Raw genomic sequence first — 72,089 nt, forward strand, 5'->3', positions numbered from 1 at the left:
ATTCAAAGCACCTGAGCCTATTCTAAATTTTTTAAACATAATTTAACTTTAGTCATTTGTGCTGAAACTTCCTGAGCTGCATATCTACTCCAGGCTGGTTTTGTGGGCGTGTGGTTTTAAAATTTCAGCCAAAACCAGGTACAGCCATTTCTGAGAATAAGACTAGGGGAAAATACATTGCTTTGTTGTGCCAGAATATTATGGTGATGGGCTTTTTTTTACATCTGCCCTCCACTTTTGGGGCAGACACCTCAGACTTGGAAAAGGAGTGCAGCTCACATAGCAGTACAGTTGTTTCCCCAGTTGACATCCTCGACTTCCTCCATCACTCTGTATACGATTAGGCGTCATGTCCTTAGATACTGGACTAGTTTGAATTTTACCTCTTAGCCACTTGTGCATTTGGTCACTCACTTACATCTGACATGCAACTGGACTGTGACCCATGCTCAAGCTGAACCTGGCTTATTGGTTTGCTGAGACTGATGCCCATTTACTATCAGCTGCACTTGTCTGAATTAAAACCATTAGCTGTACAGTGCTGTCTTCATGAGCTGCCCTTCCACATTTTTTACAACTGTGTTTAACATCACACTGCATCGCTGCAGAGACTTGCTGGATCTCAGTCTTTCCCCAGGTGACGTCTGTCTATCACCGCCAGAGAAGCTTTGCAGCTACAGCTTGACAGCTGCTCTCATAAGTGACTGGTTTACATCACCCCAAACGACTGCAACAGCCTTTGGAGCTACAGAACAATGCTGACCAGCATGAAGGAAAGAGTGAGTGTAGGTGGGTGGGTGGATGGGTGGAGGGATGTGTAGAAAAAAGAAGCTGGATAGAAGTGAAGCCTCACAGTCAAGTGATATATTCCAGCAAAACAATAGGCATAGCAGTTTTCCTTAATTACAAAAATGCTTTATCATACCAATTTTATTTTTAGTGGCAGTCTATCTTTTGTAAGTATGGGATATATTACCACTTCATGTGTTTGCTGAACTTAATTCAAATACTGAAACACATAGCTCCTGATCTGGCAAATTACCAGGTATAATGGATAATGCTTCCAAAACTTATTCAGAGATTCAAGTATTTAATAATATTTTGTTGACAAGAATAACCTAAAATAGAACCCTTCCCAATTCTAGATTTAGCATGAAAACTGAAGAAAAAATTCACATCTATATGTTAATGTCAGTAAACATTTGGCTCAGCTAATACTTCAAGCTTTCTTGTGTTGAAGTTCAAATAGAGTTCCCATTGCCTTCAAAAAGTATGGACCCACCAGAAACAGGTATATATCCAGCCTTGATCTCCTCATTTCCTAATGTGAATACATTAAATTGTCCAGCATGATTTCTTTCTTTATCTTTCTCTATGTACTGTTAAATAAGGTCTGAATGTTATTAAAAAGTAAACATGTACTTAAAGTGTCAAAAGCTTGGCTACTCATCTTCTTTTCAAATGTACCATAACTACACGATATAAATAAAGAAACTAAGAAAAGAGAAGAAAAACCTTTTTTATTAAGCAATATGGGGAAGGCTTAGTAGTTATTTGCAAACCTGAAATTTCCCCTTTGACTTGGCTTCCCGTTATAATGTGATGATGGACATACCACAAGAACTTGTATTGAACAAAACAGGATTATTAGGTGTGAAATGTTCTTTGCATAGCAATTCTTATTCATCTTCTGCCTTTCACTACCTCAGTCTTTCTCCTCTGACTAATCAGTATTTTTCAAAGATTCTTTATTATCATGGCTGTAGGGAAATCACCGTTATATTTGTTTGTAATATGAGGTAAACAGTAACTTCTGGTTTTCAGACATAATATTCTAAAACAAAATTGGAATTTCCTCTCTTTTTTTCAGCCAGCGTCCTTTAACAACAAGCAAGTGAAGTGATCTGCTCTGTTACGATGGAGCGCTCTCATGGTCCTTACCTGCCCCTGCTCCTCTCTCCTCATCCTGTATTTTTGTGAGTCATTTCAGGTTCTGGAACTTCTGGAATCAGTGCTGACACCCGAATTTTTCATTCTGTTTCTAAGAAACACACAGGCCTTCAGATAATCTATTATTTAAACAATTAAATGCACAAGACTTTTCAATAGTGGGACAGCTTCACCTGAGGGCAAAGTTTCAAATTTAAGGCATTTTCCTTTCAGATAGTGACTTATCTTTTTACAGAGGCACAGGAAAGAAAAGAAAAAAAAAAAAAAGAGAAGAAGAAGAAGAAAGAAAGATCTCCTTGTTTGGCTAGAATGCCCAGAAAAAAAGACTTTGAGATACATGACTCATACGCATTGCGTCAGAAGGTTTGAATGTTGTAAGTTCTAATAGTACGAATACTTGAATTATGTGCAATCTGAAGAACTGTTCAAAATGGAAAGAGGGAGATTTGGCCTTCTTGGGAAAACTAATGGAGAAAAAAATCCATGCTTCATTGATTATGACAAATATGATATTGAAAGTTGCTATATCAGCAAAAGAAGAACCATGCTAAAGGCTTTAAAGCATGTAACTGATCCCGCAACCGAGGTCAGTCTGAATCAGCTGTAACGTCACCTGAAATACAGTAATGTTATCAGTGCACCAGGTGCTATCAGAAACCTGTTGAGGGGCAGTGGATTTTTTAGGATACTTTTGTGATACTTCAAAAACAGTTAGTCAAAACAGGTTGCCAGGGTTAGAGTTAGGGTTAATCTCAGGCAAAACAGGTTGCCTGAGATTATGATTTAATCTTTAAACTCCTGTAAACCCCAAAGACCATTGATTTCTTCTAGAGGAAAAAAAAGTCTAAAAAACCCCAATGTTCATCTTTTATAATGACACTGGCAATCATTTAATAGCTGGAATGCTGAAGGTGAATGTCTTACTTCTGTTTTTCCCTACTTAATGTTTACCTCCTTGGTTATAAGAGTGGGGATGGGTATGGGGATAAGGCATGGGTATAAGAGTGGGGATGAAGCATTTAAAAGATTGCAGTCCTTTTGCAGACCCCCTTTTAGCTATTGGTTTAAGAAATACTGCCCTAAAGGCTGAGATGAGTGGCAAGGCACAACACGGGCTGGCACGAGAACCTGGCCTAGATCATTTTCTAGATCATTTTCTGCCATTAACGGCAGTAATGGCTGTGAGCAGACATGGTCACCCTGCAGGAACCTTTCAGGGCTTGACTGACTCATCGCTTTGCTCAGCATGACTGCTGGTGCATAGTATGTTGAAGTAACTCAGGTGCTAACAAAAGCCCCCAGCAAATAAATAAAGAAAGAAATGGTGAGATCGTCTCTGACAAAACTGTTGCCCGTATTTGTGCTGCATTATTAGACAATTAACACTTTTGTGTGTAGCAGGTATTAGAAATCAAGGGGAACCATTTGTACATGATTTGCCACCTAGCAGTGATGCTAGAGAAATGAAGAGCAAGCTCTGTTCAAAGGCTGTTGCTGTTAAAGATCATAAATTGATCAGATTTTGCCTTCAGTGAAAAAAAGAAATGAAAAAAAAAAACAACCCTGCTGCCAAAGAGCCTATAAGCAAAGCCAAAAACTTACACTGTTTTGAGCCGAAGGAGAGTTTGACAACTGTTCAAAATGCAAAATAATTTGTTAAAATGCCCACCCAAAATAAAAATCCCATGGTTATCTATGCAATACATATTGAATTCCTTGACAAGAAGGTGGTGTGCATTTAACTCAATGCACCGTGACTTAGCTGTGTAGCCTCCATTCAGCATTTTAATCTTAATTACTTCCATGGTGCCAAACATTCATCCATCTCTCCAGATTGTGGTTGATTTCAAGTGACTTCAGGTCAACCTCCATGTCTAATAAGGCCTAAATATACAGGGCTTCTTCACAGTAATCTAAGGGAACATACAGGAGGAGTTAGAGAGTGGCAAATCTGAATCTTTCAGCAAAGATTAAGCCTTCTTATAGAGAAGGTGAGGAAAGGGCAATATTGCACAGGACAGTTTGGTTAAGCAGCCTGAAATCCCCGTGGCATGTGTTGCTGAATGCTGTTTGAGGGTGATTTAGTGTACTCTTATTAAAATGCTTCAGAGTGTTTGCATTTTTATTGCCTACTTTGTTTTAATCTATAGTAATTTCAACCACGTTCTAATCTGTCAACTTCATAGTATATTTGCGAACACTCTCTACTCAAGTGGTTCCGCTATGGAGCTGAAGTGCAGACAGTCTTGTTGACAGGCCCTTGAAATCAGCTTAATTATTAAATTCCTTTCAAACATTCCTTACATTCACAACAGTTAATGTAACCAACACTGTGAATTTAATTTTCCTTCAATGCAATGCAGAAATAAAAATCTCCTTGTACAAAAGGCACAGGTCTTTCTGCTTCAGAGCATGACACTACCTCATTTTGCCACAAAAGGCAAAATAAGGTGTGATTGTGACATGCAACATGTTTAGGGTTAGGCAAGGTATGCCTTAGCAGTGGGCAGCAGATTAAGGCAAAAATCAGTCTTAAACACAAGAGCAAAAGCTTCTCCAATTTTCATGAGTGTTAACACGGCTCCAAGTCCAGCCTAAATGGCAGCACCAGCAGCATCACATAGCACTTGAGCAGTCAGCTCCCCAGTCACCCCAGTAAGAGAGGGCCCTTTCATGAGTCCATGTTTTTCCTCCACCAGGAGAAAGGTAAGTAAGCAGTGGCAAGCAGACGAGAGGAAGAGGGGGGAGAGGAAGCTGGTCGCTTCCCAGCGCTCCTTCCAGTCAGCAGTGCTGGTTATTTCAGCCACACTGGTACAGGCAGTCAGCGAGGCTCCCAGGACAAGATTGCTTGCTCATTGTCTGTGCTCTGAACCTCTATGCCACCACTGACTTTTGCCCAAAGTGCAGAGCAGCCTTATCCTGGCCCCGCATCCCTTCACCGTCAGCTAAGCAGCATATGCAGCAACAGCAGTGAGATAAAACGGCACAGGCTTGGGTCTGGGCTGGCACCCAGCAGAGGGACTCTGCAGAGCCCCAGGGTATGTGTTCTCAGTAATGGCAAAGCCTGGACAAAGCCTGTGCCTTGCATCTGCAGTCACTGTTCCTCGTGCCACCTACGTTCAGCCAGTGAAGCTTGCTGGCATATGCTGCAGTCATATGTACAGATATGCTGGTTATGCTTGGACACAATCTCTGGATATTTATGATGTGCCCGTCACTACAATATCTGAGTGCTTATAAAATTGTGCAGAACTTGAAGAATTGCTGATCCAGGAGTGAGAAATAGTTTGATTTTTTTCTTATTCTATAAGGTATTCTTATCCTAGGGGACGACAATGCAGATAATAGGAATTCCACTGCAGTAATCTTTAATTGGGGAAAGGAGACCATAATTAGGCATTCACTGGAAGCTTTACAAGGACTGTATGGCATTTTTTGCACTCAAAATCTTCAACCGATTAGAGGATGCCTTTCTAAAAGGTATGCTTTAGCTTAACTTGGTGTTACCTGAACTGACAAAGGACTGCAGGGTTGTGTTCTGCAGCTTCTGCTATTTGAGAGTTCACACAACTGAATGGCTGGTTATGATGGTCCCTTTCCTGAAAATTATTAAACTATTCTCAACACTTCAACGCATAACACATAAATTGCTTGAGCTCAAGAAAAGAATTCTATTACTTCACTGGAGTTTATTGTGATAAAGTTAAAAAAGCTGCAGTGCAGGAAGTTGTTATTCAGCTGACTGTCCTGGATAAGAAGCTACTGCAACTCCCATCCTTTGAATATCAGCCAAAAAATGGAAATCTTGGTGATGTTTTCAATTTGTCAAATTGGAGATGCCCAGAGGAGGTGACACTTATTATGGAGAACAGTTTCTGGGAAGTAAAAGGGATTCAAATGAAAAAAGCTTGGAGGACTTGCAAACAGCCATGCCATGTGGCTCTGTCTCTCAAGCTCTTACACCCCCACACACTTTCTATGCACATAATCGCATTTTCCAAGAGACTACTGATTTTCGGCACTCAATTTCAAATGCATGCCAATGTGTTTTTGTCTTTAGATATAAGTAGATTTTTTGTTTTGAGGCAGAGAAGACATAGAGTGTTATGTTTCTGCATATAACACCCATACAGCTTTAGATTTTGTCATAAGGCCAAACATTTAGTAGCTGTGGGGGTTGAGCCATCTGGGAGAGACGTCTGTCTGTCTCTAACTATGCAGTTAAATCTAGCGGGGCCCCTATTTGACCACTGTCACTGTAGTATCTCAGTGCACCTAGTGAAAAATAGAAATAACTAAATATTTCTCATGGCCTAACTCTTCCTTTCCTGTTACTAAGAAGAATGTATATTTTCTTATAGAAAGGTTTTTTATTTGTGATGTGTGTGTGTAAGAGGAGAGGATATTAAAGGAATGTCCTTTGCATTGGTCATTTCTATGGTCAATGACATTTTCTATGGGAATCTGTAAGCTAGATCTATATGCTCAATAAGAATCTATAGACTAGACCAGCTCCAGGAGAAATCACATTCCATACACATGCTTCCTTCGTGTTGATCCACAACATGTTTTCCAAAAACTTTAAAGTCAGAGAAATCAAACACCAAGAAAATTATTGTAGAACATTTGTAGTTTAAAGGCTCTTCCTTTTAAAAATGGCATCTATGTATGTATGAGTCTCCACAAGATTTCTACTAAATGGCTTTCATTTGTGACCTGCACAGGATACAGGACCCACTGGATTTTACCACGTTTAGCAGAAGTTCAAAAAAGACATTCCTGCTAGATCTTTGGTGCAGGTGTAGTTTTTGCCATTCAACTGGGATAAAAAGCTAGGCTAGATGTGATACAACAAGCCGCAAAAGAAACACAAAGAATAGCCTGGAAGGTTTGCAGCATACTTACTCTACTCTCGCTGAGTATCCAAGAACACCCAGTGGAAAATTTGGCTTTTTACAATGTCCCCAAGCTGTATATACAGCAAGGTTACAACATGCATCTGCTTCTAAGTCAGTAATGACTTACTATTCTCAGTTCCCTGCCAGGCTAAATCTTAGAATGAGAAAGGCTTTACTTCATCTTTCCCCCCCAAAAAAATTATAGCCACTCATTGGGAAATACAAGAAGTGTATTTATGGAACCTGGGAGTTTGCCAGAGAATTCCATATTATCTTCAATAATATTCAGATTGATAAATTCATGTTCTGTACTTCCCTTCACATGAAGCACAATTATTTTCACTCAGATAAATAGCTGTTAAAAAGAAATATATTCTGTTCATTATACACCATATACATAAATACACAGAGTACAGTTAAATTTGATTCTGAATTATTTAATTCCAAAGCCTAAATACATACAAACAATATTCAAAATATATGTAACAGATCCTTAGCTGCTGAAAATCAGTACAATAGCCAAATTATGAAATTAGGAGTAAGAGAATACCACAGTAGCAGGGCGCTTTACCTGAGTTAATGCTGCCTGCATCTCAGCAGAACTCATTAGCCTTGATGGAGCCTTGGCTAACATAGTTACACAGCAGCTGGTACCCAGGCTAATTTGTTTAGAGCTGGTTTGGGTAACCCTGCACCACACATACTCTTTCAATGTAGACTTAACCACACAAGGAACGTTTCAATTCAATTTACGAGGAAACTCCATGGCTTGGGCATCCAAAAGGTCAGATTATCTCATCATAAGAGTCCTTCTGACTATATTATCTGTGACTAAAATTATCATTAATATTTCACTTGCTTTTAAGGAATACCAAAGGCCTGGAAAAAAGTGCTTGTTGAGTAGATCTATTTCATCAAAAAAGGTTTAAAGTTGTGCAACTGCAACGGGAATACTTTAAAATCAGTTTGTTGTATAAGTTTTGGAGGGTCTTTGGATAATGCCATCATTGGACTTTTTATTTTCCATTGCCCTACATCTTTTATAGTAAATTGTGCAAAGTGGATGTAATATGTTACAACTCTTACCTGGAAGGATTTAATTTTGCTTGCTGAAAATGACTGGCAGAGAGGAAGGGAGAACATACAGGGATCTGTAACTCTCTCAATGTTCTAATTTATAGTTGAGAAATTCAGAAATCTTAGAAATCTTATAATAACCAGGAGACATAGAATATTAGCTAAAGTTAGGCAGAACACGTTTCTTATGCTGCTCTACCAGCTCTGCTCCTGTAAATCCATGTCATGTCAGCATCAAGCCTTTCTGCAGCAGATGAACATTTGTTCTGGTTATGTATTTGGGAGAAAAAGATACACTCAGGACAACAGCAGGTAGTCACAGTTGTTTTGATTACATGTACAGTAAGAGCAAGATTTCTGAAACCGAACCATTACAGGGTTAATATTATTCCTTGCATTTCCTGCCAGATAAGATGGTTTTGTAAAGTTCAGTCAGATAAGAGGCCATAGCAAGTCAATGCTGTGTGTAAAAACTAACATCAGAAGCTTGGTCCTCAAGCTCAGCTGAGACCCTGATGCAACTAAATCATCCCCATTATGTCTTTAGTACTGGGATGGGCTAGTCTGGCCCTCACTCTAAAATACAGTATCTTAAAGCTCCTCCTAATTTATGCCTGCCTATGCTGATCCCTAAGAATTTTCCTGGGGGTAGTATTCCTCCAGCTATGTCTCTTCTTCCACTACAGGACTGGAAAGGGAAAGAGAAGGCAGGAACCAAATGGAGATATTAAGTAATGTCCAGCAGATAACAAACACAATGCAATAAAAATAAAATTATCATGTTCAATTTCTACATGGGAGCTGCTTTTTTTCCCATCCCTTTTCTCTTCTTAAGTCTTCCTTGTTAGTGTAAGGTCTACAGTAAGTATGAAAAGCAATCCAGACATAACAAAACCATGATATAGCGGCATGAAGCCCAGTTGCAGGCCAGTAACTAGCAGTGTACCACAGGGGACAATACTGGGTCCAATCCTATTTAACATCTTCATTAAGGATCTGGAAGATGAGGCAGAGTGGGCAGAGAGTACACTCAGCAAGTTTGCTGATGACACAAAACTGGGAGGGGTGGCGTGGCTGATACACCAGACGGTCGTGCTGCCATCCAGAGGGACCTCAGCAGGCAGGAGAAATGGGCTGACAGGAACCTCATGAAGTTCAGCAAGGGGAAGTGCAAAGTCCTGCAGCTGGGGAGGAAGAACCCCAGGCACCAGCATGTGCTGGGGGCCACCCAGCTGGAAAGCAGCTTAGCAGAAAAGGGCCTGGGATGTGCTGGTTTTGGCTGGGATAGAGTTAATCTTTTTATAAAGTTTCTTTATAAAGCTGGGGGGAAAGGAAGGAAGGGGGGGACGTTCAGAGTGATGACGTTTGTCTTCCCAAGTAACCATTACGTGTGATGGAGCCCTGCTTTCCTGGAGATGGCTGAACACCTGCCTGCCCATGGGAAGTAGCTGAATGAATTCCTTGCGTGTGCAGCTTTTGCTTTCCCTATTAAACTGTCTTTATCTCAACCCACGAGTTTTCTCACAGTTTACTCTTCTGATTCTCTCCCCCATCCCACCAGGGGGGAGTGAGCGAGCGGCTGTGTGGGGCTTAGTTGCCGGCTGAAGTTAAACCACGACAGATGTCCTGGTGGACATCAAGTTGAACATGAGCCAGCAATGACCCCTTATTGCAAAAAAGGCAAATGGTGCCCTGGGAGTCATCAGGCAACGTATTACCAGCAGGTGAAGGGAGGTGATCCTTCCCCTCTACTCAGCACTGGTGAGGCCACACTTGGAGTGCTGTGTCCAGCTCTGGGCTCCCCACTACAAGAGAGACATGGACATACTGGAGAGAACCCATTGAAGGGCCACAAAGATGATTAAGGAACAGGAGCACCTCTCATATGAGGAAAAGCTGAGAGAGCTGGGGCAGTTCAACCTGGAGAAGAGAAGGCTCAAGGGGAATCTTATCCATGTATATAAATAGCTGAAGGGAGGGTGCACAGAGGACAGAGCCAGGCTCTTTTCAGTGGTGCCCAGAGGCAGGACAAGAGGCAATGGGCACACACTGAAACACAGGAGGTTCCTCCTAAACCTCAGGAAACACTTTTATTACTGTGAGGGTGAAGGTATCTTGGAGATATTCAAAAGCTGCCTGAACATGGTCTTGGACAAGCTGGGTGGCCCTGATTGAACAGGGGCTTGGACCAGATGACCTCCAGATATCCCTTCCAGTCTCAACTCTTCTGAGATTCTGTGATACCACATGACAAGAGAATATACAGCGTAGGAGGGATATCCACATTGATATGTCCCAGTTTATGTTGTTTCCCACATCATGAGAGAATGAGGGAAGAATACAGACAGATTCACACATATCCATCTCCAAAATCCTTCAGCAGTTGTCTTTTTACTCCAAGCTTCAGGTGAAGAATCCCGAACAAAGGGGACAACAGAAAGTCTTTGAAAGTAGAGAAGCCAAATATATGCAAAGTTTAGTTCAGTAGGATTATCTTTCAATCTTCTCACTCATTAAGCTCCCTTCTCAAAACTCTCCCTTTCTACAACAGGTATTGAGAATTAAAAAACTGCACTCATTCCCTTTTATGGCCTATAAAAAGAGCACTGAAATAAGACTTAAGAGAGCTGGCTTCTTTTTCAATGCTGTTCTATTGCATGATCTTGAAAGACTAGATTGTTTTACTTCCCTCTGTTTCTTTGTCCGTCTGTATAAGGGTAATACTTCTGACTTTGTTTGTACTACAGTTGGGATTTACTGATAAAAAATACTATGTGGACTCTGTCCTTACATGTATTTCAAAAACAAGGCACTTTACTGGCAGTATGCACATACATCGTGTAGTAGTCTTACTGCTTGTGCTAACCAAGTCCTGTTCTTTAATTATCCCCTGGATGTGGAAACACCTGAAACAAGTGTGGACACTTCATATCATTGTGGTCTTTTCTCTCCTTCTAGAGTAGAGACAGGCAGTGATGAACACTGCCTTGAAGACTTATCATGCTACAAATTTGGGGTAAGAGAATGAGTTTGTCTGCTGTGGTCTGCATGAGATGTCTTTTAGACCTCTGAAACAGAATTTTTCCCTTAGTCATTCCTGTAATATGTAACCATATTGTCCTGCAATGGCTGCTAATGTTCTGTATCACAGTTATATGGCTGCAAACAGGTCTGCATTTAAGCGTAATCAGGCACGAATTGGTCTGCTCTAGCTGCAAGCAGCACATTACATTTCTGGTCATGTAACAGGGAAGTTGCTGTGATGTTGCTAGATGCCCATTTCTCTTCTTCCCTGGCAACACCATGGCTGTCTCCAGCACTGCTTATCAGACTTATTCCAGGTGCCTGGTTCAAATTTCAAAGCAAAGCAGATTATTGAAATAACTCTCAGATCTCTGGCTTTGCAGCCACTTCATTGTGCCTTTTTACCATATGAGAAATTGATTCTTTCCCTTGAGTGGAGCATGTTGAACTTTCCCTCTTACAGCACCTTCTGGTTTGATTCTCTCATGCATGCTAACTTTCACAGTCCGACAATAGCAAAGCAAAATCATTATTCAGCAACTCAAAATCTCTAGAACTAAGAAGAGCACTCCTGTGAACTTGGTATGCTGTATGGCTGAATCTGACCCGTGCTTCTTAAACCATAAGCCATCTGTTCTTGAGCCATCTGGATTTGCTTTGATTCCTGATGGGCAGATAGCACTGCTGAAAGGAAGCATGTGTTAAAACAGAGCAAAATAAATGTCACCAGTCACCGGTGTGGAGCTTTAAACAGAGAGATGAAATGTAAGACACTGCAGGCTGCAAAGTTCCTCCTTTTTCTGGATAATGAGGGATTTCTATTATTTTTGAAAGACAGATCTTTTCACAATAAAATAAACTTACACAAAGCGTTCCTTTTAACAATTTCGTGTAACAGCCAGACATTTTTCAGCACAACAGTATGACCATCTATCTTTATTACAGCAAAAACTGACAAGGGAAACATACAGCAGTAGCCCTTTGATCTTTTATCATGTCACTAATAAGGAAGGAGTTTATAGTGAATTGATGATGGCCTTTCTATGAATTGAATGTTTCTTCCCCACCATTCATTCAGTAAAAACAGGTTTGATTTTGACCCTAGAGGAATGTACACATTAGTTAGTCAAGCCCAAAACAGCACCCAAAACTCAAAATCTCTGAGATTTGTGACCTTTTAAATGTGAACACAGCATCTGTAAGACAGGCATGTCTTTAAACATAGTTTCCCTTGTGTGGCTATTTCAGAGGCTATACGAGCCATGCAAGAGCCCACTGTGCTTCACCACCAGGACACTGCAGCAAAGCTCAAAACATGCCTGGGGTCATTTCACAGCAGACTTTGATTTAATACCAAAAAAGTACTTACCCAGCATCCTTCGTGAAAAATTGCTCTATTTGCAGCTGGATATGCCCAGTAACTTACACTGCACGCATAGCATCCCTAGCAATGGCAAGGAGGAGGACTACAAACTTCACGCCTGTAACCTGCACATAGCCGGAACCCCTCACATCCAGCCATTGCAGGTGACTGCTTGTTTGAAATATCTGAACGTCCCTTTGACAAAGGACTGCCTCGCAAGCCATGCACCGTGAATGACTAACTGGATGCAAAGAAAAGCTTATACAATTTTAATGTGGGAACTTCGTGTTATTCAAACAGCCACTTCTGTTTCATAAACCACACATCTGAAATTATAGAAACAGTTGAAAGACAGGTTTCCGATTGTAAATAAAGAACCTACTAAGTTGCAGTGTCCTGGTTTGGCTTTCCCAGGATTTGTCTTTGTCCTCATACCGTGTAACATTTTTATTGATGACTCAGTATGAAAGTGTTACTGATAAAGCTTGTGGGTGTACAGATACCAGAGGAATTTCAAATGAAGCAGGGAATAGATCATGTACAAGAGGCTGGTAAAAAAAGGCGAAGGCAAAATTTGTGCAATTGAAAATGGCCTAATGTAGAAACATGACAAGAAGCCAGACGTCATCCTTATAGGATAAGAAACTACATCTTAGAAAATGGTAATTCTGAAATCAATTTTCAAACCATAGTGGATAATCTGTTGAATATGAGCTACAGTAAAATGTTGTAGCCAAGAGGGATAACATGCCTGGGAAGCTCTATCCTCTGTATAAATGGCAGTAGGACATAGTCCAGTGCCAGTATCCACATTTTGACAAGGAATCAGACCAGAACCATGAGAAATATTAAAGGATCGGAAAATCCATCCTATAGTGAATGACTCAAAGACCTGAATTGATTAAGCTTATCAAAAAAGGGCTAAGAGCTGAGCTGAACACAGTCTTTAATATAAGGGAAAACAAGTTGATAAAGGAGAGGCATCTGAACCAACAGACAAAGGTTTGGAAAGATACTACAGCTAGAAGCTGAGACTCAAGCCGTTCAGGGAAAAAATGTCAGGTGCATATCTTTAACACCTTTAACTCAAGTTTGGGTAGTTTTTCAAAAGGTGTGGTCTAGTTCTTGGACAAATTCACCTAGCAAAATCCCATGTCATTCCTGTAGAGGTCACAGCTGATCACAGTGTTCTTCTCTGGCTATAGGTTATAAGTGGTACAGGAAGAATTAAGCATCTCTAGAATGAAAAATATTCAGTCAAAATTCTGCCCTGTTCCACTGGACGAGCAAAATGCCAACGAGCAGATGGAATATGATCTGTAGATTACAGTGGGGCTTACCTTTCCTAACTTAATTGCCAGCTTAATTTCCTAACTTAATAGCCTAAACTAGCTGGCTCCTCCAGGTTTCTCTGGTGTCACTTGAAAAAAGATAAATGTTGCCAGAGGAGCATTCATCCCATCTATCTCTTTCCTTGGTTATAGAGTAAGCATAGACAACCAGATAACTACTTTTAAGCAGATAAGAAAAAAAGAGTCCCACCATAAAAGCAAAGGAACAATCACGTGAATGATTGTTATTTCCTCTTAAATTTAATTTTACAAAACTGCATTGCATGAAATAATTCATAAAGGCCAAAATTACTGAATAAGTTAAAAATAGTTTTCATGGACTGAGAATTTTTAGAATGACCATTTGCCATTAATTATGTCATTTTATAATCTCTTATTTCGTTTATGTTCATGTTATCATACACTGCTGAAGCAGTGTCCACAAGACTTTGAGATCACTCAGAATTTCATTACAAAAAAAAGTGTTTAAAAGATTTTGTCATTAGTCTAGTTCAATCACAAGGAACAATGGCAATGTTCATTGTTATGGCAACAGCAATTTTTGCTCACATCCTGTAACTTCACCTACATAAGTGGTTTTACACTCTTTCAGCCTATGGGCCAAGCCTTTGGGTGAGATAAAGCAGCAAAACTCTGCTGAAATCACTGCTATTTCATGCAAGATCATAGGATGATAAATACAATTTTAAAATAGCCAATAAATAGAGTTTCAAGTGCATATTTCTTTTATTTATAACTATATTTATATAATCATAGTTTTTAACAAAAATGCTTTCTCAAATCAAAATTACTTCAAATATGTATGAGGCTAATTCAGTACAAAATGTATGATATTTCCATGTATTTTCATTTTTAATAGTGCCAAGTCAAGGCCAAAGCCCCAAACCTGAAGGAATTTTGACTCAGCCCTGAATACCACGTTACATTTGTAGAACATGAATTATACAGCCATGGGCTAGGAGCCAGACTTGCAGGAGTTTTCAGCTGCAATGTGGAGACCATTAGGAGTTATCAGCTGTAATACATGTATCATTAATAGTGCATGAGCTATTTTGAACAAAACACAAGCTGACACCGAGCTAGACCTGCCCCTATTGTTACTCATACTGCTGTTCCCGATACCTGCCACCCCTACTGCCATGGTATCCTATAAAAACAGTTTGCAAATCTCTGCTTGAAATGATTTAGGCTGTATTTGTTACAAGCAGACTGGGTGTGGGAACTAAATGCTCTCCTCCTTCAAGGACAAGCACAGCCTTGTCCAGAAGCGGTCATCAATCAGGGATACCCCAACTGCACCGGAATGCACACTGATGTTCAGAGCCCCCAAAGGCCACTAAAACAAATGAGGATAGCTGAGGCTCCCCAAACCACCAGCCATTTCCATGGTTCATAGGTTTCGTTCTGCAGAAGGAGTCATCAGGGAGCTGCATCTGATGATTTTCCTTCCGACTTGTACCGGCAGAGCAGTTCAAATCAGCCATAAAGTAGCATTTGGCACCAGATCCACTCACTCAGCCCTTTGACAAAGTTCAGATCTGAATCCCAGTAACATTGCCCAGGCTCATTTCTACCTTTAAAATCATGTTCTAGTTAAATGAGCCTTTTCTACAAACTTAGGAGGGGAAGTGTAATTTAGGAGAGTGGAAAGTATTATTTTAAGGTTGATTAATTGCGTATGCACCATGCTGAACACCACTTCCAGAAGCAAGGGGTGCACTGTGTTACCAAATTATTATTTAATGACTCATAATCCCTGTGCATGAGATGTCACTCCTGAGGAATTAGTTTTAAACGGGGTGTCTACTCAAGATGTGGAGCTAGATGTCAAATCAATGCAATAGCTACATTTTCACATCAGCCAACATCAAATTTCAGCAGTTTGTAGCTGGAATCACTCATGCCTATACCAACCGCTGGACTGATTCATGACTGCAGAGTAAAGAAAATTATTTAAAAAAAGCTTTTGGTGCCAAGTATTATACTTTGATAAATTAAACTTTGAACCAAAATATTTGCATTCCTGCTTTTGAATATCCAGTTCAATTTAGCACTTGCCAATTGAGCTGGCTAGCTGCCCTCCTGCAATTGTGATCCAGTCGCTGCCTACATGTAAAACACATGCAGTATCTCACGGCAGAATATTGTTCACAGATTTACCAAAAACGTGAAAAAATGGAAGAGATCCAGAGGCAGCAAATTTTGTATGCCAGATTTGCAGGATTCATCATTTCATCTGCCTTCGACAACAAATTTTACAGACTAAATGCAAACGTCTATAGAAAAAAAAATTACAAAACAATGAATAGAAGTGTTTCTTCTAAGAAAAGCAGCCATTGAACTGCTTCGTTTGTATTTAGTAAATAAGAATTGTGGGGCATTAATAGAGGGTCCATAGGGTCTTTCTAAAATACATTTCATAGTCCTGATTTAGAAAAGTACTTGAGAATACATGAATGGTTGTACTGGGTCAGATCAAAAGTCCAGCTAGACCCAGTGACATCTTTCTGACAGATGCTAACAAAGTTCCCAATAAATGTGTTCAACTGAACTTAACCATGGGTTTAAAATAAACACTGCTAAACAGAGAGGGAACAAGCTACTGAACTAGAATAGAACCTACTTCTGAGATTATAAACATTCTGCCTATCATCATACTGCCATGGAAAACCAAAATAATCATAGATTCATATAGAGAAGTTTCAATATCTGCCTTGTATATATTTAGTAATCTTGATCTAAAGTGGTAGTCAATGGGCAAAGGAAAAAGCCACCATTTCTGAGGAAAGAATTTTGAACATATTGAATTAACAAATTAAGTAATATTCAACATTTATTTAAAACTGACTGAATAATGCATATAGAATGACACAAAGTGTTTGGCAAATATACAGGAAGAATAAAAGTTATTATCTCTAGCCATTGATAGCTCCTTGTTTATTTCTAGTGCATAGAAATACTGATTTGTATGTGTTAATGAATTAAGGCACTGAAATGTAAATCTTTGGGACCACCATGAACCTCACAAAGCCTCTGAGATCAGTACAGGATTAAAGCCTTGTGATAACATTATTTTACCTAATTTTAACAGTCAAAAATTAGGCATCTGTTTGGTTTTTAGTGGAAAGGTACAGGCACTTAGAGAAGGCGAGTCCAGTGTTTAAGGCAGGTGAGTTATATGCTCCATGGAGCCATTTTTCACTTTTGCTTCCCCTGGCTGAAGGGGCAATCTAAACTAGACATCTGCCTTTTAAACAGCTGAGGTTAACTAAAATGAATACCACCTCAGTGTCTGATCAATCGAAGAAGTAAAATCAAAAGAATTTTTTTTCCTCTTTTTAACCATGGATTAAAGTCTACCTCTTCCATCTCTAATCTGAAGAAACACAGTGCTTACCATTTCCAGAGTACAAACCACCTGTACTAGTTACAATTAATTTCTTTAAGATAGCATGGATAAAATATTTCCAAAGATTATCTGACAAATAAAACAGATAAACTTAGAAGAGCTGAAGTAAATGTTTCTGCAGAGAATAAAACATTTTAGGCTAAACAAAGATGTTCTGAGTTAATCAAAGTTGTGGGGAAAAAACACAAAAGGTCAACAGTTAATACTTTCTTGTTATCAACATTTAAAGAACAAACAGTATTTTACACTGGTCAGTAAATGCATTTAAATCTTCTGATGACAATTAATGTGTATATTTACCTGTTGAATAGCAGTGTGTTCTGACCATTCATGTTCAGCCAAGTGTGATCTGGAAGGTTCTTCAAAAATATATACATGGGTCTGCTAATTTCATCCCACAGTTTCTTTCAGTAATATATTATACATGCTTCTTTCATGTGCATCATTGCCATGGCATGTGGTTTTCACTGTCTCCTTTTTAATCGGATTTATCATTTGTACGATAAAAGTTAATGGTTGTGTTATTGCATTATCATTCATAAAGGCAGGTGGAGGACTGTCCAAAGCCACAAACAATCTAAAGGAGAGCTTCATGAGCACTGATAAGCTCTGCCTTATTTCTAATGGTATATGCAGGGGTTAAGAGATTGGCTAGCAGGGCTTTCATTCTAGAATTTGGGTCAAACATGGGTGCATGCCACATCTAAGCACCTAAAGAAGTAGCATGATCTTTCAAGATGCTGAGCTGCCTTCATTCCTGCCGACTTCACTGATCACTGAAGAAATTGTTTTGAACAGAACTAACAAGGCACAAGACCACAGGCACACACTGTCATATGTTTAGATGGCTGGAGATCAGACAGCTCTTTCCATTTGTTATCCTTTACAGCTGCTAATTAGACAGGCCATTTTGGATAAACGTGTGATGTGTTCATCACTCAGCATCTAATGAACTATGTGGGATGTAGATTTTAAGAGGTTTGTAACAAAGTGCTTTAAAGATATCTTCTCAGTTGTTTACATTAAAGAACCAAATATAAAAGAGGTATTTAGGCAGGATGATGTGCAGTGTCTTCACTCTTTCTTTCAGGATATCAAATCCAGGAGAAGTGTGCCCTGAAAAAACAAATTAGACACCTAAGCATGATTACATAGTGAGTGGGGAGATACCTAAAAATTAAAATCAAACCCGGATTCAAACAAAAATCCAAACAGATGGAGTTCTATGAAAATCTGTCCATCTCCTGGTTGAGGATACATGTTTGCAGCCTTATGATGTGCTTCTGTGAGACTCAGACACTGAGCTGAAAATCATAGTGCGAGCTGAGGTGCTTTAGATGTTCATTTCAGCAGACTTCCGAAAGTGATGGTGACTCCCTTCCTACTGGGTAGTGACCTACTGGTTGAACCACTCACCTGGTATACATGAAACATAGGTCCAACTAGTCTTCAGTTTAAGGACATTCAAATCCTCAGCTCCCGTAGAACAAATCCAGACAGAAACCACCTTTAAAAGCTTCTTTGAAGGTGTGCATTCAAGGATGCAAGATTCATTAAACCAGGAGACCAAGAAGGAGTCTAACTCGTTAGCTGAGTGTACCCTGAGCAGCAGGGACCGGAATCTGCACATCTCACTCCCTGGGTGTTCATGCTCTGACACTAGTAGGCAGCTGGACTTTATCCCTGGGACATGAGTTATGAGTGGTCAGTGTCGTTGTGATAACCTTGAATTGTTCGTGGGGATCACATCACAGGTTAGGCTGCTCAGAGGGCTTAGGGGGTACTTACAGTTTGCAAGTCCCACCTGGGACTCACATGTAAGTCAGCGGATGAAGTGCATGTACAGTAGCAGAACCACAGGTTCTTCTGCAGCTAAAAGCTCTCTGAAGCCTAAGTGGTTTAGCCCATTTGTTTGTGAATTATGGCCTTGATGTAGGCACCTAAATTCCACCTCAATTGTTCAGAAATGCTTTTTTTGGACCTCACCCTATATTCCCAAATAGCCAGCCAGGAATCAAGAGTACAAATGGTGCTGTTTGGGAAAGCAGGGATCAATCAAATGAAAGAAAAGCAGAAGGACCACATTAAGCAATATCTGGCCTCCTTTTAGTGGTTTTACCATACAAATTTGTTAAAAGAAAATACCCAGTTCTCAGTACATTAAAACCATTGCTTAGTGCATCAACTCTTTGCTGTACGAATTACACCCTCAGTTCTTCAGTGCAGTTCCACACCCATCACAGACACAGAACAGCATCTCCTTTCTCTTAAAAAATGTTTGTCAGTTGGAGTCTGTATCTAGGTCATTCCTCTTGGGTACAGCTCTCTATCTCATCGGATTAGAAAGAGAAACAACCTACCACTATACCAGAAAGAATTCAGTTGGCATTATTATTCCAAATACCCTGTATGTGATATCCTGTATGTGTTTCATTGTTTCCTAACTACTTACAAAAAGCATTCTCAGAATAAAAACTTGTCTGACCAACTAGCAGATTTCATAGCTGACCTCTGAATATTAACTATGTGCCTTAAAAGCAAAGTGTCAGAAAGGTAGTCCTTCCTTTAACCCTTTAGACTTGTATTGTGAAAGACAGGCCTCATAACAACAAATTGCTCTTTATTTATAATCTTGTACATACTTTTAGGATCTTGAGATATTCAATAATTTAACTGGAAGGAGCTAAAGGGTCAAATTAGGCTGCAGAATTAATAATAATAATAACAACAACAACAATAATAATGCTGATAATAAACAACCAGATTGTGCATAGAGTTTTCCATCCATAAATCACAAAGGCATTAAGTATCATTAGAGCCATTTTAGAGATGAAACAAAGAAGAGAGATGACTTGCCTGAGGCGACTAAACAAGTTACAGCATTGAGTTGCTTTTGCTGACATCTTACACCGGCATCTGCGATCTGGCTTCGCCCAGTAGCATGGGAGGTCATTAAATGCTCTCTATTCTAGGCCTGAACATTAAGCTAGTTCTGTGGGCATGAAATCCTAGAAAGAAGCAATAGGTACCCAGGGAAATGTATGCGTGTGAGAGAAAAGAGAGACAGAAAATAAACAGTGATATTTTTTACTCCAAAAGGGGCACTGTGACATGGAGGAAGAGAAGAACAAACAACTGAGAATCTAAGCATATATTTTCCAGAATGAAAAAATAGGAAAAAGAAGAAAAAAGCTGGGAAAGAGTATAAAAACCACAGGAAAGGTTTTTATAGGTTTCCTTCTCTTTCAGAAGGAAATAGTGGAAAGAGAAAGTGAGAGAAAAGAAGAACAACAACAAGGGGAGAAATGACAGGACTTTCCTTGTGGGAAAAAGCAGGACTGTTCACGTTGGGAGGAGTCGAGCCATACACAGGCACAAAGACAAGAGGAACCTGATGGAGAATCTTTGTCAGCTGCAACTTCAGGTTGTCACCTGTGACCCACCCATCTACAAGCTGCTCTAACATACCGACAAGCCACGTCTTGTTCACCAGCATGGGCCCTAGGGTGTTCAGCAGCACCTGGGTTTGCTCATCCATTCGCTGCCAGGGGTTGTCACTGGGGAGCAAAGGCACCCAGTGGGATTCCCAGTCCAAAGACGGCTGGGAGGACTCCTCAGCAGGTAGGTGGTGCTGGAAACAGATTCTTTCATTATATTGCATGGAAGCAATAAATCAGCTAGAAGGCAGCCTGTTTTCTTTCAAATATCCACACACTCTTTTGAAAATAAAAGACCAAAAAACAAGGGTCAGGCATTTTTTCAGCTGTTTAAGGCCCTGGGGAAACAATGACTCAGCTTGTATTTTATTTGCCAGTTCCAGGGCTGAGAAAGTAAGTGACATGTGGCACACAGATCTGGGAATACACCTATAAAACTTAGCGAAGGAATCAAAAAATATAGACGAGGTTAAAATGTGTCTCAAGCAGGAGGAAACAGTTATTTCCAAGGAGGATGCTTGTGGATGAGTAGAATGAAATTGATTTGCCTTGGCTGACTTGTCTTTTGAGTGACAAACAGATAAAAAGTTTCACCTGTGAATCTCTGGCAGAGGTCAGCAACTGCCCCAACCCACATTACACTAAGATACCAGTACACTATATAAATTTCCATGTAACTCCAAAACGGCTGAATTAAAAAATACTAAAGCTTTCCTGTACTCATGCATTCCCAACAGAAAGTTTTTCCAGGCTTCTTCAGAAAAATAAATAAACTAAGCTGAGCTATAGTTGACAGTAAAATAGTATTTGGTGAATAGCAAGCATGACATTTCTGCTAAGTGACAGTGCTCTTTGTGTGGCTCCAAGAGGCTGGAAGAGCATAAAGTCACTGACAGAAATTTCCACAGTGGTTTTGTCAAATGCTTTCAGCACAGAATTCTAGGCACATACATGCATTTCACACAGTATGACACATCTAATATTCCTTTTCTGTTTCTATTTACTTTTCCCTCTTTATATCCTTTTTCTTAAAAAATCTGAACAATAAATGCCAAAATTTTCCATAGTTCAATGGTAAGATTGTTCTAAATATTCAAAACTTAGAGCATTTGGCTCACCCCCATAAGCATATGTGCACATGCTATGAGTCTAAAAAACTCAAAAGCTTCTTGAGAAGGTTTGATTTTATATTCAATGAATCACTGGGAGTTTAGATTTTAATCTGCATGAATATGATTCTGAAGCTGAGATTTCCTCAAAACACAGAATTTCATTGCTCCCATAGAAGTCAATGGGCGTTTTACCAGTATAATATATATGTTGATGTTAGAACATGGGATAAAATTTATGTTTGGAAGTATCTGTCAGATACTTTCACGAAACTGTGTCAAGAACAGAGGAATGATAATCTAAGTACTTCTTGGAACAGACAAAAAGAAAGGCTATAAATAATTCAACCTTAACATCCTACGTACTATTTTTGAGTACTTGAGTCAGTATTTCACCATAAGTGTATACTAGGGCATGAACTGAAGACTTTGCAAGTCTAATATAAAAAATGAAAATAAAATTGTCCTTATTGCAATTTGGGCCATTCTTCTATTTATAATAATTTGTGTCTGTGAGAAAGCTCAAAATAACAGTCTTGTCTGATTTTGGATCAGTCTGGAATAATCTTTTCTTCATGGTAATCACCTTCCTTCCAGGTTGGATCTGTTCCAGAAAGCTCTCAATGGACAAGCCAGGGAGCCTGTGTTCATCCCATAAGTGAGGATCCAGATTCCTTCCCTAGGCATTGCCAGCATTCTTAAGGCAACTTCTGCTGTCTCATTGTCAGATCTATTCATTCTGTAGATTACTTAGCACAGAGGTCCCTGTTTCACACATTTCTCATATATTTCTTGGCCTCTTCTTGCTTCCAGGACTGTACACAAGAATTACATCATCCTTTAAGACAAAAAATACTTATTGAGGTGTACAGTCTTTGGTGGCAGGTAAGCAATCTTAAAATTACGCAGGAAAGGTAAGTACAGGATCTTTTTCTTCTTTTCAGTCTTCCAGGGAGGTCTGATCCACCCTCTGATTTGAGTTTGGCTCAAAATGAAGTTTGAAATTGCCTGGAGTCACTTATGGCAGAGGCAGTGCACCACTGGAAGCACAAATTCTTATCTCAACAGATGGATTGGTGTGGAAGTGATCTGTAGTCTTGTGATGTTGACTGTCAAATCTACAGATCAAGAACATCTGTTATAGCCTGTATCTGTATCAAGCTGCACTGTGACATCCTCAGCTTGAAAGAATAGAAGGTAAAGGAGCAGGATTTGTCTATAATTTGCTTAACTAGGAAGAGATTTTTCCATAATGGTTGATGCTCCCCAACTACACTGTCATGGGCAGCAACTATTTTCTTAGGGGTATCTCCTGCCAGGTCACACGGAAGGTCTGAAGACTTGACACACAAATCTGGTAATGGCTGCTTACATCCTGTGTGTACTTAGTCTGAGCATTCATTGCTATCTGTCATTATTTTTCAACCAATAGCTTATTTAGCGCAATCATTTTTCAAGGAAACATTAGCATAATAAAATATTCCTTTGCACATTGTGGATAATTGTCCTCAACCTATTAGCCCTTCTTTCTTCAATTTGTTCCAGGATTGTTTCTTCAGGTTGTTTTGCTGTAATACTTATTAGTATCAATCAAACAGCAGTCAACTGAAAAATTTCTCACAGCCCATGAAATGATTTAGAACCACTCAGTTGCTCACCACAGCATCCTTTACATGTGTTGCTCTTTCATCCTTTCCTTGTCATCCTCACCACTCATAGCTTCTGCTAATTAGAATGCAAGACTGTTATTTTTTATGTGCCTGCACCTCATCCAGCATCACAAGGTCTCAAACTTCACAGTGCTTTGCAACACAAGTGGAATATTGATAAGGTAAGTTAGTGTTGTTGCCTCAGCACCCTTGTTTGAGGTGGTTTTGTATAGAGAAAGGCTGATGTACAACAAAGATTCAAGGCCACAGCCCTAGGAATGAATAAGCACACACAAATTATTTCTTTTAATGAAAGTATGCAATATAAATATGATAGAACTGCCTTTTTGTGTGTGTGTGAGCATATATGTACTTTTTAGGTGTCTCCCTAATGAAATAGTTAAATCATTGTATATGTTTTGCCACTGAAGACATTCTCTATATGTGCCTTGCACTATTCCCAAAGTCTGATTCAGAAAGTCTTCATATTCTTCTTCAGCTGAAATGGTCTTCTCAGGATAGTGTATAGATGGATTCTGTGGACTTGCATGAATGTAAAATAGCATGAACTGTTTTCTTGAATAGATACATTGGATGGCACCTAAACTGCAGTTCTAGAACAATCAATGCAAGCTTAAATAAATACTACTTTTTCCCCCTCAAATGTCTCTGCAAAAGAATAGTTCAATGCCTAGTAAGAAAGCTACACTGACTGAAATTACACAAGATATTTGCACCAGCCTCCAAAGAAAGAAAAAATGCTTTTCATTCACTTGTTTAAGAAAAAAAATCAAGTAAAATTCAAGTTTCCAAATAACTTCACATTCATGCAAATCACTGAAAACCAATCCCATGCCAAAAAGTGGGAGAAATGGCATCTAAATCCCAGATGATCTAGCATGCTCAGACACAGAAGTAGAACTCATCTTTTTTCCACAAAGGGTGCTCTTCAACTACTTTAGGGGCAGTATGACTAGGACCATGAAGCTCTCAGCCAACCAGTTCATCAACCAGTTCATTTTGCTTGTGCATCATTTTTCATCCAACAAAATGAAATCTTTCTACACATAATCAATTTACTTAACTCTTCATTAGTGTTGCTTGTCTAATTATTTATAATGAAGTAAGTAACAAGGCATTGAGGAATGTGTAAGTAATAAATTAAAGACCTAAAGTATTGTAGATCATCTGACTGTTAAATGAAGGTATCCTCATCACTGGAATGTATAAGAAGTACATCCAGTTAAAGGGTGTTCTAGTTTTATTTCTCACCCATGGACTGTACATCATTCCCTTAAATGTTTTCCTTCTATTATTCTAATAACTGTGCAGATTCCTGAACATCTGACATTATACTATCTGTTACTACTTATTGTGAAATATCCCATTGTAGATGATCTATTTGAATAGGCTTCTTTTGTAACAACAAATTCCCCGTGTTGGTATTTTAGTTGATGAGCATCAATGCCCATTAAAGGAGCTAAAGAAAAAGTGCTCCTTTCATTGATATTCCAATCCAACCACTCATGACTAAACCCTTACATTTTATTACAAACTTAAAGGAAAATATGTATGTAATTTAATCCAGTTTCTCCCACTTCCGCTACTTTTCCTTTTTTATTGTTTGGGATAAGTGATAAGTGAAATCTTGGCTCCCCTCAATTAACTAGGAATTTTGCTAATGATCTAATGGATCCAAGACAGTATCTTTCCATGAATGTGGATAGCATCAAAAGTGTTGTAAGCAAAATGAACAAATATTATTTTATACTGTTTTTTTAATGCATTAAAACAAATTTTTCTCCTTTATTTTATTCTTGTAGTGTTTAATGGATGTGAGTGCCTAGATGTTATTATAGCTAATAATAATCTGCATTTGCTGTGGTAGTACTAGCACTTCTTTGCTAAACCCTGTAGACAAAAATAAAACAAAGTAAGTTTTTATAGGCAGAGAATTGAAAACCAATACTCTTTCAAGACAGAAAGACAGATAACGAGAAAAGTGATGGTGTCATGGCAGGGAAATGGGAGGAAGGCTTAATTCGCATAAGCTATCATATGAACAGAACAGAATAAAACTGTGGAGGCAAGTTCTCTTAAAATGGAAGCTGACTAGAATGTAGCTATCTTAAGAAATGAAGATATACCATGATAGCTTTTGTACAGATAGAGGAAAGCATCTGGCTTCTTCCTAGAACTGCAGAAGGCCTTCAGAAACTCCTTCAGACATATGGGCTTTGCATATGCTGTCCCGGTGTAATGCCTCCCAAAGTACCTTGGTGACTGACCTCTTTTATTTCCCCTGCTGTCTAGCCTCTGAAGTCTCCCAAGGGGAACCATAAGCATGTCCAAGAGCAGTAGGAGGAACTTCAGAATCATCATGTATTTTCTCGGTCCTCTAGCAACCCTTCTACTCTACACTTGAGCTTACTGCTCTTTGAGCAGCCCCTGTTTACCATCATGTTCCCCAAGTACAGGTGGTGGGTCACAATTGTGCCTCCACTTTGCACTGCTAAGTAGCACAGCGTACCTCTTGAAAAACACCATGCAGGAATACAGCCCTTTCATTTATAGCATGGCTCCATCACACATCCACCAAACCTGAGCCTATTATCAGAGGACAACATGAAGTCAAGCACCATCCCCATACACACCTCCATGAAAGCCCTATTACAGAACCATAATTTTGGAAATGTCAACCATAACAACTACTTCTGGGCAAAGATGAACAGAAGGCCAACTGAAGGACCTTGAGATTCGAGTCAAGGACAGAAAAGCTAAAGAATATTTGCAGCAGGAACAAACACCTCAGGTACAGAGAACCACTCCTGATAGATATTTAATGTGAAGGGTTATTGATGCAGAACATCACTTTGCCTCCCTAGAGTCACCTAAAGATTAAGAGGCTAGAAGCAATGCCTCATGCAAACAAGAAATGTCTTTGTCAAGGAAGCAGACATCCTTTCTTAGCTAGATGAAGCTTAGCAGCTTTTGTGGTCAATGGGAAGCAGTTCAATACTGACTTGCTGTTGTACTTTTAAGAAATGCAGTGTAGATAATACACAGTTACGCCTGAGACACCATACAGGTGTAACCCCTGGATGTACAGAGACAGCAAAGAGATCCCCGTACCTTCTCTTTAGTTGTATTGCTCTTAATATACCTATGAAGTATTCAAAATCTTCTCCTGAAGCTGGAAACATTCAACAAAAGACCATGTCTTTTATCTAACCTTAAGATAATTTCTAACCTGCCAAAATTCTTCAGGACAGGAAGTAGCCTTAAATGCAGGTTTGCAACAACCTCTGACTCAGACTCTTAACACAACTACAATATGGGTAAGAAAGCATTATAGCTTTCTGGTACTGCAGATTGCTGTTCTATATTCTACCTTAAAAACACACACAAGTATGAACTTACCCTGAAAATCCTGCTAACAAACACAACTCCTTTACAACACAGCTCTTCCAGATAGATTTTCTTTCCTTTCTGATTTCTGAATAGCATTTCTTTGACGGCAACCTTAGCCTTATTCAATACAGGGGGTTTGTTTGTTTGTTTGTTTGTTTGTTTTTCATTATTTGCTATTCCAGAATAGTGGTAGGAAAAAAACTCTTGGCATTTGAGACCTATTTCCTTTGCCTCCCAGCTTGCACACAAACATTTGAAAACAATATTCTGGCAGCAGTAATTTTTTTTTTACTAGTGTCTTGGTTACTTACGTATATGTCACCATTCTTTGTGTGATTTTTTGCAGGATAGCATTCTCACAAAGTTCACTTAGGGGGTTTTTTTGGTGCACTCTTAGACTGTTGCAACTGCAAACACAAAATCAATTAGGCTTGTCAGGGTTCACGCTGAACCTAAAATGAAAGCGTTGAGAGGTCAAGACAAAACTTTACAGCTGTTCACGAATGGAGCTTCCAGAGAAGTTAGACAAACCTAGTCTTACCATCAGTAAGCTTGCACATAGTCTTTTTACTGGAAAATCTTTTAAACATATCTTGAATGACATCTACATCATTTCACTTTGCAAATATTTAACCCCTACCTGCAAAGGAAAAACAAACTTCCTGAGTCAGAGGGACAGAAACTCCAACCAGCCCTCCTAGTCGACTGCTGTGAGCCTGCAGCACATGGATCCTTGAGGATTTAGGAATTTCATCTAAAAGGCTAGTGAGGAGTAATTTAAAGCAAAGCAAGTTCCTATTTGTAATGCAACAACTTACAAATGTTCCTGTTTTCAGGAATTTATCATTGTCTGTTGCCTGAAAATTGCACAGATATTATGGTAAATGGTGGCAACATGAAACCATGGGCAAATTTAGCAGAGCCAAAATACCAAGCTGCAAATAAAACATAAATCCCATAATTACAGTAGTTGGTTCTTTGAGAACGTACCTTAGCCACAGGTATATTTGATAAATATTTTAGAAGTAAGTTGATAAGTCTGTGCTTGTCATCAGCTGTTGGATAAATCAGCTGTCTTTCATAAATTGTTTCTAAAGTAATCCACAACCCAGCAAACAACCCAGCACTGCATATGGCTGCCGTTTGGATCACTAATCTAGCCGTGAACTATTACAAATAGAGTCTCCATGGATAATGAAGAAAAAATTTCTTTGGATTCCTCAGCGGCATATGAACAACAGTATAGCTGTACAAATATTTATGGCCGCCATGGTTTGTGTTAAGGACATAAAATCTGCACTGCCACTACAGCATGGAAAACATCTGCTATTATGGTAATTCAAATAATAAATGACAATATGCTTTATAGTCAAATCTATATAAAATTTGCATCTTCTAATGATAACTTTAAAAAATACACAAACAGATTTTAGGAAGCAATGCAAATGCTAAGATGTTGCAGTAAAATATTATGGGCCATGTCCTGGGCACCTTACATCTTCATGCCTCAGACCTTGCTCATGTCACAAAAGTACATAGGATTCTCACCTCACCAAGGGTTAGATAACACCTGAGGATCTGTCTCCCTTGCTCCCCCCCCCTTCCCATGATATACTGTGGAGTTCTGTTTTAACTGCCTGTGATAATGTTTAGGGAGGAGAAACACTGGCCTCTCAGATAAGTGGCCATTCTGACGTTAACTTCAGACATCCCTGAAGCTCTCAGACATTCAGACTGCCTTTTGCTCCAAGTCCAGTGACACCTTCATGTGATGCTCCCACATAAATTGAGGTTCCTCGAAGAGAAGGCCCTGCACCCTCATTGCATTGCATTAATGAAGTCCATGAGTTTAGGGACAGCAAGAAAACTAGTGCTTGCCTGTTGCTAACCTCGCTTTACCTTCAGTGGGTGCAAACTCACCCTGTTCAAATTCACTGCCTTGCACAGTACTTACTGAGGAGCCACAGTGCTGGGACAACGCCACATGTCTCCACACATTTTGACATACATATGGAGGAGAGGAATGCATTCTACATGGACATTTTGGGGAAGTCCACAGGCCACAGAAGGTCTCCAAGGTTTAGCATCTTATACTTACTGAAATTGGAGTATCTGCCTAACCTAGAGAACTAGGTAGAAAAAAGCCTGATGATTACTTTGATTTAGATTCTACTTGACACTTAACCAGAACTCCCTGTACATAACAGCACACAGGGAAATTCTTCACTCAAGCAAAGCCCAGCAGGGGACTATGTAATTAGATCTCAGCAGAAATTAAGTAAGCGAGTCTGATACTGTTAATATGCCATTGCCTCATCATTTAACTAATCCCAATTTAAAAAAAAAATAATTTATTTTGCAGTAAAATACACTTGAAAATAAACCCACAGAAAATATCATCCTGTACTACACACACGAGCATCATATTTTCTCGCTTACCTTTGACATAGACTTAATTTTCTGCACACGGGTATTTTTATGTTTTAAACTATATCTCCCACTGGTGGAATTTCACATAGTCCTGTGAGGAGATGTTTTGCAATAGGAGAGATCATCTTCACATTTTTAGGGCCTTCACTGTCTCTGTTCAACATGCCCTGTGCCACGTACCTAGGATCAAGCATACTCTATTTTTGGTTGTTTTTGCTGTAAGACAGCAGACATCTTGATATCCTTTACATCTGGCAGAGTCTGTGTGTCATCAGATACCCTATGCATGGCATGGTATTTGGCTGTATGTATTTGATGGTGACTGGACCGGGCTTACAGGTCTATCACGGAACAAGCAGACCGTGTACTGCCGTAAGGAGATGCAGGGTCGGTCCTGCCTCACCCCGGCGTCACAGACCATTACATCACCCTGTTCATTTTGGCATCGCTCGCTATCCTCAGAAGACTGCATGGGTTTGTATGTAGTAGAAAAGGAGAGAATGTACAGAAAACCTTGACGAATTTCCCTGCTATTTCTGGAAGGCAGCACAGTGAAACTGTGATCTCCCCCACGCAGAAATAGGGCCTGCTTCCCTACTGGCAAGACGAACATGCTTCAGCTGAAACCCCGTGAAGAGCAGTTGCTAAGAAGAAGCACTAAATAATACCTAGCTTGTCTTTTATTGTTATATTTATCAGAAATGTAACAAAAATGATATTTCATAACATAACATGTAACAAGATGGCTTGTGCAATATCAGCATGCAGGGCCAGGCTCCCTGTCAAAGCTTTATTCAGATGTTAGACTGTCTTGACTAATCCTATCATCAGCTGCCATCGTGTCAAGATATGTCAGCCTTAAAAATTAAGAAATATCTTAAGGAAATGACGCCCTGCAAGGAATAATGCTGAATTTGGATTTAGTAGGAAGATAATGACTTGTCTTTTGATGAAGAGCCACCTTACGCAACTGGTACTAGTTCCCAAACACACTCTTTGTTTCTAACAGCTGCTCAGGAACATTTTTAAAATTTTTTTTGTAAAGTGCTTTACCTATGATGTTTCACCTAAATTGTGCTTCAAGATTAAAAAAACCCAACAAACCTGCAACTGAGATCCAGCAGAGGTAATTGACTTGCAGCTGAATCTCCTGAGGCCTGGGAGCTGATTGTAAGTGAAACACAAGCTTGCATTTGAATGTGTACTCTCTTGGACTGATAATATATTGTATCAGGCAAACTTGATCTACAGCTGACTTACAATGCAAGGATTGGTATGCTGGAGTCATTGCTTATTAGCAGTGCTGATTGTCATGGTAATCACACTGTTTTAACTGTACTGGTTCTGAAAATAGGGACAATTTCAAATAATTGGTGCAAGCTGATTGCCATATGTAAAAACAGTGCTCCCAGAGAATTGTGAGAAGATTGTTTTCATTCTGCTTCAGAGAGCTATTGCTGAACAATTATTCATTTGAAAGTAAAGCTAAATAAATATTAACAACAGAACCCATGGGGTGAAATCATGGAATCAAACTCACCAGCCTCAGCAGCCCCTGCATTACAACCACACCAAAGAGAAAGGACTTTGCTTTTCTGTAAATGGAGTTTATTTCTCCAGGAAGATGAAGAACTTAAACAGTAAAGTTAATTTTGCTCGAGAATCTTTGGTGTATCGTTGCTCAGAACTAACAAATGCCCATGGCAACAATACTGCCACCTTCACGTTACCATAGAGCACTAGGGAAACCCAGGTTGAAGAGAGGAGACAACTTATGAGTATGTAGTCCCATAATCCTTTATTTGCTTATTTAGTGAAACATTCCAAACCTTCTTTCATTCCATTCCCTCATGTTTTATTTACCAAAACAGCTAAAAATTAGTACAATTCTATGAACTCTGCACCTCTTTTCAGAAAAATGGTATGTGGTATTTTGCCTGTCCTAAATTGCCTTTCTCTCCATTAAGTGATTTATCCATTAAGTGTTTAGTTCCATAAGAGTAAAGAAAAGCTTTGCCCAAGAAACCCTCTGAACTTTTGTGCATCTCTATGCAAAAAGAAGCAGATGGTTATGTCCTAGCTGCCAGCTCTCCAGGACTGCAATAGGTGATTCACCTTCAATCTCAGAGTTGTTTAGGCACATTAGTATGTGATTGTCCATGCTACTAAGTCTTATCTCTCATGTTAGTCAGTGTATCGGTCTGACGTATCCAAGTTGTGTGACTCCACCGAGGAAATCTCAGAAGAAAATAATCTCTCATCAGATGCTTCGTGATTTACAGGGTCATGTATGTATATGGAAGGAAAAACAGAAAAGGTTTAGCCAGTTTGTTCTTTGGACTTGTTATTTTCTTATTCAAAATTTTAAAAAGGATGAAAAAATGCAAAAGTGAAGGACAACATATCTCCAACCTTTCAATTTCAACCTACTGTTGAATTTGGGAGAGAAACTTGGGTGCAGTCCTAGTTTTCACTGAACTAATTCACACACAGTTGGAACTGAGTACACAGGTGAATTTCGTTAGGTAGGTATAGAGTATTTTGACCAAGAAGGCAGAGAATGGCACAAGAACAGATCTCAGAGAGTCAGAAAACATCAGAGTGGCAATTTAGAAATACTTATAATGCAAAGGAGGGTCAAGGGGAGGTCCAAGGGAAGGAAAGGGTTTATACCACAGAAATATATGAAAAACTGAAAAAAAAAAAAACCCCACAGCTCTTTTTCCACTAACGGTAGGCCACCATTACCTAAACCTCCTTAGTGTGGCTTTCCTGACAGATTAAAAATGTTCTCTGACTTGAACACTAATAGTTTACTTGACTGTTTGGTAACATTCAGAACTGCAACAAGAAAAACTTAGCAATATTGTCTATAATATGCCTCCATATATAGTCTTTCAGCTGCTTTATATCTGACAATTAATCACCAGCTGTAATTGTTATCAAGCCCAGTACACACTACAGGTAGTCTTCAGCACACAAGATTAATGGGAGCCATGGTAGGAAATTCAATTAGATATCAGATAGTTTGTTCCAAGATAATTTGCTTACTGTAAGTTGCTTGGACTCCTGGGGTATTTTGCTAAAGATCTTAAATGTTACAGACTTTTTCTGCACACATCACAAATCTGATTATCTGTTTCTCTGCCCTTTGTACAGATATAGTCTTTCTTGCCAGTCCCAAGCGTATGAAAATCATGAGTCAGCCCTAAGCCATCAAATTATGAGTTTGAATGGAGAAAAGAAACCACAGTATTTTAAAAGAATAAGTGTACAGGTTCCTATCATGTTTCTGATAAGATCTGTTTTGTAATGTCAAGATAACAATTAGATAAAACAAATGCTTCTTTACTGTTTAGTGTCAGAATTATTTGGAAAAAGACTAAAGAATAAAGTTATATAACGCAGTCAAAGCCACGAAGAAGTAAAGATACAGAGACATGCAGGGCCCATATGCTCACACCAACAGCTGTCAGATGGGGAAGGACAGAACGAAAGATTTCTGTTGTAGTCCTGTTGTCATCTTGTTCAGCCTAAACATTACCAAAAGGAACCTCCCTAATTACCCCGAAATGGGTTGGAGTGCAGCGGAACACAGACAGGAATAAATAACAATGATAACAGCAACAACAAAGCTAAACAGGCTGTAAAATCCCATAATTGAATTCATAAATCTGAATCTTTTAGAAGGTTAGCACTAGGGCTAATGTGGCTTGACCTAGAGTGATTGTTGATGCTGCACCCGTTATAAGCCTCCTACCAGCAAGCAGTGAGGGGGAAAATAAATAAATAAATCAACGAGACTCTCAGGAGCACTTTAGGAATAACCCTTTCTGTCTGCCATAGTTATCATTCAGCCTGCAGCATCTCAGCACTAGCTGGCTAGAGACAGCAATCTAATCATTGCACTGCAGCAAGCCGGGAAAACACCACCCCAGCTGCTGAAACAGAGGAAATACTTCACAGACAGTGGGCAGCTGATAATTGCTGATGTCAAACAAGCTTATTAAATGGAAGGATTTCATCCCCTCCACCCCACCCTCCCAGCAGCGGCACCCTGTTCATCAATGTGACAGGAGTCCCCAGCACTGATCTGAGACACTGCAGCTTAGAATACTGTTACAAGCCTGAGGCTTGATCCTGCAAAGCACTAGCAAGACTCTCATCCTCACCAGCCTCAGTACTATTCACCATTCTGTTCCCTGAGAGAGATCACTTGCAGTAATAAAGTTTGCCTTGGGAAGGGTTGGCTTTGTGTGAGCCCTTGTTCTGCAGAGAATTTTCTATGCAGCAATCACATCCTGCTCTATTTGCCTTTATTTCCTTCTTGCCTGTATTATTTTTAGGGGATATAACACACTGCATTGCTGTTAAATGTACCTTCAGGGCATAATCTTTCTGAAAGCTATACAGCTCTTTAACAGCAGCTACCTGACATAAAGTAGCACATTATGTGGTCTATACAAATAACAACAACAATACCAATAATAGCATTTTGATGGCTTTATTAACATATAGTCATCTAGCTGCTTGTAAAATATGCATGTAGCACCTTTAAATCTCTGTAGCTTGACAGTATAAGGTTTCCTTTTGGTCGGCCAATAGCCTATGATTTTTGGTGATTATTCAACATGCCACTGAAATATCACCTCCATGACATTACAACAAGGAGGTGAAAATTAATTAATCCAGCTTTCAACATTTCTCAGCTTTAGCCATGACTCTTCATGTTACAGCTCAAGTATCTTTTGAAAGGTCTGGGCTGGAACCACCACTGAGAACATCTGTGTACAGATCTCTGAGCATCTCTGGATGGTTTTGCTTCCTTTCCTACAGCTGTAATATTGGAAAACATCAACTCTAGTTTCTCTCCAACTGAGGACAATATGGTCTGGACAGTGTCCATTTTCTGTGCTGTGCTTCCACACAATTCTTTAAATTTCCAATATCCCTTTTGGGATAGTAGGTTATAGTCTAGGGTGTTAGAGAGAAGTTGGCTTTGTAAACATTGTGGTACGATACCATTAATGTCCTTAGCTTGTGAAGACAGTTTTCAACCTGAATACAAGATTGGAAAAAGGGAAAACCCCATTTTCCTCCTCATCCCCCAATAGACAATTGAAATCTATTTAGAATTTCTTTTTAATCGTATCGGAGTATACTTTATAGGTCAGAATAAACTTTCAAAGCCTTAGCACAACTTCAGTTTACACATACTTCCACAGCAAAAAAACCACAAATGCTTAAGAATTGTTCAATAGTTCATTGCAGGAGATTCTCCAGAGAAGATAAAAGACACTTTTTTACCCATTTCCTGTGTCAGCACGTAATGCAAACTTAATTTAGTATTTACTAAGAGTATTAAATGGCGTTTCCTAATACTGATAGCATTCGTAGTGAGTTTCACAATACTTTGATATTCATGGGTTGGATACGCTTTTTTCTTATGCTCTGATTGTGGTCTATCACCCCCACACTTTCTGTGCTACCTCTATAACCATTTCTTACACAACACCCATAAAAATTACTTCCAGAGTTACCAAACCCTCTTTCTTAATGCAACTTTTTATCACCTCATTAAAATACTGTATTAATTTACACTAGTTTGTGCACCAGAGCTGGGTTTAGGGGTTTTTAACCTCTCACTGGGAAAGCTCTCGAGTTTAATGCACTGAAGTTCTGAGTTACCTCCTGGGTAGTGTTTTTTTACTCAGCTACTGTTACATCAGTTTTGCTTTTGTCTTTGTTTATTTCTGGAAATGCTTAGTACATCAAACTTCAGCCCAAGCACCTTAAACTCCAGAGACAGAGACAATAAAAAATGCAAATCAGTCATGACTTTGGAAATCATGCGCAAACACGCATCTGACGAATAAAATAATACAAGAAAAAGAGATAAAAAGATAGGAATTACAAGGTATGTTCTGAAAGCAGCCTTATTCTCACTAGTAAGAGGCCAAATAGTTATCTGTCTCTCTTGGAGAATCATCATTGCTAAGTACCAGAGAGAAAGGGTACAAGTTATTTTTATGTTATGTGCTATATAAAATGTTTATAATAAAGGTATTGTTTAAAAGAGGAGGCAGAAAATGCCAAAACCACTCAGCTATTACCGTCACCAAGTCAACCTTAACATACTTGTAGGAGGCCTCATACTCAGACTCAAAACTTCCTCCAAATTATATGTTTAATCTACACTGAACAACACATGCAGGTCTAGTATCTGTTACTGAATCAATCAATACTGCACAAGACAGGATGGCAAACACAATTCTAGTTCATCAGTGTCACTTTTAGAAAGTTCTTAGACCGTATTTTCCCTTAACACTAAGCCACAGTTTCTGGCTTTGGTCGCGTCTCTCTTAGGCTCACAAACATGTTAGACACATGGGGAGAAGACCCATCTTTAGTCTCCATGGAAATGTTTCGGCCTACAAATAATTTATAAAGGACAGGATGTTGTACACTGAAAGTAGGGTTTTATTTGCTTTTATAAGTGAACTCTCAGAGGGCCTGGGTTTGGGAATGCTAGGCAGTACTGAGAGTTTTGTCCAAAAATTAAAAGCAGATGGTGCATAGCCAGTTTTGTTCTATGGAACATTTTTGTGTATACATAAAAAGTTGGTTAGTTTCTTTTTCTAAATCTCCTTTTTGAATTTTACAGACAGGGCTTCACTTCTGAACTCTTGGTCTACAACAAGCATGGCAATATCTCATCATTATCCTTACTCTGTCCCAAAACTTCCTTTTTTGGTATATGAAGAGGCAAAGAAGAGAAGATACCGTCTCTCTGTGGCCATTCACAGAACACTCCATGAGTTCTCTGTGTTAAGGAGATGCTCAGAGCAAACATTTCCCAAAAAAGGAAAGACATTCCTAGGATCATGGTTTCCTACTAAGACCCCTGCCTGTCTAACAGGATTTGAAACAGTTCCTCTGCTTTGTACAGGCCCAGTTCTTCCAAGCAGTCCTAGATCCTGCAATGCTACATCACACAAAGCCACGGATTGCAACTAGATATGATAACCTTGCATGACTCCTTTCCAGTGTTCACTAATCAGTTGTAACTATCAGACCTGTGTGTTAAGTATGAGACGTATATAGCAATGCCAACTAGCGCAGCGATTTGTAACATGCAAAGATGAGTATGTGAAGGACCCCCAAGTCAGCTAGAGCTTTGAGGAGGATCTACGTAGATCATCATCTTAAAGTGAGCTCCCCAAAACAGATTAAAAGACTTTTCAGCTAGAAAGAGAAAAAAAAGAAAAAGCTGCATTTTGTTAGAGCAGAAATACGAGGGGTTTTAACAGAAAAAAACCCTCAAAGCCACTAGCTCGGAGTGCAAAAGAAAGTTTATAATCCAATCTCTCTCTGTCCATGGTATCTCTGCTTCTAGGACTAGTTTCACAAACACAGTGACTCTCTGAGCTGCCCCAAGCACTGCACGGCCCCTTGATCCCCAGAAAGTTTCCATTCTGTTATTTCTGAAGTCTGTCTGCTCGTTACACCTCTCCCTGCAGGAGACCAGCCCTGGGCTCTGCCTCCCTTGCTGCCAGCCCTGCTGTTTCCCTCCCTGAGCAGGCTCCCACGTCCCTCTCCCCACTTTCCAGGAGGTTCCATAGAAAGCCAGTCATCTTATTTAATCATTACAAATTAGCATAAAAAGTATGAAGGAGTACATCAAGTGCACCAGCTATCACAAATCCATATTTCCCTTCAGAGGAATCCAGGAAAGATACGGAAAACACGTCCGTTTTCAGTCAGACTTTCACTGTCAGCTTGGAGTCCGCACCTCCACTGGAAAACAGTTGAGCGTAGTACCTCAGAAAGAGAAACCTACTTCCTGAAGATTACTAATGCACAATGACAAGATGATGTTATCATGGTTTTCTGCTTTATCCTTCATCTTAGTATGCCTTATAACCTGGTTTCTGTTCTGTGAGCAACATTCGCTCTTACTGTCCTTATCTCTTCACACTCAGCAGTCAGAAAAAATACATTCTTGTATTAAAGCAGTCACTTGGGCTTGGTATAAGATACAGTAAGTAATAGAAATCAGCTAAATTTTTCCACCAAATAATAGAAATCAGTTAAATATTTCCACCAAATAAACCTATCTTACTTAGGAAACCTTCTGTTAAACATGTAGCAACTGTAATTGTTCAGGAAGGATGAACAGACTCACCTTTTTTTTTTTCCTTTTTTTCCCCTTTTTTGTCACAGTACCCTCAGACTCATTTAAAGCATCAGGCAGATTAAATTATGAGTTTTATTTAGAACCATAAAAACCTTACACTGAGCTGTTCATCACAGAAAAAATTGGAATGTTTGAATTTATTTGTCTGACATTTATATATACCATGTATCCTCTGGAAGCCATGAAGCTGTCAATCCATTATTTATGGAAACAAGAGACCAGAAATAGGTGCACATGGTTTCAGACAAATCTAGTAGTCTGTGCAAACACTCATTTCCTCCCTCAGTCTGTTTAAAACCTCTCTACTATTGAAAAATCGATGCTTATTGCATTGAATACTACATAATGATGCAAAATTATGATATTCCAAAGGTTGGGAAATTAATACTTTGGCTCTAACACAGACAGAGTGCTAATGTTGATGTTAAACAACTATATTTCATGCAAAGCAGCAGTATTTCCTCTCAGAGACGTCAGCCTTTCTAAGAAGATCATATTTAAATGATACCAAGACAGTTACTGTATTGTCTTTTCAATTAACCCTTTTATTTATTTAACTTTGCAAACTAGAAATTGCAGAGGGTTTCTGAATTTTCCTGACTCTCAGAAGAGATGAGAGAATAGTTTGCACCAAGCAACTCTTGGATGCATTCCCACTTTTTTTTTTAATTGCAGATATACCTGTTTGTAAAGTGTTTGGTTTCTTCCCAAATGCATTTATCTTCAGCCACCAATTAGCCAACAATGCTTCTACAAATCATAGCTATCTGCTGGGGGTTCTCTGTAAGGTTACACTATTTTGGGCCACAAATGAGTCAGTAAGTAAGGCTGGGTCCACCGTTGCCGGTGTGTGGCACACGGTTGGCACATGCCTTCATAGCCTGAAGCTCAGTTTAGGTAAGATACATTCTGCTCCCAAGCAGACTCATGCAGGTCTGTTGTGTCCCACTCAGGTACAAAGCAAGCAGGAATGGGTCTCTTGGGGGAGAGACGATCCAAGATATGAAGTAACAGTTTCAAGACATGACTCCTAAGATCAGCCAAATCTGACCCGAAATGTGTTATCTTACCCTTAATAGAACCAGGGCCATGAAAGGGAACACTGCAGTGTATAGCCTTATATTTAGACAAGGATGCAAGAGCACCTTGCAGGTTCTTGTCCCTTGTGGCCATAGTTAAAACAACCTAGATGAGGCAAAAGTGAAAAATTTTCTAGGCCCTATATTTACACTGGCCTAGAATTAATTTACCTGTGCTGGAGTAAGCCTTGCAGCTATCTCTCCAAGATGGGAAAAGTCTGGCTTGCCTCCTCAGCAGCTGGGAAGCTAAACCTAACAGAGATGTACCAACAAACCAATACAAGTCGTAAGAACATAAGCAAGCTGAACGGGACCCCATCCATCCTGCCCCTGATAACAGCCTCTGCAAAGTGCTTAGGCAAGAAGTATAAGGACAGAGTGACTTCCTCCACATCCTTCTCCCAGCTCAGGGTGCAGTTATAAGGCAGATTAAGCCAATATAAACTAGAACACCACCCTGCTCCCCAACAACATAGCCCTGACCACCCGTTTGTCCAGGCATTGACACGTACCAGCTCAAAGAGGTGACAGAAAAGTAACCCTACAATGAAGAGATTAACTGTCCTTTATTTCAGAGACCTGAAACAGCTCATCACAGCATCAGGTATACGCCAATGCCAGCACAACAGCGTTGTGGGGCAGGCACAGATGGACATCTGGCTTTAGATGGGGCAAGACCATAGCAGTGCTAGTCAATGGGACTGTGGGTTTTGCCTTTTCTCAGCCAGAGGCTGTAGCCACAACTTCCAACTGACATCTTTCCATATAACTATTTTGCAATCGCTATTTAGACCCATCTGTATTTTTGGCCCCCACAAATACCAGTGAGTTCCAAGACTAATTCTACCCTGAATGAAAAAGTGCACATCTGAAACCTGCTGCATGATGACACCTCTGTTCTCTCAACCCTCTCCCTTCCTACCTGAAGCATGTCAGGGTATTTAATCTCTCCTTGTATAGGAGCTGCTCTATACCCCAGCAATCCTTACCACCTTATATATGTAACAGATATAGTAAATATTTATCAAGAGAGAGAGCTATAATGTTTTTATAATTATATTACACTTTTTTTTTAAATGCAGGGAGTGATGCTCAGACTTCCACAAATGTACTCAGGATGTAGATGAACTATGATTTTTTCACAGTGACATAAAAGGCAAAACAGTAAACATCACTTTTTCCCCCCCCTAATAGTTCCTAATGTTCTATCTGCTTTTTTTGAACAGTGCTGAGCACTGAGCCAACGTGTTTACAGAACAATCTCCAGTGACTCCGGGCTCTCTGTGTTGCATGGTAATGTAACGCTGATTTAGATCCTCTCACTGTTGGCATATAGCTAGGATAGGTTTTCCTGTGTGCTTTACTTTGCAGTTGTAGATACAGAATACAAATTTCATGTCATGTTGTCATGTGTATATTAAAACACAGATATGAGTATACATGTGTATATATTATACTTGCAGACACATACACACACTTTAATTATATAACATATAATTATTTATTAGAATCTTTGACAGTAAAGACCTCAGCACAGATGCCTAAGGAATTCCATTGTTACCTTCCTCCCTTATGAAATTTGACCATTTATTCCTACTTTCCATTTCCTACCTTTTAAACAGTTATTAATATGCAGAGGACCTTCTCCTCATCCTACCACAACTTAATTTCTTTAAGACCCTTCAGCAAAGGACCTTGTCAAAAAGCTTCTCAGCAGAGTATCAGCTGGATCACTTCTTCTGTATATTCAGTGACGATCAAACAACTCTAATAGATTTGCAAGGTACCAATCCCCTTTCAAAAGCTGTGTTGCTTCTTCCTCATTATATTGTACTTACCCTTTTGTCTATTAGTCCTAGGATGGCTTCTAACAGTTCACACACTACCAAATATATATATTGTCTTAAGCTTTTTGAATTCCTCATTCCACTTAAATCCTTTTTAAAAGTTGAATTCATATTTGCCTTTCCACTCTCATCTAGTATCACAACTGATTTAATCAATAGACTCCATAGCATAGCTGAAAGTTTCCATTTCCATATTTATCTTCCCTTAGGGATCCCAAGTAAAAAACACATGGTTCTGGTAATTTGTCTGCATTCACTCCATCTATTTCTTCTAAATCTTATTCTTTTGACACCTTTGTTTGAGAAAGTTCTGTTTTAAACTCCAATCCATGTAACACAAAGCCCTCTGGTTTCAATGTCTTCTTGGTGGTGACGCTTACTGAAAAGAATTGGTTTAATTTTACTGCATTTTTGCCCTGTGAGAACTCTTATTAAACCACGATCATCTATTGGCCCCGCAGTCTTTCTGGCAGGCTCCCTAATATGTTTGACAAATAAGGATATTTTTAATTTTTTTGTCTTTAGAAACATTTGTCTTTAGAAAATTGTTCCCCAAAGTCTTTTTTTTCTGCTGCCTTATTAATTTTACATTTAACTTGTTTATGTTCTTTTTCCATTTGAACGTGATGTTCGTTTTAGGTCTTTTAACTCCTAGTAATCCCCCTTACTCTGATGTTTAACTTTGAAGACTTATTTGGAGTTATTTTCCAAGTTTTCTTTTTCCACAAATGAAATACATTTATTCTGAGGTTCCAGTATATTATATCTAAGCAATCTCCATGTTATGCCACAAACATTTATTTTTTCTTTTGACTGTTCCTTTTCATCTCTTGGAAGTAGTTTCTTGATTTTATGTAGTTCTCTATTATTGCAGGGAAAGGGCTAAACCTGAGTGTATTGTGATAATTATTGTATCATGGCTGTTTAGCAGTAACATTCTGAAGTCAGTCCTGGATCAGGATAAATCAAGACTTGTTTGTCCTGATGTTGTTCCAATGACTGCTTTAAGAAGCAGCCATTTCCAGGGTCTAAAAACTATTCTCTGCATCACACATCTCATGACATTGACCCTTCCCTCTTGGGGCTACCCATGATGCTAGTCTTTTCTGTCAGTGTGATCTCTGCCATTTCCATGAGGGTATCTTTGTCGCTGCCACAAAATGGAGCAAAATTCAGAGGAGAATTTCAATCCATAGAGACTTTGTATTAATTCTCAACAGACTTTTAACTTGTTTACCTTATTTGATAATAAGTAGTTGAGCCAGGACTAAAACTCACATCTAATTCCAAGCTTTTTCTTTGGTCAGCATGTTTCTGTTCATATTCATTTCTGTCCCTAACAATTTGACTTTCAACAACAGTACACAGATGAATAATCAGCAGTACGAATTTCACTTTCAGCTGCAGAGGTTCCCTGCCAGCAACCGGGATTTCAGGGGAAAGAGAGCTTTACCAGTCTTGTGGCTACTTCCCTAGAAATGGTCCTGAAGCATTCTGTGTCAACAGAAGCCTTGCAAAACAATGAAGCAAGCAAGACTTCCATGGTGTGAACTTCAGTGCTGGTTTGAGGTCCTAGTCCTCCACGCTGAAGGACCATGGGGATCAGACATCTGAGATGATGCTTTATAGTGTAAAGCTTAGTCCTTTCTTTTGACCACAGCACAGCAAGGAAGTGTCTGGCCTTACTCTGTGCTGCTTTCATGCCTCACCCTCTGCAAGGTAGCTCCACTGTATCAGCCACTGGGCACCTCCAAACACAGAGACCAGAGTCCTGACGCCTACTCCAGCCTCACAAGGAAGCAAGAGAAGAAGGAAGGAAGGAAGGAAGGAAGGAAGGAAGGAAGGAAGGAAGGAAGTTTGGTTCCTTACTTTTTCAGACATGAGACGAAGCACAAAGTGGGGAGTCTGTCTTCACTGCAAGAGTTAGCTTGTCATCTTTGCACTGCAGGATAGCAGTCGTAAAGCTGAGCCCATAAAAGGCACTACCACCGGTTGCATCTGGCACAAAGATTTCTAAAGGGATAACACCTAACTTTGCTGCAATAAGCTAAGCCACAGCTTTTTTTTTTCCAAGAATGAACTGTGGGAGAAATTGACTGTCTTTCTTGTTGTATGGGGAAGGGAGGAATTACAGGAAACCAACATATGACTTGCAGCACCAATACAGATACAGTCCACATCCACACAGTCTAAATAAGCTGTACTAACTTGAAGAAAGATTGGTTTGGGTGATCCGGATTAACAGTTCAACATAGAAGTACTAACACACATTAGGGTTAAGGCATTTTCCTTCTGTATGGGATTTGAGTTATAAATGAAGCTAACATCACAGAGAAAATAAGCCCTGGGCCATTTTCCTATGAAACAATGAAAAATGTGAAAAACAACTTCAAATAATGGTTACTTTACTCTAGCACCTGCATAGCCATGCTATGCACTGAATGTTGCTGATTAATTAATGAAGTCCATCTGATGATGTCTCCCTGTGAAGGACGTACAATCTATATTTCAAATTACTTCTGAAAATTTAATCATCAGAAAGTAGAATTTGCTCGTTAGTTAGTAATAATATATTAAGTTCCTCTGTCTGTCCCCAAATAGGATGGATAAAGACTAATTAATTAAAGGCATGCCACAGAATATGTGCAGTCCCACTGGTGGCATAAAAAGTAGCAAAGGAAGCTATAAATCCTGGGTGTTGAATGTGCAGCAATGTGTTAGTGATGGACAGCCCATCACTAACACAGATACTTTATACAAAATAAGAAGAAATTACTTCAAAATATACAGTCTAAATACAGGTGTTCCTCATCCTAGCTCCAACATGAAATGTCTCTGTGATAGGTTTTTTTCTAGAACAATACAGCAGTTGAGTCTTTAAAATCTTTGAAAGAGATATTTCTGTTCTCATCCTACAACCAGTTAAGGCAATTTTTACTGGGTAATAGAAAAATCTCATGAAAAGTACAACATATTTTGCATTGCCCACAAACATCTGTGGAAATATCCTAACTGGAATCATCACTCTAACTGTAGCAGTCACCATCTGCCTTGCAAATGTGCAGAGTGCTTTCTCAGGAATAGACTATGGTATTTAGCCACAAACTGCAATAAGCATCGTAGTCACAGTGTCCTGCAGGAGGGAGTAGAAGTGCTCTTCTGTCTCACCTGACTTCCCAGTTGTCCTGGAGGTGATGTCTGTGTCCTTGACTCTTAATAGAGGAGGAAGTCAAGCCTGCCCTCTACAAATGGCCAGCTTCTTGAAAACAGGGCGCTGCCATCTCAGTGACTTGCTGCTAGGAAGCATAGCCCTTGCAACCTTGAGCATAAGGGCTGTCCCATCACAGAATGTAGAAGTCTCTGCTCTGCCCTGCAGAAGGGTAAAGGCTAACCATGATCCAAATTAATTAAGATTAATTAAAACCTATACTGAATATGGTTTTCTTTATGTAATTCATATGTAAATATGGTACTTTATGTAATTCATTTATCGTGTCATAAAAGACATGATAAATGTCTTTACATATATTTGTTTAAAGTTCCTCAACAGAAATCCAGTTAGTAGCACAGAAACAATATATTTCCAACATTTCTACTTTTTGAGATATTTGAAAGCAACTAAATTTAATTTGACCTTACAGCAATTCACATTTGGCAAACTTACAGGGCAGCATAATAAATTCAGATCACCATAGGAAATATATCTAAATTCTAATAAGAATCAATAGCATTTATGCAAATAGTTACAGTACATAAACCAGAAGATTAAAAGGCAATTTTTTTCCAAAGTGACTTATTCTGTCACTTGAATACTGATATCTACAGAATGTAATGAGGCTACAGATACATTATACTAAGCTTATTTTATTCACGGACCAATATCATGTATGTTCGTCCAAAGACAACAATTCTTACATTTTTCTTTTTATATTCATACCATGCCTCATTCCTCTTCAAAAAACACAGTGTACACATTTCTTCTTCATTTGTGCTCTTTATGCATTTTCTGTCAGCCATACCTATCATACAGAGCAGAATACTTTTCCTTCCCAGCCGTAGTATGGGACTTGTAATCATCACTGATTCTCATTGTCATTCTTTGCTGACACTAAACACGTGCACCTTAGTTTGCATATTAAAAATCAATGTCACAGTCAATCATTAGGTGTTTAATAAACTCATAATAGTTGACATGGGTATTTTTCTGTCTTCTGACTGTTGCATGACATAAATGATCTTATAAACATTCCATTTGCTCCTCATAGCATATCCCCTTCCTGCAGAGCAATTTAACTGCATTTTAATGAAGCAGGCCCCCAAAAGATTCATTTCCAAAGGAAGACAGAATGTGCATCTAAAATGCATCTACAGGAGTAGGTGGATGTCAGTCAAGTCATGATGGAGTTCTCCCTGACTCCCACACACTCCTGGGTCTTCTTTGCACTTCAAGGTCAAAGACAGCTGCATGCTAACTAATCTTCTCCCAGAGTTCAGTAATGAGTAGTCATTTCTGATTCTCCATAATAATAATTTTTAACAAACAGGTTTTTCCCCCACCCCTTGGCTCTGAATGCCAAAATAAATTTACTGAACACAGCAAGAACACAATCAAGTCCAGAAGCAGCTTTAAATTCACAGGTCTCAAAAATCTTCAGCCACGGTCATGCTCACTTCACTATTGTGCTCCTTCATTAAAACTCCTCCTTTTGGAAATGCACTGCAGTTTTGAAAGACCTCTCTTTGATCCAGTTCTGTTACTATCATTTTCTATTTTTCTGTGAAATTTAATGTCTGACTTTTTTATTTTTCATCATCAAATATTCGTCAGGTTTTTATTTGTGTGAACTGAGCTACTTACACCAATATTTCTTTCTAAAATCCTTCTAAAGCCTTTTAGAATAAAAATGTTAATCTCCAAAATTATGAGAGAGACATCAACTTTGACCTCTTTTAATGATTAGCCTTATATAGTAGGTAAGGGGCATACAGCTTCAATCTCACTCACAGAACTGCCTACATAAAAATCTTTTCAAGATTCACACACACTTTATACTAAGGTGAATTGATTTTAAATATAGGATAGAGATGATATCTGCAGGCATTCATTAGCTGACACTGTCTGATCCATCTCTTTGGAACTGCTACTTACAGTTCCTACGTTTTCTAATAGTCTAGTGCTTACTAACCAACTACCTGCTTTTCTCTCCAGTACCCAGTATCTAAAAAGTTACTTCTCTATTTTGTGATTTTGCTGTTTAAATCTCAAATGATTACTCTTTTTTCACTTTCTGGTTGATTAACAGAGATGGTCCTAAGTAACACTACACACATTCTATTAAATGTTTTGTAGTCACTTCACTTCTTTTGCTGATTCTCTGGGCTGGAAAACCTGATATTTAAGCTGCCCTTATAACAAGACTGCTACACACACCTCTGTTGACTCCTTTCTGAACTCATCAGTGTACTGTTAGAGGGCCAAATATAGAAGGTGTCAACTCACCCTCTAACAACATGCATGCAATACTCCAAATGCAAAGACTTTTCACTCACAAAACTGGGTTGCGCGAGAACAAGTTCCACTTGCCAGGATGAGTTCTGTAGCTTGGCTTGATCTGTAACTGTAACTACTGCTTCCAGCGAATGAGCTTTCCTCCACTCACTTCTACCATAGCACGATCTACTCCCACTCTCTTGCCTGCCCATTAAAAACAGAAAGGTAAAGAATAATTACTTTTACAAAAAAAAGGAATATGCCACATAACAGAAAATTAATTATAAGATCCATTTCTTTTAATAAAATTACTTTCAAAAGCACTTACCACAATCACCCCATCTTATCTAACATGGCCTATTGACAGTATTCATACTATTACCGGTCTAATTTAAACAGTAAATTTTGTAGAGCAGAAATTTTTCTTCTTATGTATCTATGTGAATAAATATCACATACTTCTGCTATACTGTGGGCTAGCTTGTGCTTGGCTCCTACAAACACCTGAAGAGAGGGGGATAAAAGGCCAGTCTGCTATCATGCATCTCCAAAATCTGTGTGAAATGCTTTGCTTTGGGGTTTTCCTGACATAGTACAAGCTCCTAAGTAACAGGAGAGACCTGGCCAATTACCATATGGCTGAGGGGAATACTCAATGCCATGTAATGAGATATCACAGTTTTCAGTGTTTCTTCATGTAATCAGATGATTTTGGGAGGCATCAGCCTGAGCAATGCTATCGCAAGAGCTGACAGAGTGAGTGCAAGTCTCTCTAGTCCCACAAAGACCAAACTTTTTTTCAGCATTTTCAAAATGTCAGTGATCACAGTTATTATAGTTACACAATGTTTTCATAAAAATAAGAACTAAATAAAAAATATGGCCATGATTTAAAATAACAAAATGAAACAGGAGAGAAACTGTTTTATCTCACATGCAGCATGGGCCATATGCTTATCAGTGTGGGTTACCTTATTGCTTTCACTGTAACTGTGCTGACTATTGTGCTGGGGATTTGGTGTGAGCAGGCTGGCTCGTAAGGGTTTTATCAAGCAGCTGCAGAGTCCCGCTTGGTTGCACAGAGGACATAGATATTGAAGATTCCAAAAGGTACTTAAATCCCCGTTTCCCAAAACTGACTGGAAGAATTGCCTCACCTATCTCAGAGGTCACAGTCCCATCCTCAGGTCGCAGGCTGTAGAGCTTGGCTGGCCAAGCAGGCATGACACCATTCCTGCTGGCCTCAACATTTTGATGGGTACCCGACTCTCCAAGTCCCTGGAAGGCAGGAAATACAGGAAAACAGCTTTCTACAACTTCTCTTTCAATTCTCCCTATGCAGAGGTGTCTAGAATTTGCCTTGCCATGAAAAATGTCAATCTTCTGGAAATAGCATGGGGGAGGGGTGTGGGTTTTCTTTTTTTTTAAATCTTCCTGATGATTTCCAAGGTAAACAATCAATCAATACTTCTCTTGGAACTGAAAATCCTTTTTCAGTCAGTTCTATTTTTAAATTCTTATGTGAATTTCAAAAATGCGGCTTATCTTCCCAGGGCAGTAATTTGCTTCTGAAAACTACCTGAAATAAAGATAATCCACCCAGCTAGCCACTTCCCTGATACTGGCAAATTAACATACCAGAACACATGAAAGAAGGAAAACATGGTAGAGCAATACTCTTTTCCTCCCATTTCTGTGCTTTCTAAAGTACTTGAAGTAAAACATCTATTAATCTTTAAAAAACATTGAATTTAATTACCCTGACTAATGTTAGCTTGTACCAAATGTTACAGATATGTTTTCCTTCACACAGTACAGAATGTTCTTCTAATTTTAAGTTTGTGTAACTAAACTCCAGTCCTTTGTGCAATTTCCTAGCTAATTTCTACTGTCAATTGGCATGACAGCAGCTCCTCTGCAGTCATCCAATCACCCAGTTCACTTTTCTTCACCCAAGCAAGTGTATGAAATGCAGTAGTTTGATGTTTCACTTTTCAAGTCCAACAGAAGTACAGAGTATTTGTATCAGCTTCCATGAGTTCATTATAGCTTTTACTAGAAACTTCACAAAATGTGCTCTTCCTCACTAATAATCCTGGATCTGGCCTGACTTATATTTTCAGGTGATCTAGGTTGGCTGGGGAAGGGCTGCAGAATACAATACTTCTGTTCTTATAAGGTGTTGCAGGGTTGAGCCGTCAGCAACTTAAGCTCTCACCAAGGGTAACAGGTTGTAGAAGGTGAAAATGGATCATCATTGGTCCTACCTTGCCTCCAGCAGAGTTCCAGAAAGCCAGACTGGCTGCTGCTTCTGCCACCAAGGGTTGACTTGTAAATACTGGGTGGTAACTAGTCCTGAAGAGGTGGTTGGTGCAAGAACATCATGTTCAGAAACAGCAGTCTCCATCCTGACCCTTCCTATTCCTCTGTCAAGAGTGGCAAAATGAGCCTAGCCTCCCAGGGTCTCCTGGGACCTTCCCATTCCCTCAAATCCCCATTGCACACCAGTGTAAATCAGGCTGGACTGCAAAGCAAAAACAACAGCTGTTTCCTGACAGAAGAAGTAGAACAAAATGTTCTCTACTATTTGAGCTCACAAGCAAAAAGAAAAAACATACATATATCTATATACACACGTATACACACGTACCTATAACGCTTTAATATTATTATTGCAGGGGTGTAAGAGAAAGAAAATCTGTAGTATATTCAAACCCAGCAGTTACAGACTAGAGAAAAAAAAAGGGTAAAAACATAAATCATTTTGCACAGCTAAGCACTAATATGTGAATCATTAAACTTTTTTGAAGTGGAGATGCAGGCAAAGTAGAAGGGATAAAGATCGTTGTTGCTTTGTATAATCTTGGCCCTACGGTACCAAGTCCAACTGGGATTCTGAGACTGTCCTATGGAGAGCCGACACATTTTCTTCTTAAAGAACATGAAAGTCCTTTTAATCCAGTGGTGAGATATGGAATGCAAAATGTTAATGAAGTCCCTGGTTCATTAAACTTATCTTTGATCCAGTCTGAATTATGATTATTCTGTAACAACCATTGCAAAACACAAAACAGAAACGAAGTCAAATATGGCTGCTACCTCCCTCTCTGTACTAAGAAGTGATCGCTACCACTCATTATAAAGAAAATCAACATTGCCAAGAAAAGTCTAAAATTCTTTATTTATTATCTCCTGGGCACTTACCTGTTTGCTAACGTACATCCATGTGCTGGTTTTGGCTGGGACTATGTTTTGGATTTGTGCTGGAAACAGTGTTGATAACACAGGGATGTTTTCGTTACTGCTGAGCAGTGCTGACACAGAGTCGAGGCCTTTTCTGCTGCTCCCCCCACCCCACCAGCGAGCAGGCTGGGGGTGCACAAGGAGCTGGGAGGGGACACAGCGGGGACAGCTGACCCCAGCTGACCAAAGGGCTATTCCATACCATATGGCGTCATGCTCAGCATATACAGCTGGGGGAAGAGGAAGGAAGGGGGGGACGTTCAGAGTGATGGCGTTTGTCTTCCCAAGTAACCATTACGCGTGATGGAGCCCTGCTTTCCTGGAGATGGCTGAACACCTGCCCGCCCATGGGAAGTAGTGAATGAATTCCTTATTTTGCTTTGCTTGCATGTGTGGCTTTTGCTTTCCCTATTAAACTGTCTTTATCTCAACCCACGAGTTTTCTCACTTTTACTCTTCCAATTCTCTCCCCCATCCCACCAGGGGGGAGTGAGCGAGCAGCTGTGTGGGGCTTAGTTGCCAGCTGGGGTTAAACCATGACAGTCCTAGATCACTATTATGGGTACAAATAAACCCAATAGAAAATAAATACAGTTATAAATGGTAGGAAAGATTAAGATTCAAACGTACTCATACAAAATGCATGACAGCCACAAAGAGAGAGGGAAATGCACTCATTAGAATGAAGAGGAATCACTTCATGTATGAATGAGAAATCTTTGTTCAAGCACCAATCACTCATCACAAATATATGCTGTTTCCAGGAGGATACGGTAGAACCAGGTACAGAGAAGAATGCAGAGAAGAACAACGCCACTCAAGGCAGAAACAGCATCTGGACAAGAAAACAGTATCTAGACCAGAAGTCTTCAGCCTGGAAGAACAAAATCAAAGGAGGATGTTATAGAGGTCTACAAAATAATAATTTAAAAAGTAGGAGCACCATATAAAATGTCCAGAGGACAGGTCCAAGAAAAACGAGGCCGTTTTTTGAATGATATGTAGTTCAACTTCAGAACTCATTGTGTCTGAGTGTTGTGTACAGGAAAGTTTACATGAATTCAATAAACTTTTAGACATATTTTTGGATGGAAAAAAATCTACAAAGGGTTACTAGGCATGAAAAGACACTTTAGCTCAAGAAGCACCTAAGCCATGGTGTCTGGAAGCTCAGCAGGCATACCCAGGGGAATATGCTTGTCTTTTGCTCTTCCTGTTTTCTACTGGTCAGTGTTAAAGACAGAGTACCTGGCTAGGTGGACCTCTCGTCTGAATCAGTAAGGCCATTCTTGCACTCAAATGACTTCATGCACTTCATGCTTTGAAGCACTAAATGCTTACCTTCCTGCCTGTTGGTCAGATCTGAATACTCATCTCTTATATTCTGCAAGTTTTATCATCATGTAACTGTCAAAATATTAGATTAACACTATTTCCACATTATATTGATAAAAAATGAATATTCAGCATTGTGTTTTATGAAGAGGAAGACCTAGTTGCACAATTCAATATAGACATCAGCTAGCTTTTAAAAATTTAAATCTACTGGTGGAACAAGTAAGATCCTGGGATTTCTAAAAATACACTTAGCTTCTTTGGTGGATTAGCAACTGAAGGATTTTCACATGTTGAGGAGGCAGATTTCAGAGAATTAATTGGCATGCAGGAAAGAGAGAAGATGATAAGCACCAGCCATAGCTAGGACAAGGGGGACACAGACAAGAGTCAGAAATGCTACACCATTACCACAGCCATGGTAAGGACTTTGGAGGCCAGAAGCACACTTCCATGCAGGGGCAGCCCCTAACCGCACAGTAAGAAACTGCTTCCAAAAAGAGGCTTCACATCCCTTGCTCAGTAAGGCCAGTCGGATACATGGCAATGTCACAGAAAAACACTGCACAACAGCAAACCAGCTGCACAGGCATGATACCTTAAGATATGTAATCACTGTTCTTGCAACATCCAGGCAGCCTGAGCAGCTCAGCATCCAAGCACTAAATGACCAAAGCTGAGCTTGGGTGAAAAGATGTGACATTCCACACGCATTTCACACAGGAAAATGACATATAATGTCATACCGCATAAGACATTTGGCAATGCTTTTACTGGCTGCTACTGGGGGTCCTCTCAACCTGGAAGACTGAAGCCCCTGCCTTGGCTATAGTATTGTATACCCAGATCCATACACACGCGAGTACAATGTACTACGAATACAGTGTCTCTGACAACATACTGTCAAGTGACTGTGGTGGAAAGTCTGATTGCAGCCTGCACAGATAAACAAGGAGGAAAATCATGTAGCAAAAACCTTTTGACACTGCACAGAGACCTGTTAGCTTATGAAAGTCCAGTTCTCTTCTGAAAGTATTAGAGGAGGAGGAAAAAGAGAAAAATCTAAAATAACTAGAAGAATCTGAAATAATGGGGCAGAATTAGAGAAAATCTGAAATGTATCAATTACAAAAGTTAGAAGAATGAGTAATAACAACATAAATATGGAAAAAAAAATTAAAAATGAAGAGCAAAGTGGGCATTAAAAATATGCAACAGAAAAGAAGAATGAAGACAATCCATCATTCTTTCCTGACCCAAAAGACAGCACAAAATTATTATACCAGACATCTTGAAATATTTAGCTTCTCACTGTTACACCTTTGCTTCTTTTCACATTTGCATGGAAATATAAATATATTTCAGCATAAAGTCATGGTTTAAATGACCACACTAACTTGCTTGCCCTTAACATTTTCCACTCTTCATACCAATCAATTACAGGTGGCCTGTTACTAGCTGCTTAGATGAAATGGAACATCTCAGTACTGCCAGGCACACACTGTGCTATAGGATAGTAATTGATTAGGCCTCAAAATGTACATTAGAAAGGCCCAGCATAATTTTCAGAAGAAACTGTCAGTCTCTAATGCATGAAAGGACCCAGTTAGCAACTTCAGAGATACGCTTTGATGTAAGCATTTTCTGCCTCTACAGGAAGTTAATTTTTATTTTGATAATTGTGCTAAGAGCCTTTTGCAAACTGCCTAAACCTTGATGAGATTTTACTTCCCGTTAGTTGCCACAAACTAGCCAAACTTTTTTTCCCTCCGATGAAAATGAGGTCGGAGATGGCCACATTCCCATTTCTCATTCAAGTTCCTGATGGTAGCAAATGTGCCGTAAGGGGTCATTTGGTTTCATTTGCTCTCTACAACTCCCTGAAAGGAGGGTGTAGAGAGGTGGGGGTCGGTCTCTTCTCCCAGGTGACAAGTGATAGGACGAGAGCAAATGGCCTCAAGTTGCACCCGGGGAGGTTTAGACTGGATATTAGGAAATTTTACTTCACTGAAAGGGTTATCAAGCATTGGAACAGGCTGCCCAGGGAAATGGTGGAGTCACCATCCCTGGAAGTATTTAAAAGACACTTGGATGAGGTGCTTATGGACATGGTATAGTGGTGGTCTTGGTAGTGTTAGGTTTACGGTTGGACTTGATGATCTTAAAGGTCTTTTCCAACCTATACGATTCTGTGATTCTGTGATTTCATGGCTTTGTCGCAAACTTCAGGCATTCTTAGGCTGCCGCCACTCTGTGGGACCAGTGTCCCAGCGGCTTCAAAGCCCCGTGTGAGCTCTGGGGAGACTCCACCTGCGCCTCACAATGAGCCCTGCCCGAGCTCGCCCATGCCCTTCCCCGTGCCTCAGATGGATGCTCCTGCCTCTGTGCCCAGGGACCCCGACAGGTGTGTGCGTGCACAGCCACACACATCTCCTCACACACGCACAAGCAGCATCACCGTTTTAAGAGCCGACAGTAACACACACACGGCTTGGAATAAATGTGTGGACAGCATGCAGAGTGGCCTTTTCAGATAGGGGCATAAGCTGAAGCCGACTGGCAACCAGTTTATTCAATGATTAAATTAACTAAATAAAATCAAGCTCTACACTGTGATAAGGATAATCCCAGAGACAGTGAGCTAAAAAGCATTAATGACAGCTTGTTGTTAACCAACCCACCTGACCTCTTTCACACTTTCTGTAAAAATTTCCTTTGTCTTCCAGTTCAGGCTTCATACTATGGGCTTCATCATGACAACGTTTCTTATTTTTTAAACAAAACATTGGAAGCTGAAAGAGAAAGCCAAGAAAGCTTTTAAAGAACTCAGCAGCATTCAGTAGTGCTGTCTTTATTCTTAAAGTGCCTACACTGAACAAAAATAATGTGCTTTAAATTATCACATGAATGAAAGGAGTGCCTCCACTTACAAAAATAAATAGCTGTTGCAATACTTGGGGTTTTTTTAAGTTTGGGGAAATCAGATGCTTTTGGTTTCTAAAGAAATCAACCTTTCTCTTCATTGTTGGGCACAATCATCTAAAATTATGCCCTCAGTATAGGGCTGACTTACAATAAGACCTTACTCTAATTTATTAATGCAGTCTGTCAAGCTGTTGAGGTGGGGTACTCTTTGTCCCAAAGAAATCTTTCCAGTAGTCAGGTACAAACAGAAGTTGGTTATGGTACGACCATGCTTCTTTTCTCATAGGAACAACCCATGTCAAGTAAGCTGGCCACAGGGCCACATAAAACCGGTTTTGTCACTAAGAGACTACTCTTTGGGAAAGGAATCACTGGTTGTCAGTTGAAGTGCAGGTAGTCATGTAGGTGCTTTGCATGATTGGGCTGGTCATTGTAGAGAGAGTATTAAGGAAACCCAGTCACCAAAAGCTAGCAGGGTTTTAAACTGTTGCAGAACATCAGCCTGCTCTGGGCTAGCAGTGACTCTGCCCTGTCCAGGTGCAAGTTGACTAGAGGGGCTGAACGGGCCCTAGCCCCCTCCCTGTGAGCACTGTTTAGAGAATGTGGTACAGAAGCTGTCATTGCCCACAGCTGCCCCCTTCACCAGGCGGTAGCTGGCCACATCCACCCTTGTCCCCTCCACCCAGCTGCTGTCATTAATGCAATTTCAATTATTGCTACCAGTTGCTATTTGAGTGTAAGATCCAAGGGTGAAGTCTAATGCAGGCAAGAATTAACAATCTTACAACCTGCCATAAGCAAGTTTTTCTTCTGCACTAATTCTGCACTAATTTTTGTACCTTGCAGGATGAGGGAGGTGTTATTTAACATACCAAAGGCTCTATGTTCCCATTTCTTCTGTAGGAAGGAATTTGACTAGCATGCCATGGAACAGATAGGGAACTTGAGGCATGTAAAGCAAATTTATGCAGAGCTGACTTAAAAGAATAGAAACAGAATTTCTATATATATGCATGCCAATTACACCATATGATTCCATTTTTACTTCCTCTTCTATGTTGCTCTCCCTTCAGTTGCCTGCTTATCATTTCACACAAGCACATATGGGGGACCACACCTTCCACTTACACAAACAAAACAAAAAAAAATTAGCTATTTTTAAGAATCTGTCAGAAACTATTCATTCAAAAACTGTTCAGAGCACTCATCTGAGGTTGCTAGGTGACAATCTAGCTATTCACCTATCTCCTTATTAGCAAAAGCAGAGAATTTAGCAAGAAGTTAGAGAAAAGGACAGTACTGATTTAAATACCGTCCACACAAAGCGTGTCAAGGCTGCAGGAACTCAGGCTGTTAACTTGCTCGTGCTTCTATGAAACTGTATCCTCCTCAGCTGCAGGGAAGTACAAGTGTCAATTAGACAGAAGCTCCATCACACCTCTGAAAATGTTTTTTCATTATCCTGATTTGGAGTCTAAATATTTGGTTGTAAGTGACACTGCTTAAATGAGAAGTGTCAGTTAATAACTTACAGTTGCAAATGCTTTTCTTTCTTCCTTTTTTTCTTTTTTCTTTGGTTTCTTTTTGCAAATGCATTGTTGTTGCTGATACCCTGATCATGAAAACATGAATGAATGTGTATGACTATAAGACTAGTAACCAGCAAGAACGCAGCAGTGCTGTGTGTCACAGATCTGTATGTAAACCACTCAGGTCGCTGCTAGGGAGACCTATTAAAAGATATATATATAGCACTGCTATACAACAGATCGTACTGGACACTCAGTCACCTTAAACTCTGGTAGGTGTCCTACACAATTCATGACCTTGTAGTATCCACTCAATTTGGTGTTTAATGTCCTAAAATATCTTGATAACTAGCAAACAACCACAAATGTTTTACTACGCTTTTATGAGGTTTACATTCAAGGCTGCAAGGTGCTACTACAAAAACACGGATGATGTGAGGATGGCTCACTTAATAAGTAGAGAGGATAGGCGAGATAATGAGCAAAAGGTAATGGACTGGTACAGCAGAACAGTCATCAGTCATCCAAAACTCTCACTGCGCCCGGTGCAGAGTGAAATCACGCAGTTAACTCCTCAGCACCAAGCCTGTCACCTGAGCTGCTTTCCTTTTTCACAGTGAAATGTGCACCGAGGTGTTGTACAAGGTACATTGCTGTATTCATGTACCTTCCTTTCTTCTAGGCCTGTGCGATGTTAACTCTTTACTGAAATACCAAAGAACACAATGTGTAGTACATGATACTGTATGCAGTCAAACTGGGTACACTCACACCACAGGTATTTGTTGCTGGAATAAAAAGAGTTTGAAAAAGACCCACATACCGCCCAAGCCATTGCTTTCCACGTAAGGGCCCCACAAAGCTCACACAAATTCAAGGACAGACTTGGTGAGTTTGTTTCCAAACAACTGCAGGTCAGATGCTGTGGGTGTACCAGGCAGGAAAGGAGAAAGGGAGAACAGCTGTTCTTGCTCTCTCTGGACAGCAGGTAATGGTTGCTTCTACTTTTGGGGGTAACTGGCAACGTAAGGATAGTGGGAGGAAAAGGGACGATGCCCTCCATTCCATTTGCCCAGGAGGACACCGCTGCATCAACACCAGGTTGCAATTATGTGCTTCCATGCACCCCAGGGGTACATTTAGAGGCATTCTTCAAGTGTGGGTTTTGGAAAGTGACTCATCAGAAACAACATAAAAAATAAAAATCTAAATATTGGTCACCCTTTTCTCTCACCTCACCCCCTTCCTAAAAGTAGGATTTTAAAACCATGTATGTAGTTACTCTATGGATCCTACTTCCACTCCTTCTACCCACTCTATGTAGTTTTACTTGAGTTATTTTACAAGCTCTGGTTTAATAAATAGATTAATAAAATAATTCATCTTCTTCCCTGCTCTGCTCCTCCTCTTATGTGCAGATTTCTGTGATGGCACTCCTTCATTTCTCTGTTAAAGTCATGTCATTCAGAATTCCAAATATTTGATTGTTTGAGTCTTCTAAAATTAAACTGTGTTAAGTTAGTTTGAGTCTTCTAAAATTAAACCGTGTTAATTTAACTGTGTTTGGTTCGGTTTGATTTGGTTCAGGTTTGTTTTCAGAAACCTCCCAGATTCTATGTCTCCTAATAGAGAATATTATTGGTCTCGGTGCATAGCCTGGCTGAATCAGAAAACTCAGCACAGAAAACCAAGCAAGCAAGATGTCAAAATTCTCAGCCTGAAAGAAAAATAGCAGCATCAACCATTGATTTTCATGTGTCACATCTTCCTGCTCACTGACATATTCTGATTAAAGGCTTACAAGTATAAACCCAGAATGACTGCATTGACTCTGGCAGAACAACTTCAAATTTACACAGTTGAAATCAAGATCTCAGTCCAATCCTCATTTTGTAGAAAATAGCTCAATATATAGCTTTCCCTAGATAGAAGTAGAATTTATGAGCAAAAAATCCAAAAACCAAACAAAAATAACCTCAGGAAGTAATACACTTTGGGGCCTGTATCCACCCTTGTACCATCCTTTTTCATAGCATCAGGGACGAATTTGTCCCTTCATGTTGGCTGCAGTAACTCATGGTATTATTTTACATCACTACATTTCTTTTTTTGTTTTCGTTCATGCCAACAAGACCATGAGTAGGTGTCATATAAGATAAATCTCACTAATTTTGAAAAAGAAAAGCTAGTGAACAGGAGGTGATAAATGCTGTGCTGCCTACTCAGGTTCTGTCACATAAGATGTCACTTCTTTATTTTAATTGTATTTTCTGCCAACTCACAAAAGCAAGCCATTTGTACTGCATGTGATCCTACCTTTGCTATGGAATGTTTCTGCATAGCCAATTGCAAAATGCATCTACTTGTTTCTGTCCCGGTTTTTCCCCATATTCGCTTTTATGGCTGCTTCCTGATGTTCTATAGAAACTGTCTCTTCAGGAAATGTTAATACATAAATAACAGCTTGTTCATTGCAAAATGACTCAGACTATTTGCACATGGAATTCATTTTTTTCAACCATTAATAAAATACATAGGGAGCCTAAAAAATCATCCACATTTTAGATACAGTTTTGCTAATGCACACTCACAGCTAGCTAGTTTTGATAAAAAATTCTACTGGGTTAAAAAATTGAAAGCTAAAAAATCGTGGGATCTAGAATGCACTAACACCAAATCCTTGTCTGTTTGCATGGCAAGAGTTCTTGTCATCCTAGAGGGTGAACTAAAATGATCTTCTAGCAACACCAGCTGTTTGATTGACGGCTAACATCAACAAATGCTTTGAGCGGAAGGGCTACCTGTAGCAGAGCTGGGCTGATCAATGCATGTCACTGAAACAGCGTCATGTGCACACAGGCCACAGACACAGTGATAAAATCCCACATTTCACCAAAATAAAATTCGCTTGGCAAATGGGAACATCAAAAAAACTCCACTTCCTAAAATAAATGAAACCAAAGCCTGAGGAGCATGAACCAGAACTCAAGCATAACAGCTACATCCTGGAAGAGTTTTAACACAAGGCTCGCACCAAATTTAGTGCTCCTGTGAGTGAAGGAGGTGGAACAGTGGCTTTGATCAATTTTATTTGAAGTAACACATCTCAAGAATTATTTTCAGTCATGGAATAAGAAGCAATGAAAGAAATTTTTTATTATTACCCTACTAAACTGGAAATCATAAACAGGAATGAAAGAATGAATAGGATAGAGAATGAGTAGGATAGAACTTACTGAAATTAAAAGTGGAAAAAGAAAGAACAGCACAAGAAGATCAGGTAGCTTAACCACACACATTGGGGCGATCAGATAGCTGGGTTATGTTGCAGGCAACTTCAGATCCAAGCTTGGGTAGTTCAGCTAAATCAAAATCAGTCAGATCACAGTCAGAATGCAAAATTAGTTTCTAATTAATGATGTTGTGATTTTTGTATTATAACTGTCCAGTCAGATCAGTAGCATTTCTGATGATGTTCAACCTTGAACAAAGGAAGAACATACTGCCTTTTCATTTGACCATTTATTTTTCATTAATCACAATATCCTTATTATGCAAAAAATGAGATTGAATTAGAGATTGAACATAAAATTGAATTACATGTCAAGTAAAAATATAGGTTCCCTAATAGTTTATCCTTGTCAGATGAATCAACCACCAATTCAATGATCTCTTCTCTGTGATGGGCCTTCTAGGGACCCTCTGCTCAAGGGTAAGTGAAGTTCCCCACCTCTTAAGTGCCTGCAGCACTCCTCTGTAGAAATACTGCTCAACTCAAACTCCAGCTCTGCACAGCAGGGAAGCTTATGCTGTTCAAAACTACACCTTGACTTGTTTTCCTGGATCCATCTCTACTGCTAGAACCAGCAGAATACTATTGTACCCCTGCTGAGAGAAGTCTAACTTAGGAAAGGATTACTAAGGAACCTCAGCATTTGCTTTCGTGACACCTCAAGCCTCTTCCTGCGGAGGGAGCATCTACTTTAGCTGACTATAAAGCCAGTCCTTTCTCTTTCCTTTAGAAAAAATTCTATTTGAACGTCACTTACCTCACAGAACTCTTTAAATAAAGTTTGCTTATCTTTAGAACAGACATTCTTACAACCTTGTTTACATTTACGCATTTAAAAATAATAAATATATCACCCATATCATCTACATAAACTCTGCATTTGCTGTTTACAGTATAGCATGTAAGCACTAAGTTAACGATATTTTCACAAATCATTTGTATTTCCCAGAAGAAAACTTATTTTTTACTGTGGGCTTATACTCAGTCTTTTCTAAGTATAAATAAATCTTCTTGGGCTGTAAGTTCTTTACTTGCATGAGACAAACACTGGGACTATGCATCACTGTGAGCTGTTTTGCAGATATACCTTCTCACCAGAGGGGATCCGGTTTTATATGTTCCCCAAGAATCCTGCACATGGGAACATACAGAGCCTTTATTTTCCCCTTCTCTCTTTGGGTTTGAAGGCCCTTTCTCACCTCTTTGGCTCACAGTGTGGCAAGCAGGAGCCTTGCTGGGGGGATTTTCCTCACTTTACAGCTCTTTTGCTCACAGTTCTATGCTACAGTTCTTCACTATAAATGGCCTTCCCACAGTTCACACTGCCACAATATTCTGCAAAGCTGTTTATCACAGGGAATATTCTGTATGCACATCTTACCCAACATGGAACCTCCATTTCCTTTTGGTTCTCTGTAGGGATTCCTCCTGAAGCAATACCATGGATGACAGGCTTGCTATCAGAGAGGTCTGAGTACCCTTCATCAGTTTAAGAGGTTTATATATAGTTTAACTGTACATAGCTCTCTGCTGCAGTAAGTACTCATTACACAAACATGTCAGCACTGTTTGCAATGTGAAGATGATCTTTATTTCAGGATCTGTAGAAGCTTCAGGAAGTCAGTGTGAATTTGAACCATATTTACTTTTATGTGCCACAATGTTTGACATGAACCAAGAGTTTCATGGTATATCAGAAAGTCTGCACGAAGTACATATTCTCCAGTTTGCTACCACTTACTTAGTATGTGACTCTGAAACGGTTCCCTCCTCCCAAAAGCATTTGTAGGGTATAAAAACTAACTATCTATACTTTCTACAAGTTAGACTCTTCATTAGGGCAAGTCTTTTCAGACAGAAGTATTAATTTCTTTTCACCTTGGAAAGCCAGGCCTTGTGAAACAGTTCTTCTGCAGTTCAGATGCTGGTTACATTGGTGCTCACAGGAGTCAAACTTAGTAGCTCGGGCACTTCCAGCAGCATGTCAGCAGTAACACAGAGGGCAGTGCAGTTATGAACCCTTCCTGAGCATGTACTTCAGCTGCTGGCTTGCTCTGGGCTCCAAGTTTCCTCAGCTCCACTGATTACAGGATACCAGACAGGTTAACAGCTCTGATTAAAAAGCCTGAAGGACATTAAGCTCGTAAGCTGTCTGTAATTACATTATTGAATGACCAGGAATTACAGCCTAGTACACTACAGAGCACCAAAATGGTGCCTTTTACTTCAGGCTCTCAATAGCAGCGATTCAGCAAGTGATTCGTGAGCAGCTCGATCATCTCACCAGGAACCTCTGGGGAGAAGGTGGGGAAGGAAAGCAGACAGCTAGGCTAGGTGGTATTACTGCTTTCTAAAGACAAACTTGTTCTTCTCAATTAGAAGCCTGGGGCTCCTTGGACTCCTTGTCTACATGCATGGCACCATACACAGGATTTAAATGGTTTCACATATTGAGGTGATCCTACTCTCTCTCCATTTTTTTTTTTAAGTTTGCAATCAAACAAATGACCACATTCCTAGAATACGTTCAAAAGAGAGGTTCCCCAGAAAAAGGGAAAATATTCAAAGTTCAAGTCCCAGAACAACTATGTCCTACCTCTTCTATGGCAAAACTACCAAACTGAAAGGAGGCAAAGGGAAGATCTGACCCAGCACCCAAAATGAAAACACATTGTTGCCAGGTATATAACTGCATACATACTCTAGGCCAGATCTTGTCCTAAGCAGAGCTGTGATGGGGATGAGACTGATGGTCTTACGACTCACTTTCTGTGAAATCCATTCTAGCACAATGAAGCCTAGCAGAGAAGCCACCACACTGCATGGTATGGAGGATTTTACTGTCACCATGAGGAGAATGTCTATTTCCTGCTCACCAGTAGCCCGGAGGACCACCGTAAGCTATACAGCTTCCACCTTGAGGAAACATGGCTTGTGGCCGGTGTGTTGTCCTAGTTTATTCTTTTCCACAGTCCTACGTGTTAATGAGGACTCTAACTGGGCAAGTGAAAAAAAATTCTCACACACAATATTCCCCCACCTTTGTATATCAAGACTTTGTAACCCCTCTTCTGTGCTACCTGACTATCTTGTTTGTCTGAACTAAAATTAGAGGAGCAAATGTAAGTAAGGTTCTGCTGAAGTGTAACATCTTCAGAACAGAATAGGAGACGCAGTAAAGTGCCTAGCACAAGAACTGCTCAGAAGCCAGCACTTCTATATGGTGGGAAATTACCTATTTTTTGCATTTTGAATAAGAAAAATTAAAACAAAATGTTAATATTGCCCAGAAAGATATATATTTTTAATCAACCCATTTCGTTTCAAAGACATGGACCTATTTTTTCAAAACATAGAAATATTTTTGTGATTTCATTCTCTCTGTTCTGTAAAATGAACATTTTTACCACACAACTTTTCAAATGAGTTTTCAATAACATAGCAATATTGAATGAGAACAAGAATATTGAATATGAACATTGAATATGTTGATACCCTAACTGGTAATCATTATAGAAATGGGTCATTCTCAGTGATGTGGCAACTGCTGCTTGGTTTACTTATTGACAGGTGGTATAGCAGCCAGTGGAATACAAGTTTGGAACTCATAATTCATAGCTGGCAATTTTCTGTTAACTTTTCTTTGATTTGTATTGATAAAAATACCATATAATTCTAAAAAATGCAGCAGCTAAGGCTTTTTAGTTTTAGTCAAAATTACCAAGGCAGTCAACACACTTCAGTGAAACACTTGGAATCTGTAAGATTCATTTTTTCAACAGTAATTAGGTACAATATTATTACATGTCATATCTACCTTACATAATGTATGTTACATGTTTAAAGTATGAGGAACAATGGATTTACTCAAATCCAACAGAATTTCTCTAGAATTTAGTGCTATAAAACAGAGCCCAATGTCTGTACTAGGATATCTCAAAAAGACACTACCTGCAAATGAGTCAAATACCTGTTCTTTCTGAAGATAATGAGCAAAACCTTTGAACTGTTTCTTGAGGAAGGCTTCCCAGCTGTTCTGGAAGACCTAGTTAGGCAACAAATCAGATGACTGGGAAAGTATATAGATATTTGGGCATTTATTCATACCAGAGCTTGGAGTCAATAAAGACTTACTTGAGACTCATTCGTGTTGTTCACCATTTTGCTGTTCTCATTCCTCTGTCTGTTCTCTTCACTGTCTTGTCTATTTAATGTCATTATAAGCTGTGGACTTGTAGCACATACCTAAAAGAGTTTTCCAAGACTGCTTCTAGTGTTTCTTTCTCCTTCTGTTTAACCAATCTGCTAATAAATTCTCATATTGATAAGAGAAAAGCTAAACAGACTGAAATTTACTATAATTTTACTATATATTTACTATACCTAAAGAGGTCAGATCCTCTTTGATGTAAATTAATACATTTCCCAGGCCAACTGAAAACATTGTTTCTAATAAAAATACTGATATCATTTTATTAAAAACAAGTCACTTTGAGTGCAAATTTTTTCTATACCTTATTTAGGAGCAAGGTATGAGTGTAGACCTGGGTTTGCTAAGTTAGCTAAATGTAGGGCAAGAATAGGAAGCTTCCACTGAATCTTCTGATAATTGTGAGAAAGCCACTAAAGGCGGTCCAAGTCCTATTTCCAATCAGTTTCAGGAAGATTTATACCTAATTCTTCTTCAAATGATGCATCTAGGATTTCTCATCTCCTTTTCTATCTGGCATTTCTAAAGGTCCTTTAGCAAGATTTCAAAAAATCACATTTTCTTTTGATAATGAGAATCTTCCTTTAAAAAGAAACATCTGTCAGTAGTTTTGCAGGGGAATTGGGACTTGGAGACTATGGTCCTATTCCTGCTCCTTCCTGCTGCTCATTGGATGACTTTACACAAGTCACAGCATGTCTCTGTTACCTCAGCTACCCCTTTTTGTCTTCCCATAGAAAACTGTGCTGTCATTGTGGCAAGGACTGTGACATACAATCCATTTCTATAGTGCCTCACACAATGAGAACTTGGTCACAGCTGGGGTCTATAGACGCAGTGTGGCAACACAAATAACAAAAGAGACCCTGAGTATGGGGGAGGAGCAGCAGAGCAAACTGCCCCTAAGTTCTTGGATATCTTATTAATTTCCCACTAGAAATACAATAGAAAAAGACTTGGAAAAGTGTCAGAGTGTCTTTATCTCAACAGCAGTACTTTCTAAGCACGTGTCTCTGCCAGAGGTACTAAGGAATTTCTCGCTGCATCTGCAATGAGTTCACTGAGAAAGAAAAGAAGAGCAAGCTCTGAATTTGCATGAAAGAATCAGGTTCCTCCAGATTACTGTTCCACTTATGCCAAGGACACAAGGAGGGATATCTGAAAAACAACTCAGAGATGGATAATATTTCACCCGACTTGCCAAAGTCACCTGCCAATGTCAATGCAAGCTGGAACTGAGCTACTGACAGATGTTAGTGGGGCCTCATGCACGGGACTTCAGCTGCCCAAGTGATCTCAAGAACAGGAGGAAGATGCACAAAATACACGCGCAACACATTGGCAGCAAGGCAAAAGGAACCATAGAACCATGCTCACATTAACAATAGCAGCAAGTAAGAAATTCCCCATGACTACTGCTTTCCTAAGAAATATTAGATAATGCTATACCTGTAGATCATGTGAAACATTACAAGATGAAGAGGTCTCTTAGTGTACATCTGGTCCTGTTTATGGAACAGTCTCTGGTAGCCTCACTTCTGTCTCTCAGCATGCCTGAAATATCATGAATGAAAACTCTTTTCCTTCTAACTTGTATTTAAATGATTGTACAAACGCATCAGAATCTGTTCAGTCTTCCCAGACAAAAAAAGTCAGTTTCAGCTGAAGTGAGATGACTGATGTGACAAGTAGAGCCCATGGCTATAACACCACCAATAATATGCACCTTTATATGACTTGAATTATCTTTTGACAGACTTAGCTAATTTATGTACTAGATGTCACATACCTGAAGTAAGTGACCCCTCTATTGCCATTATCTTGCTCCAGCACGTCAAAAAAAAAACCTTTAGGAGCTGTGCAATGAAACAGATTTGGAAATAATTGTTTTCCCTTGTCACTATTTCAGTTATTAGAAATGCTTAAAGTCCCATAGGGGTTTTTTTCTGCCAGTGAATCACCTCAACCATCTTGAAGAGCTGTGAAGTATCAGGAGAGGAATAACAATACCACAACACAGACACGTGTTACAAAAAAAGTTAACCAGTTTTTCTGACGTAAACCCAAGATTCACATGCAGAAATGTACATGTGCTTCAGCACTTCTATTTCTGCACAAAACTGTCACAGTTGTGCACCCACGAGTATTTTAGCTTCATGAACCACCGGAGGCTTACTTCTATAATTATAGACTCACATGTCCTAATGTGAATGCATTTTCCACCAAAACCAGATCTATTTCTTTATAATTTGACTGCATAAACCACAATAACATTTTTCTGAGCTAAAAGTAAAGGTACTTCTCAGAAATCCACAGTCATTTTTCAAAATTTCCTGCATTGTACACTGGTATACTGTATACAGTAATTGCTAAAAAGCATAGACCAATGCATCAGTGTTTCACATATCAGTGTTTCACTGCAACTATAAAGAGATAAGTATTTGCTTAAGCTACTCACACTACATCTTTCCTACCTGAAAGAATTATCTAAACCAAAGAAAATATAAACATCTTTGCCTAGAGATAAGGCTTCTAATTTTATTGGCCATATATATGGAAAAGCAGCCCAGCAACCTTGATAGTCATTGAATGTAAGGTCTTGCTTGTGAAGCAGTGAACACAGACAACTTCATTTCACACCTTTAGTTAATTGCAATGTACTTAAAATATTTTTAAAACACTTCCGTATGTGTAACTGTTGGTAAACATATTTTTATTGAGAGGTCCCCCTTAAATTACAAAGTAACAGCAATTTGTTTTCATTTAATTGACAGCAAGATATCAGAGGCTTAAAATACATAATGGAAGATCTCCAATAATGAGACCTTTGAAAATAAGCTTTAGCAATCTGGAAAGAACAAGCTGGATCTGTCAGTGTGCAAGCCTGTACTGTTCCAACCGCATGCAGTCCTATCTTACCATTCAGCTAGAATTAGGATTCCAAAGAGGGGATGTACATCCCATCTGTGGCAGAAAAACTCCAAACCTCCCAGATACCTGGCCTTTCTTCTTTTCCCCATGGTGGAAGGGAAAATACTCCTTTATTTGTATTAAGCCCTGCATGCAGCTCAGCAGAGGTACTGCTGTCTGCACTTCCTCAAGAGAGGATACAGGGGTTGGAAGACCATTTCTACCTGAGGGCATGCACACTACAGCCTCCCCACAAGGAGCTCTCTCTGTGATCCAGCATAATTCTCTCTCTCTCTGGAGATGGTGCCTAAGTAAGCAAAGCTAAGCATGAGATCTCCTTCTACAGAAGACAAATATATGCTTTTCTGATGGAGCAGATAATTTTAACGGTTTTCCAGATAGAAGAAGGGAGTTCAGCCTACCAACACCAAAGATCAGAGCTCCCATCTCTTGCACACCTCTTTCCCTCACAGCTTAGATAAAATGCATACCCATTACCACAAAGAAGGTGAGAGACAATTAAGAGGAAAAGACCCCGGAGATGGTTCTGGCTGTTTGTCGACCAAGGAGTCCTTCCCTCTCACAAGGCTTGGAGACGTTTCCTGGCCACAGCCCCACTGCATCCTGGGGCAAAGCCCCCAAGAACATCAGCTTCTCCTTCTCTGACCACCTCCTCACACAACCCTCCTGCCCAGGTGTCCCTGCCGAGGAGAAACAAGGACCCAGCTCATCCGGTCAGGCTGCTGGTCTGGACAGCAGAAGCCCCAGCACTGCACTCCTCAGGCTAGCACAGACCCCCACTGACCCACTACTGCCTGCTGTTGTCCTCCATGCTGTGGTATGTTCCCCTTTTCAATATAACTTGTTTTTAAGATTACCTGTTCTATGCTGGCCAGTGAATCCTGATGGGGTAAGCTGAAAACCAGTTAGAAGAGCTGGTTTGACTCGCAGGGACTAGTGACAAGGAGTGAAAATTACACAGTTTTATGCACAACAGGTAAAGTCACAAGAATTATAATCTAAAAAGAGGTACTGGAGGAGAACTGAAAGAGAACAGAGATATCCATAGGTAGCAATCACAGTTAGGATATTCTAATTTTGCATTTTTGACAGTTTAAATAAATGTGGCAGTTCCTTGCTGAAATCAGAAGAAACTAATTAAAATGTAAGGGGAGCAATGACAGGAAGTTAATATATTGGAGTCTCTGGTTTGGAAATGCAATCGTTGAGTACATCACCTAAAATATCTCTCATGAAGTTGAGTAACCATGCAAAAACAACTAAAAAGCAAAGCCTAACTTAGCCACCAAACCACAGCTTTTCAGCAGCCAGGAAAAGGCTTCTCTAAATTGGTATTTTGTGTACATTTCAATGAAAGTTAGACACCCACATGCCAGTATGTGTGCAAGAGGAGATGACAGCATTAAAGGTAACATCAAACCAGCAATACTGTGAATCTTCCTAGACCTTACTAGTAGTCCTGTCACAGTCCTACCAGGTGGAATAGGACTTATCCGGCTTCTGGCTGAATAAGCCTGGGGTCCTGCAGGTAACAGAATGAAGAAGTGCTACCAGGCATGCAGAGGCAGAGGTGAATGTGGAGGTGAGAGCTGTTCATCCGTGAGGGGCACTGTGGTAGGTGATAAATTCAGTTGCCTCAGAGACATTCACCCAGGCATCCCCCAAATCATTCTGTTTTCTTCTTTCTCTGACACTGGGAAGACAGGTGGCCCCATTCACTTTTAGGACATGTTTTTCCAGTGATGTTCAAAGTTAAGGTGGCAGTGACTTGACTTTACTCGGGTGCAATACCCTAATGTGATTCCTTCCTAAAATATTAACAGCAGAAAGAGGGGTTAGAAAGCAGAGCCAGCAACAGGGTTGCAGGTGAGCACACAGACATGCAGCTTTAAAAAAGCCTAGGGAAAAAAATACCAGCTTTATCTCCCTAGAGCAACATTCCCCGCACACAAGCATTGCTTTAAACTCCTTCTGTCTCTCCTTACTGTCTCACACACCGCTAGTGCTATCCAGTACCTTGCATCTGAAATAAACTCTGGTACTTTTCCACTTCAAGAAAGAAGCTAAGAAAGGGAACTCCATTTGTACACTGTGTTGTTATAGAAACAACTTTCCTCACAGTGCCCCTTCCACACTCCAGATCCAACTGCTGTTTCAAACAATAGAATAAAAATAATAATAAAAAACCCCACAAGTTTACTGATCTACAGCCACCTCAGTATCACGTGTCTTGCTTTTATCGTTGCCATCAGACTGTGAAGAGAAAACACTAAGCACTGGAGTTGTAAAATATCCCTAAATTGTTTCTGTACCACTAACAAAAGGTTTGTTATTGATCCAATTTTGTTATGGATTGCTAATTTACAGGCTAGTTTAATAGAAACAACAGAACATAACACACAGCGGTGACAGGACCTTGTTTGTCCATGACAGCTTGCACTGCTGCAGTCTTGAGCAGTGTATTATGGTGTTATTTATGTTCTCTTAAGTGGCAATTAGTCTGCCTAGAAATGTGGAACATGCACACTAGCATGTTAACAATCCTTTCTCTCAGAGAGGTGATAAAGGCAATCTACAAGCTAATGAGGATGCTATAGTAAAACATGTGATGGTCAGATCTGGGAAGCTGTTTAGTAAGTTCAAATGCCAGCAGGGAAAGATAAGAGACTGCAACAAAGCAAGATGGGCAAGTGAGTTATATCATTTGGACAGTAACAAAGGGAGAACAGGGACTGTAGTGCTATGATGAGCTTCAGCACCAATATTAAGGAAACAGTCTCTGGGTCACAGGAAACAAAAATGAGGAGATAAAGCTGAAGACAGCAGAAGCAGCACAGCATGGGACATCATATAATTGTAAGATCTTCTAGGAAAAGTCCTGTCTTCCTTCAAAGAAAAGGTAATTTTGTTCAGCTGCCCCGTATTTGGAACTTTTATACTGTGTAATAGCGATTTTGTCATGGTGGCCAATTAAATGCATCAAATTGCATCTCACTTACCCACTCCCTTACTCTCCTGATGCAGGATGAATATATCAGGTACAGAGAAAATGGCTACCCCCAAAAATGGGCTCACTGAAGAAGCTCTTCACCAGGCAACATTCACTACTGGGATGCCACACAACATCTTCCACCGATTCAGATCCTCCTTACCCACTATCACTAATGGCAGACCAAAGAGCAAGTAAGGAGGAAGCTCCACTGCTAGCCAAAGACACAAGGTTGCAGGGAAATATACTAAAAAAGATACCAAAGACCCTTCAAAGAAACAATCAAACAAAAACACCCTGATGATATCACCATATTAGATTACACCAGTGCTGCAGTCCCTTTTGGTATCTCACTTGTGTTCCTTCACTTGTTTCGGTTATGAACAGATGTCTGCCATCCCACTTCTACATACACATCTAAGACCTGATTCTCCCCATGGGGCTGTCCCTCTCTCTTCCTACAGTAATTACAGAGTGAGACTAAGGCATCTCAGCTCTGAATGGAAGTCAAGTTTCATGGTTTAGGAGGGATGATCTGCATATTCTTTGGGCTATAAACTTTTTTTTCCCTACGTATGCACAGCCCTCACACAACCAAGGGCTGAACCCTTTTAGGATCTACCACAGTATGAACAAAAGATTACGCTTCTAGGGTCAGCTCTCAGTTAGCTGGGACACAACTGACAATGTAGGTTATATGATACCTGGGCAGAGATTGTGGAGATTGGCACTATTCTGTTACACTCTTTCTGGACTCAAGCCAACCTTAAAGAAATCAAGCCATGCACATAAACCAGGAAGCTTAGCCCCAGTTGTCATTCTCTGCATGAACTTAATCCACTACCACATGATAATACAGTCTCCACAGTAATACCAAAATAGAAACAAAATCTCATTGCAAAATTTTAGAAGAAACACAACTTTTTCATAACTCTTCTAAATGTAGAATCTTTTTGTTATTTCTTTCAAAATTCAATCTCAGCAATGGATCTTTACATTTTTTGAGGTTCTAATGTTTTATCAACAGGTCATATCAGGCAAGAAAACTTTTCCCTGGGAATATGTCGTCCAGTTCTCTGAGTCATTGCAGTTTTCCTTACACATTGCAGTGGCATGTAACTATTTCCAATCAGCAGTATTTTTCTGAACTGACATTCTTGCCATCATCTCTGCAAGTGCTTATTGGACTGGGAATAATAATGCAGATACAAAAGCAGTTGTACATGCATTCCCACTAATCCGTGACTTCACATTACAGTATTAATTCTGCTTTTAGTAAAGGGGAAATTCCTGAATCCTGACCCGGAAAGGGAGGAATCTCATGTCAGGAAAATACAGTTATTTGCAGGAAACTTATATTTACTTACCAATACCAAATAAATGTGCTTTCTTGCACTATCCTACATTGTTCTTTCCCATTAGAAATCAAGGAAACACATATGTAGATCCATTATATTCAAGGATCTTTATATAGATCTATGTCAGTTGGTGTCTTTATCCAAGCTTAAAGAAAAAAATAGTGTTTGATACGATCTGGGGAAAAAATTGAAATGCTTCTAAAAAGCCAAGATCTGCTGCTGTTCTACTACTGAATGTATTCATGCACCTTAAAATAGATATGACACTCAGTTTTGGTTGGTGTCCATATCTCCCAGTCAGTAGGTAGTGCTGTGAGAAGTGCATTATTTGTAGACATAGGGAGAGTTTTAAATGCCGATCCTAAAAGATCTGTAATTTTGCTGTATGGACACAGAGGATGCGAGGATATGATCATAAGCAATAAGAGATGTCATCAAGTCTCCTTATGTCCTTTTTCTACCAGGCATTTGGCACACAATGGCAAGACACTCACAAGGAGAGGTCACTAGACTGAGTTTGTCCTGTAGCGATGTCCTGTACTGAGCTGAGACAATTGCTAACAGCATTCATGACATGCAAATCCCTCACTGGATATTGATTTTTCCCTTATTCTGATTCTCTCCCAGTACATATTAAAGATACCTTAGGCAGGAAGACTCAGATACAGATCTCAAGACTGCCAAGATCCAGGCATGCTCAAGGTCACATGAATAGAGTAGCCTGAAAATAATTATCAAAGACTGGTGCATTTTAATAAGTGTGCACTTGTGTGTTTTAAGAAAAACGAAGACTATTTGTAAGAATAATTGTATATCAAAAGAAAGCAAGAATCAAAATAGAGAATGTAAGTCTTCTCACTGATTTCAATAAACTTGGTATCAAGTTTTGATGTTCAATTTCAACGGCCATCTTTACATACACTGAAGCCTACCTTACTCCATCGATAGTTTTATTGGATCTGGTGGAATTAGCACAGACGTATTTCTTATTTTGAATAAGTTCAAAAAATTGACTGCCATTTGAGGTCTTCCACAAATCCTGATCTTCCTTCATCTTACCAGCTTTTTTTCCCAAATTTGAAGCTGAATTCAGAAAGACTACTTCAGCTTACCATGTCAGTAAGAGGAGGGACCACATCATACACCTTAATCCAAGTTATACTAGCTTTGAACTTTAAACCTTTACTTATTGTGAATCTTATCAGAGACAGCCTTCTTCTAGTAATCAAGAGCCTTTGCTTATTTTCATTTTAACTGTCTTTCCTTATTGCCAATGTATTCATTTAAGATGGTCCTAGAAAGAGTTGCCTTTAAAATGCACATGAAAAATTGACTCTGCCTTGGGTTCTGGAGGTTATCATATATGCAAATTACTGTACTGATTGGAGTTTAACTTTTGTAGGTATTTAAATACAACAGACTCAAAGTTCATTGGAAAAAGGCAGCTTATCAATGATCAAGCAAATATACAATTAATTTATAATATTTTACATAGGAGAAAAAGAGAGAGAATGGAAGAGAAACAGATATGCTCAGCTGTGTGATAGGTGCAATGTATTGAAGCTTTGCCAAAGTCAGGGCATGCTAGCACAAAATGTTTGGCATAGCCAATAAAACTGAGTGCAGGAATCCCGGGAAATTAAAATTTCAAATGTCATCTTTTTATTAAGGCAGGTCTTTATTAAAAAGTAAAAAACAGCTTATGGAGGTAGACTAAAACATTACAGTCACAGCTCATAGAATGTCCTCTTTACTGATAAACATCTGCAAAAGCAGAATTACCCTGAGCTGTGCAACAGAGCACACAGCCACGGTGTGTTCATCTGGTGTTCTAATACATCTGGGGGCTGATTAATCTCACCAGATATAAAAACGTTGTGATTTTGTATCCATATTGTTCACATTCCTCTAGGTGCTGCCAGGGCCTTCATCACAGCAGTTTCCCATGGCCAAAACATGTTTCCCCAACCAATCAAACTAGAGGAGCAGACACAGCACTTCTGATTTTCAGTATTAACATACAAAGTCAACAAGACTTGATTATACACAGATGGTTTGTTCATTGTTTGTACAGACCCTGAACCTGTTCCTTTGAACTCAATAGCAGTTTTACTATCATCTTGAGAAGAAGCAAGTACAGAGTAAAGAAAAAATAGGCCAGTATGATCATTTGCTGGTCTCATCACTTGTTAGGAAAAGAATAAACTTATTTAAAGAGGAAAAAAGAGAGTTTGTGGACCAGGAGCCGTAAAAAAAATGCAAGATGATCTGCTCATTGATACTGCACTATGTCTTTAGAGTTAGGTACTGTGGCTAGTTGACTCTATTTATTATCAACAATTAGTTTTTCAGAATTTAGCAAAACCCTAAGAAAAAATAAAAAAAGAATCAGACATCATGCTTTGTCTAATGATAGGAAGCCAGATGGAAAAGAGCTATGATAACAAGCATCTCCTAATTTCATTACAAAGAACAAACCCTCTGTTGAATGCTTGTGCTCCTTAGTCAAATGGACTCTCATGAGTCAAACGGGCTCAGGAACAGCAATTGAATA

At 39.5% G+C, this 72,089-nt stretch overlaps 1 long non-coding RNA gene across 1 annotated transcript; it reads right to left on the reverse strand.

Annotated features, from left to right (window-relative positions):
* Positions 1–17,866: 17,866 nt before the first annotated feature.
* On the reverse strand, positions 17,867–45,807 carry LOC140647691 (uncharacterized). The gene is made up of 3 exons (XR_012040916.1): positions 45,783–45,807; positions 43,401–43,602; positions 17,867–18,189 (listed from the first exon to the last, which is right to left on the reverse strand). It is a non-coding gene; the product is annotated as an uncharacterized lncRNA (long non-coding RNA).
* Between the last annotated feature and the right edge of the window lie 26,282 nt (positions 45,808–72,089).

The sequence above is a fragment of the Ciconia boyciana genome, chromosome 1, assembly GCF_034638445.1.
Source record: "Ciconia boyciana chromosome 1, ASM3463844v1, whole genome shotgun sequence".
Classification (NCBI taxonomy): domain Eukaryota; kingdom Metazoa; phylum Chordata; class Aves; order Ciconiiformes; family Ciconiidae; genus Ciconia; species Ciconia boyciana.